At 36.4% G+C, this 72,089-nt stretch overlaps 4 protein-coding genes across 7 annotated transcripts in view; all 4 read left to right on the top strand.

Annotated features, from left to right (window-relative positions):
- The first annotated feature begins 5,874 nt into the window (after positions 1–5,874).
- On the top strand, positions 5,875–15,547 carry LOC136687637 (interferon-induced protein 44-like). The gene is made up of 9 exons (XM_066662145.1): positions 5,875–5,966; positions 7,313–7,397; positions 8,580–8,668; positions 9,162–9,195; positions 9,290–9,494; positions 11,871–12,023; positions 13,321–13,492; positions 13,580–13,680; positions 14,251–15,547. The coding sequence occupies exons 2-9, from the start codon at positions 7,327–7,329 to the stop codon at positions 14,431–14,433; spliced, it is 1,008 nt and encodes a 335-aa protein (XP_066518242.1). The 5' UTR covers positions 5,875–5,966; positions 7,313–7,326; the 3' UTR covers positions 14,434–15,547.
- Positions 15,548–31,586: 16,039 nt separating this feature from the next.
- On the top strand, positions 31,587–37,373 carry LOC136687775 (interferon-induced protein 44-like). Its single transcript, XM_066662331.1, has 8 exons — positions 31,587–31,627; positions 31,843–31,952; positions 32,829–32,862; positions 32,948–33,152; positions 34,119–34,262; positions 36,002–36,173; positions 36,594–36,694; positions 36,959–37,373. Exons 2-8 carry the CDS (start codon positions 31,898–31,900, stop codon positions 37,130–37,132), a joined length of 885 nt encoding a protein of 294 aa, XP_066518428.1. The 5' UTR covers positions 31,587–31,627; positions 31,843–31,897; the 3' UTR covers positions 37,133–37,373.
- Positions 37,374–44,705: 7,332 nt separating this feature from the next.
- Positions 44,706–63,358, top strand: LOC136687515 (interferon-induced protein 44-like). Of its 4 annotated transcripts, XM_066661981.1 has the most exons (11): positions 44,706–44,754; positions 44,823–44,940; positions 46,431–46,519; positions 47,559–47,677; positions 57,243–57,336; positions 57,671–57,704; positions 57,812–58,016; positions 58,365–58,517; positions 60,470–60,641; positions 60,721–60,821; positions 62,603–63,358. In XM_066661981.1, exons 4-11 carry the CDS (start codon positions 47,633–47,635, stop codon positions 62,777–62,779), a joined length of 981 nt encoding a protein of 326 aa, XP_066518078.1. In that variant the 5' UTR covers positions 44,706–44,754; positions 44,823–44,940; positions 46,431–46,519; positions 47,559–47,632; the 3' UTR covers positions 62,780–63,358. The 4 variants fall into 4 exon arrangements, with proteins under 4 accessions (XP_066518078.1, XP_066518080.1, XP_066518081.1 ...); XM_066661983.1 differs by lacking the exon at positions 47,559–47,677; XM_066661984.1 differs by lacking the exons at positions 44,823–44,940; positions 47,559–47,677 and having other exon boundaries at positions 44,733–44,754.
- Positions 63,359–69,126: 5,768 nt separating this feature from the next.
- Positions 69,127–72,089, top strand: part of LOC136687120 (interferon-induced protein 44-like) — a 7,229-nt gene continuing 4,266 nt past the window's right edge. Inside the window, exons 1-4 of the mRNA XM_066661381.1 lie at positions 69,127–69,216; positions 70,971–71,054; positions 71,655–71,719; positions 71,980–72,013. Coding sequence (XP_066517478.1) covers positions 70,984–71,054; positions 71,655–71,719; positions 71,980–72,013 — 170 coding nt within the window. The 5' untranslated portion in view covers positions 69,127–69,216; positions 70,971–70,983. The remainder of the gene's footprint in view (positions 69,217–70,970; positions 71,055–71,654; positions 71,720–71,979; positions 72,014–72,089) is intronic.

Raw genomic sequence — 72,089 nt, 5'->3', positions numbered from 1 at the left:
TTGGGTGTCCCTCATCTTCCTCTTAACAATACCCCATAGACTTTCTGTGAGTTTAGGTCAGGCGAGTTTGCTGGCCAATCATACTGTGGTTATTAAACCAGGTACTGCTGGTAATTTTGGCTGTGTGAACAGGTGCCAAGTCTTGCTGGAAAATGCAGCTTGCTTATATTTATGGTATGTTATATTTTGCCCTTTACTAAAATAAAAATTTGGTCGTTGAATTTACTTTTATGTTTTGTTTCCAGTTAAAAATCCATAGGCTGAAAACAGAGGAACCAGGACGTTTCTACCCGTTTGTATTTACTGACATCATGGGTCTAGAAGAAGGACATAGCAAAGGGGTACACACAGATGATGTACTCAGTGTATTATGTGAAGTGAAAAATGGTTACTTTGTAAGTCAATATATACCTTTATATATAATTCACTTTATTCCCAAGATTCTTGCAAAGAAACAAAGAAAACGAGAAACATTTTAATGAAGGAAATACTTGGGAATAGTTATTACGTATGACAAAAACACAGTCCAAAATTTCTTACAAAATATATCATGTTAATATCTAGGTTCTTCTAGAATGACTAGGTAAAACATATATATAATTTAACTCGATGGACCCTATATATATAGCTATTTTGCTATTCTGTTTTTTTGTCAGTGCCTCTTTCAGTTGCATTTAAACAGTAATTATGTGACATAGCCATATTCAACATGTTGTTTTATTTTCTAAAGAACCTTTGCTACTCAAATATGTAATCACTTGAGGTTTTCATGCTGACCGATAAATCAATTTTTCTATAAATTTGTCATGTTTTGACCAAAATTGTACCTAGCGCCTGCTTTTTATTTTTCATATTTCTCAATGTATAGCCTTGAAATCATATTCCCACATCGGATATCTTGACACAGATTGTTAGTGTGAGGTGTCTGTTAGTTGAAAACATAAGCATTTTATGCTAATTTATTACATGTCATATTACTGTAACAAAATAGATTTGTAGCATCAGACGAACATATTTTTCTTGATATTCTAAGCTCTGGGATGTATGACTGATAAAGTTCTGACAGTCACAGCAGGCCCAGACTTTCAGGAATTTAGTTCAGGGCAAATATGGACAATATCCCAACAAATAAAAAACATTTTGGTACTTTGGCAGTTTTCTCAGATGCTGACAATATTTACAATTATTATTACTATTATTATCTTTTTAAAAAATGATCAAATAATACTTGTTTATTTAGAAAACACACAATAAATAATTATTTAAGCTTTTTAGTTTATATTTGTTGATCTAATGCAGTGTTATTTGATGTGAAACCTACAAAAACCTTGAAAAACTATAAATCAATAATAGGAATATGTTTTTGCTGATGACTCATATTTTTCTGCCCAGCGTGGGTTGACGTTATGTGACTCAAAACGAAACTGAAAGTAAACAGCGTCTTTCTTGTCCCTTTGCAGCGTCTTTTTTTCTGATTTTAGCGACTATTATTAGAATTTTTCATGACAAGGACATAAGACAAAAAATTTGAAGAAGCGCCTTGATTTTTTGGCACCGCAATGAGAGTGCTATTTTTAGAAACGGTAGGATCTGTGCTTTCTAACGGTATACGGCGCTCACAGACGCATTCAGACATTCAAGACTTACAAAGCTGATTATATAAGGTGAGTTTTTCACCCCGTAAAATGCGGGATTCGGGTCCAAAGGCATTCTGCCATTAGCACCTAATTAAACAAACTGCATATCAATATTTTTGTGTTTGCTTGTTTTTCAGTTTAATCCTCAATGCCCAGTTGCTGAAGGTAACCCACACTTTAAGGATGACCCTAGTTTTAAAGACAAAGTTCACTGCCTAGTGAGTGTTTTACCAGCAAACAGACTCTCATTAATCAGTGAAGATGTTATAAAGAAGATGTGTCCATAAAATGGCAAATGATTTGGGTGCGTCCTTATTTTTCTGTTTCATGAGGTGTGTAATTTTATTCATATTATTGATGTAATAATAATTTTATATGAAGACCATACATTTTGAATAATGGAAAAAATATTTTTTTTGTGGAAATGAACAGGGATTCCTGAGGTCATCATCATGTCCATGGTTGACCTAGCATGTCCACTTGTGGCAAAGAATCCGAGAAAGATCTACACCAGCAAGAAAATTAAAGATAAAGTGAGTAAAGCAGTTAAACCTGAGGCTCTGGGCCCACTACAACCCTGAACCGGTTAAAGATGGTATTGTTGCACAAATAAATGAATATAAACAAAACTAAACAAGACACAAAGAGAGGCACACACCCAAATTTAAAAAGCATGTGTGAAAGTTATTAAAGACAAGACAAAGAAGGGACAGAAACCTGAATTAAGAGAGCTAGGCACTATAACAGAGAGAGACTGGAGGAAGGATGAAAATAACTATACAAACAACCAGACTAAAGGACACAAACTAGGACAGCTAAAACTAGAGAGGACCAGAAAAACAGTCACCCAAGATACCAAAGGCTAAGAACAATGAAAGACAGGCAAAGACTAGGGACTGGTCTTCTAATGGTCAACTAACAAGGAAATCTGGAAAAGTCACATGGGCAGAAAAGAGTGTGGCTGAGTGAGACAAGCACATGGATGAAGTAAACAAAACAAAGTAGTACAAAGAGACAGCATCAGACAAGGAAACCAAACTAAAACAAGTCAAAAAATGTGAAAAGGAGAACAAAATAAGGAAAATCAATATATAGATAAAACAGTTAGAAAGAAAGAAGGAAAAACATAGAAAACATGGTCAGAAACCTTACAAGAACAAATGTTCATCTGTATTATTCTGTTTTTTAGTTGGAAGAGTGCAGTAATAGATCTGGGGTCCCATTACACTGGATCTTCCCTGTGAAGAACTACAGTGAGGAGACTGAAACTGACTTGGATAAGGACATTTTGATTCTTAAAGCAATGACGCATATCATCAGGTCTGCCAGTTATGTAGAGCACCAGGATTATCTTCATTAATGAGCTTGTAACTGCTTAAAAATTAATGAAATGTGTTATATTTAGTATAATTTTTAATTCCCTGTTTTAGGTTCTGTTTCAGTAAGTTTCTCTTTTCTTTTCTTTTATTTGATTTCTTCCTACCTTTTCTGTACCATGTTTGTCTGTTTCCATTTAATAAAACTACATTTGCTTTCTCACCTCTGTCTGTTCATTCAAGATTTTGGTGCATACATTAGCTTTAGACTGGTTTTATGTATAAAACTCATCTGGTTTTAAAAAACAAAAAACAAAGGTGATATAAACACTGACATAAAGTGATATGTTTCAAACTTATACACAATGAACATACAGCTGATCTCTCATAAAAACAAGACACACATCATATCTCATGAAGCAAGATTATATTTAGATATTTAGCAGTAGAAATATAGAAAAAACATTTAATATGGAGAACACGAGAACTATCAGGATAGCGGGGGCGGACTGACGGAGGCACGCACCTTTGTCCTTGGAAGTGGAATACCTGAATTCAATTATTTGGATGGGTGAGTGAATACTTTTGGCAATATAATTTGACTAACTATGGGCTTGTTCTCCATCTTTGTAAAAGTATTAATTAGAACAGACAATTAAGACTGCTTTAGAAATTTCACACTAAATTTCACCCTATACCTACAAAAGTGTTCACTCACATTTAGCCCAAAAAATGTCATATTTGTCCCTCCTGTCTTACATGTTTGAAGATCTTGTCTTGTGCGTCAAGTTGAACTTAAAACATGCTTCTGTTGAACTAAGGTCACATGCAAATTTCATATGATAAGACATGTTTCGACTAAAGACGTGATAAGTGTTCACAAAGATGTTTGAACAGATGTCAATGCTGATAACATTTTTCTCTTCAATCCTTGAGCTGCAGTCACATGATTTCTTTGATCTGGGTCGCATATTGTCTGATTTTGGTCATTGCTACTTTTACATAATTGAAAATGTGGTAACAAGCCTTTGAGAACTTTTGTCTCTATAGCCATGATAGTTTCTTTACCATACCTACTACACAAGTAGAACCCATTATTTTCATTGACAGTGCAATGTTTCTTCAGTCTTTAAAATGATTGAGTGTGTCTACTGTCTCCATTATTCCCTGGAATAAATCATATAAAAGAGACTCAAAGATCTTAATTGCATCATTATTTCTAAAAGCGTCAGGGCCATCAGTATTTTGTGTTTATGATAACATTTATAGTAATCATTTTCAGACTAATTAATGCCTTTGTATTAAATGACTGCTGTAGCAAGACTGACACTAGTGACATTTAAAGGCAAATAATTTCCTATTTTTACTCAAGTGGAAATCTAAAAAGAGGATTTCTAATTTTACCTGAATAATTATTTACCTTGAGAATCTCTAGTTTAACACAAGTAACATGGTTTTTGTACTTTATCCACCACTGGTTAGTCAAAGATACACTCTAATACTTAAAGGTGCTACAAAGATTTTTGAGCAGTGACACAGAAAATCATGCTTGGTTCCATACTTACCCATGCTTTTTAAAAGATGTGTGAGTGTGAATAATATTTAAAATTTTTAAAGATCCTACCATGAACAGAAATAATTCTAGGTATATCTAAGATTTCTTGAATGGTTCAGTAAATACAGTGATTGTTTCGGGTCTTCAGGTATGTCATTATCATATGAACATCAGAGGAAACATTTACATTATATTGATTACTTATTATGGTCCTTAACTAATGACAGTGGAGGGAATATCAAGCAACAAGATGTGTTCCATTGTTGTAGGTGTACGCACCACAGTCATATATCCACGATGGTCATCTCAATCCCAGATCAGGGTGGTAGGTGGAATCTGGAACTCTTCCCTTCTCTTTTCATCATATAACCATTCTCTTGCAGATATAACTACATCTCGTGGTTCTCGTACCACTGTTATGCTGATAACACTCAAATAATGCTTTTGTTCATACCTTCTGACACTCAGGTCTCCAGTCACATCTCATCATGTCTGACTGACATTTCTTCTTGGATGACAGCTCACCATCTGAAGCTTAATCTCAATGGTCAAGAGTCGGACTGCACCATGAGCCCTTCAGACTTCAAGTACAGCTCGATTTGACCTGCCATGCCTTAAGTCACATGAAGGACTAGCGTCATAACTCCTTGCAGTCCTGATGCCCAGGTGGTGGAACAAACTTCCACTGGGTGTCCAAACAGCAGAAAATCTCTTCAAACGCAGACTGAAGACCCATCTCTTCGTGACTCCCTTAGGTAAGTGGGTCACAATTCTGATTCAGACTGATTTTGTACTTCTACTGCACTTAACTCTTTTCTTTCTAGGTATGAGCACTGACTAGTTTTGCCTTCTAATGAGAACTGACTAAATTGTATTGCATATTGTACTTATTATGTTTTGTTTCTTCTAGGTATCAGCACCGGCTCTTGTTCTGACAAACGTCTGAGATCAAAGGGAATGTGGACTCTAGCCAGGATACCAATTCTGATTGAATGCTAAGCACTTTTGTGAGTCGCTCTAAGAGCATCTGCTAAATGCTGTTAATGTAAATGTAAAAAAAAAAAAAAGACCTAACCCGGCTCTTGTCAAGTTCTGGGAGCCTACACTATTAACGTTTCACCCATAGCAGGGTTCTCCTTTTCTCCTGTCAACTGATTTACAGACAGCCACTGGTTGACAAAAGGAAGCATGACTCTCACTGCTGTGTAGAGGGTATTAAATCATGCATAGAAGTCATCTAGTGGTTTCTAAACCATAGGTCTTTACTCTTGTAGCCAGAGAGCAGTATTGTGCTGCTTTCATAATAAAAGTGAAAGAGAAAGTAAACCATCTCAGATTGGTTTCACAAGCATTAAAAGAATGCAAGCTCTTGATGGTTCATTTAATTACACAGAGCTAAGCCTCCAGCTGGCATCAGTTGTACAGACGGACAAGCTTGATTTCTAAGAAAACTAGGAGGTAAGTTGAAGTATGTCCAATGTTAGTTTTTTATTTATTTTCAGATTAAGAGATATTTATTTTGTTGTTTGAATTTGTAATTAGAGTTAGAATGCAAAGATTGAGGATGTTATTTTATCTCAGCAAATAAAGAGCATGTTGACTATTTATAAAATACTCAATATTAATTTTTGTTTAGTTGGAGGCACAGAATAGCAAATGTATGTTGTCAGTGCCATACAGCTCCAGGGCCATGGATATCCAAGTTCAATTCTAAGCTTAGGACAGTTGTCTTTGAAAAATGCTGTCTTTGAGATTTCCTTTAAACATTATTTAAAAAATGCACAGACAGTATGTTGTATTGCTTAAAAAAACATTCAACAGGATGTGTTGTTGACACTTTTTTTTTTGCTTTATGCTTATGCTGGGTGTGCAAAATTGGCACCAATGTTATACTGCTGTCCTTCCGCAACCATATTGTTATGAATAAGACGTGTAGGAGGACTTCCACTATGAAAATGATATCCTGGGGACATAAAGTAACCAACATATCAGCTTCTGTGTTTATTATTTAATGACACTATAAGAAAAGAAGTCCTTTGAATGGTTTTGGGGGCTTCAAAATAAAACACCCAAGCAACTTTAAAACAAAGCTTTAAAAAAAATTATATGAATGTTATTTTGATAACAAGTCCTAATATTTTGGCTTCTATATATGTACTAATAATATTTAAAATATATTTATAATATATTTTAGCACTAAGTACATCACTATTATTCTGCTAGTCAAATCATATGTATGTAGTTCATTGATGTGGGGATTTTGTATATATATACTAGTCTGTAAGCAATTTTAATCAATTATTATTGGTTTTAAATATTACATCATTGTCAGATTGGATTGTAATTGTTATGTAAGTAATAAGCATTGTACATTTGTTATTAATTCACCTCTTGCTTTGGTGAATTCCACAAAGAGCTAAAAAATTCATTATAATCAGGATTTGTCAACACTTCCAGAAATTGTAACTAACAGAACAAAAGAAGCTTAATTCATAAATACATAATGCAAGTGCTCAAATGCCCATTTCTAATTATATATATTTATTTTTGTACATGCTAAATGTAAAATACGTCAAAATGTTTTATTATTTTACCTTTAGATTTTGGTGCAGATAATATGTTGGTTTATTATTATTATTATTATTATATATATATATTTTTTATGGGTATTAATTTAGAAAAATGTCATTTGATCAGAGGTGACCAAATATTTACCTATAAATATCACTGCAGTAAAATCAAACTGGAAATTTAGTTTTGACTAACCAATACTACTGTCATCGTTATTTTTGCATGTTGTTCAGCATCAGGTGGGACCATGCCTCGTTGCAAGAAAAGTATTTTTCATGCTTTGGACAAGAATGGACGCTGCCTTAAGTGTGAAAAGAAGTGAGTTGAATGGTCATCAAATAGTAAAAAGTGAAAAAATCTTTTTAAAATATTTCACAAAAAAGTTTACAGAAAAGAAAGCAGGAACGTTAACATTTAATGAACTAGTTAATTAATTTAATGATCTAAGGTGCATGATCGATCTGCTGGACCTTCCAGAAATGAATCTATCTATCTATCTAGATAGATAGATAGATAGATAGATAGATAGACAGATAGACAGATAGATAGATAGATAGATAGATAGATAGATAAAATATCTAATGCCATGAAACCAATTCACAATGAAGGCAAATGCAAAAATATCATCACTTGAGTCTTAACTTAAAACTGCCCTTATTCATTTTTATATTAACTTTGATCAAAGCAGAATATTGATGTTATTAATCGTGAGCCTTTTTTGTTGTTAATTCATTACAACTCTATCATCAGGAAATCTCTTTTGCGGAATCTGACATGAAAAAAATGCATGACCTACCACAGAATTTGGCCAAGATTTTTTGTTTTCAGAAGCTTTCCTTACACTGTGATTTGATCTGAGAAGACAACTATAACTGCACAGTGTAGAACAGTCTTTAGTTGTTACAATAACACATAATGTAGCCAGCTTGTGAGGGTGGCATTGTGCCATTGTGTGAAGCCTCACGTGAAAACATCCAAAACTATTGCTTACACAATGCTATTGGACTTCCTGAGATAAAAGGTGAAAGTGAGCCATCCTCTCTACAAAACATAATGAAGCAAATTCTATTCTTTAGGACTTACACCTTCAGATGTTTGATTGTCTGGAATAGGAATGCTGTACACTTTGTGAGCCTTTAATTTCACAATGGGCAGAGCTCTAGTGTAACTGGCTTTGCAACCTGTAAAAGGTGATGCCATGATTTGATAGCAGTGATAAAATGAATAACAGACAAGAAAAGCACCAAGCAGAAAGAATGGATCTGCAAATCTTTTAAATCTGCAAAGATTTAAAAGTCAGCTTCAAGTCTGACCCCAGGGCACCAGAAAGGCAGCCTGCATTTAGGGATGTCATTGCAGGACCTCCTGTCTCTGTAGAAAGTTCACAAGTATGGTTACAGTGTGTGCGTCAGTTACCCGCAGCAATGTATGACCTGTGCCAGCTTATGTTACTCGGATTTATGAAATACGTATGAAACAATTTATCTGCCTTGCACTCAGGGCACAGATTGATCATTTACCACCCACACCAGCCCAGTCACGAGCCCCGGCACCAGGACCCACCACTCCTACTGGCCCTAAACCTCCAGGTAAGGTGGTAAAGACAGTTCAAACCTATTTATTCAAATGCATTTAATACACTATGTACATCTTCATTGTTTCACCTTCATTACGATATGAATTTGCCCATTGCTAAAGGAAGTTATAAATCCCCAGCACTGGGCTCAGGAACAGTGAATGTACATTCCCTGGAGTGATGGAGCACAATTCAATACCTTTGATGAGTTAAAGTGGAGCTAGTGAGCCACTAAGTATTCAAATCCATTACTGCATTTCACTAATCTCTCAAGGCTGAATGCCATCAAGTAATCACATAAGTAATAGTGTCATGAGTGAGATGCCTTCCCATTTATATTGCTAATATTTAATTGATCCAAAAACATAATTTTGTTGTGAATAAGTGTTTTGATTGCCTGTCCACATTATTCATGGGTCATCATGGGTGTCTACAAACTTTTACGTGCATACATCACAACTGAAAACCATTTTATTTTTATATTATTATCTATAATTATATTACAGGATTTGACAATCCATGGAGAGAAGTGATATGGAGGTATGATCCTTGATTTGACTACATTTAACTCATTTTAACATTGTGTAAACATAGTCAGTGCATGAGTTAATATTCTGGTGTGTTTCTTAATCAGTGAAAGCAGCAAAAAGCAGATTTTGAGCCAAATGAAACAATTCCAGCTCAGAACATCGGAAGTAGACTGTCTGAAGATTCTGCTTCATGGACCAGTTGGAGCAGGAAAGTCCAGCTTTATCAGCTCAATCAACACTGCCCTACAAGGCCATGTCTCAACTATTGCACTGGCAAATGCACCTACTGGTGTAAGCTTCACCAAAAAGGTAGAACCAAAGCTCAGTTGAATGTCCTCTTAAGCACTTTGTGGATATCAAACAGAGTCGATTCTCTAGTTCACACTGTTACCCGAAAACGTAAAACAAGCTATTATGTAACACAAATGGGGGAAAACCATTAGAGGATATAAAGTAATAAAAAACTGTAAACAACTACTTTTTAACATTAACAACTCTGAAATAAATCAGAGAAAGAGCCCTTGATACATCATGGAAGGCAAAATATCCACTCCTCTGCCACAGCTATATTTTGCTTTTACAAGTTCAAATGGCTCTATGTCAGTATTTATTGGTTTTTTGAATAATGAAACCTAGGGGTGTTAGAGATGCTCTCCGAAGATCACAGTTGGAGACTTGCAGAAAATTCTAATATTATGCAATCACTTGTTCAAATATATTTAACTGAAATGTGTCTTTTTTGTCAGAAATTATTTTATTTTTCATTTAAGCACTTAAAGTTTGAAAAAAAAAATAATGCTTGACCTTCCAGAATTTCACAGAATCAACAATTGTTCATGTGACTTCTGTTTTCTTAGACCCGATAGAAAATGACATTGCAAAAAAAAGCTTCTATTTACCTGAAAGGTCAGAGATCTGGGGACTGGTATTTTGCGTTGTGCTTTATTTCCTTAGGAGTTCAGTTCAATTTTATTAAGCAATAATACACAAGAATGAGTGCTATAATGTGGAATGTTGGGTCTGCAGGCAGGAGGACACAGGCCAAGTCCCAGATATCACAACACCAGTTTCAGTATCTTACATTATAGAACACACCTCAAGTATATTATTGCTATTCTACCACAGTTCTGTTATCACTGTTAGTTAGATATTAAGATAAGGAGGAATAAAAAAAAACACTTAGTTTATCCACAGAACATTTTATTCATTCATTTAACAGGCACTCCCCGTTGTCCTGCAAGTGCTGGCATTGTTGCTTGGTTATGTGTGTATGTTGCAATGTCCAATATGTGTCTGAGTGCCTATATCACTTCTTATCCAATGTTAACATATCTTATGTATGTTTGATCCAAGTCGTTTGGCTTGTAATGAATGTACTTATTGGATGAACTATACCAAAGGTGAGGGTTGAATGGGGCTTAAGTGCAGAACAGCAAAAATTCAGAAGCAGAGAAACCAGGCAAGCCTAGTTTAGCCGGACCATCAGCCATTGTCACAGAGTTTTTTCTAGCATTTTAAAAACAGGAAAGCCCAAAATACATACCCTTGTCATTTGAAGTTCTGTAGAAGCTTTCATATCTTCATATCAATGTCTTTGTTTAAAATAACAAATAATAACAAACTAAATTTTGTGTGTATGATGGAAAGCCTGTTATTTTCTGTTCATACAAAGTTACAAAACTGAAGCACTGTGTTGAGATTACATTAATGCAACTCATTTACCAGAAAGCAACAAGATAACATTTAAATTTCTAAAACCAAGTACCTTAACATTTTATCCACAAAATAATCTATGCTTGATAAAGGAACAGGGTATCGCTGGGAACTAGATATTTATAACTGCAAATCAGCTTTATATAATTCCGGGGCCAACATTTCATTGAGGTGACAGTGGCAGGAAAACTTTGTAGAAACCATAACCAAAATGAGGAATCCATCTTCATCAGATGGACACTGGAGCAAAACAATGAGCAGTGTGTAAAACAACAATAATTTATTAACAGTGACAAGCACAAATGAATAATTATAGACGTATAATAAGTTCACTGGTCTATTATACCATGTTCTGTGTGTATTGATGGCTGTGTTAATAAAAAAATTAAAAATCTAAAGAAGTGAATCTTGCAAAGGTTTTGCTCAAACCTAGTCTCAAAGGTCAGAAGGTGACATACAGGTGAGACATTCAGTCAAGTGCAGAAAGACTCATGAGTGATTAGCAGAAATTCACAAATATTGAAGCATGCTCTGAGGGACATATTTGTGCTGTCTCATGGTCAAAGCTGGCAGACGAGTACATCCCGTTTGGACACCTCAGCATCAGGTCAGACAACACAACCAGTGAAGCTCATGGGCACTTTATTAAAGTGCAAAACAGTGTGAAGGGGTCAGCATAAGCAAAAACCTGTGATGCACTGTGTAATTTCAACTCTTCTAAAATAGCCAGCATTTACTCTTGTTTGGGACTGGACCAGACTGACAAGCTTCTGCCCTTCTGCCTGTTTTTTTCTGTTTCAACATATCAACTTAAATTCCTTGTTCACTTGTTACCTAAATCTCTGTGACAGGTACCCCTTGTAATGAGGTAAACAGTGTTGTTCAATGCACCCATTAATTATTTTATTCTTGTAATTGATTGGGACAGATATAAATTAGTAGTTCTTTAAGAAGGTGTTTGTGTTTTTCTAGTTCAAAATCCACACGCTGAACAAAGATGGACCACGATTCATCTATCCATTTGCCTTCTCTGATGTCATGGGTCTGGAAGAAGGACAATCGGCAGGTGTGCACACAGAGGACATATTCAACATATTAGAGGGTCATATGAAAAATGGCTACCAAGTAAGTGTATAAACACTGTCAATAATTGATCATTCTGTCAGCACAGAAATAATAAAAACACACAATAAAAAGTGTAATAATTATATTCATTCATTCGTCTGTAACACTTATCCAGTTCAGGGTTGCGTTGGGTCAGGAGCCTACATGGAATCACTGGTCACAAGGCAGGAACACAACCTGGAGGGGGCGCCAATCCTTCAGAGGACGAAACACACTCCCACATTCACACTTATTGACACTTTTTAGTCACCAAACCACCTACCCTTGTGTGTTTTTGGAATGTGGGAGGAAACCGGAGCACCCTGAGGAAACCCACGTGAACCACCGTTCATATAGTGAATTGCACTATAATAAAACACTTTCATCTCCAGCTATAATAAAATGAGAAAAACAATTAAATGACAGTTTCTAGCTCTGACTTTAAGGTGTAAGAGCGAACAGGGGCTGCATTTAGTGACAGTAACAGCAGTCAAAAAGGAAATCCTGTAAGGTAGACCGTCCCATTTTGGTTTAGTCTTTGAAAGACACTCATCAACCTTCGAAGAACGTGGTATATGAAGGGATGCAGCCCCTGAATTAAGATGCAGCTAGTGTGACCTCAAAAATATGGAACAAAAGGAGTCCCGTGTCGGTTCAAAATAGAATGCACCTTTTAATGTCCAATTATGGGATGATTCCATATTTTACGGGGCAGTTGGCAACACTACATGTACGTTAACTGATTGACTGAGAAGTGGGGGGTTCAAGAGGTAATCGTGTTTGTGCAAACACTGCGGGTGCTGACCCAGTAAACAAGGAACGTCCCTGGACGTTCAAAATATGTCTAAAAGTAGTCTGTCCGTCAAGGACATATTTTAAACGTCAATGGACGTCCAAAATCCATCTTAATAAGTTAGTTAAGTGGTGACCAATCAATAACGTCAGTGGACGTCCAAAATGCATTTTATACAAGTAATTTATTTCGGGACCAATTAATAACGTCAATGGATGTCCAAAATACGTCTAATAGTCGTCTTTTCAATGTCAGTGTTTGGACGTCTTTTCAACTTTCATTTTCAACCTTAAGAGAACGTTGATTAGACGGCAGTCATTACGTTATTTAAAAGTTGAATCAACGGCTAAATGTTTACTGGGGAAACACCCACATCCCCTGGTTTGATTTGCTCCTCTTCTAACATACTGATAAAAATGGCTCATGTAAATGAGTCAATTTATAAAATGTTAATAATAAAGTAATTGACTGTTAAGTTGACTGGACATGGCATAGTGTATCAAATCACTTCAATTCTTCTTTCAGTTCAACCCTGTTCACCCAATTTCTAAAGGAAGTGAACACTACAGAAGCGACCCAGAACTGAACCACAAGGTCCACTGTCTGGTGAGCGTTCTACCAGCAGACAAAATCTCTTTAATCCCTGATGCGGTTATCCAAAAGATGAGAACTGTTCGGGAAAAAGCTCGTAACCTGGGTGAGTCTGTACTTTTCTAAGTGGCGAAGTGGTAAAGGTGAATTTTGGATTTTACGTAACATCCATAGTGTGTATGCCCTTTTACAGATATACCACAAGTGGTCATCATACCGAAGGTGGATTTAACATGCCCACTAGTAGATAAAGATATCAGAAACATCTACATCAGCAGGAAAATCAAAGAGAAGGTTTGTTTTTTAACACTCTGGAAATTAGCCATAAAAAACCATACATTTGGAATAAGAGCAAAAGTGACACTTAATGGTTAAAAAATGAATTTTTATCGTAGTCTATTATACTCAGCGAAGTTGTTTACAAGGATGTAGATTTGCTCTTGACATTGGTGGGGACCACCCCACCCTCTTTTTTTCTCTTGCTCCATGATAAAACAATAAAGGACTGATATACTACATGCGCTATTCTACATGCTTTAAAACTATTCTGAATAACAATTCAAAATGTGATTTTACCCTTTTTGCACCTCTAGGTTAATGAGATATAGAGAGGTTTTGTTTTTTTTGGGGGACAATTCAATTATCGCTGGATATTGGTGGGGATATTCCACTTCTCTCTCTCTCTCTCTCTCTCTCTCTCAAGCTAAGATCAAGACTAACAGCTCTTCAGCCACATTTTTCATAGAATATACAGTAAATGATTTAACCATCAGTTAATCGTAGACTTGTGCCAGCCTTAATAGTACTGCTTTCACACATAAAGAAACATGTACAAGATGAAATTCCCTTGTGTTTGTCCTACAGATGGAGGAGTGCAGTAACAGACTGGGCGTCCCAATGAACTGTATCTTCCCTTTGAAGAACTACAGTGAAGAGATCAACAATAACCTTTATCTAGATATCTTGATTCTGATGGCACTAAAAAGTATTGTTATGTTTGCCAATGATTACGTGGAGGACCAGGTTTATGCTGATGATGATGAATAAGTAGAAACGTTTGCATAAAATCAGAACAAACTTTGTGTATGAGGCTTGTTTCACACAGAATACACATAAATATTTAGAAGAAATACATTCACATACAAAATGTGTTTATTTTAATTTTTATTGTGCTTATTTACTTGATATTTGTCTTTATATAGTTTGTCATATTTCTGGATTGAAAGTTTAATATTATAAACATGGAGTATTAGGATATGCACGAACAGGTAAAACTGTAAAATTTCAGTCCAAAATCTTACACAAAAATGTAGACATGAAGGAGAAGTCATCTTCGTCATCTTCAGTGAATATAATCATACTCAGTCAAACTAAACTAAACATTATATTATTTAGTGTACTTTCAGTAACATATTAAGTCTAAAAGTTTATAGACACTTCTAAATCAATACTATAGCTAGAATACCTATTGTGGCATTCAGCTAAATGAGTGATGTAGTAAAATCTCTACAGAAGCCTGATTGGTGATGTATAATGCTCTGGGGCAGCTGTTCCGGAGCTAAAATGATATAAAGGTGTTTTACAGGCTGTGTGTGAGTGCACAATTGTACACCTGTATCAGAAATGGTTGTGGAATAACTGAATTCTATAACTAGTGGGTTGTCTAAAAACTCTTATACCTTTCATGTTTTACAATTTCAATTACAATATTTGGTAGACACTCTTACCCAGAACAATTTACTAATTTAAGAGGAAGGCTTGTAGAGCATTAGGAGTCAAATACATAGTTCCTGCCTGTCCTTGCAATTTAAAATATATATGCTACAATTATATGGATTTTTAAAAAAATATATTTTAGAGCTACAATTTTAATCGTATATTAATCAGTAGTGCATTATTTTGGGACCATTTAAGCTTACTTAATATAGTTCTGAATTAAAAGTTAGATTTGCTTCTGAATACTTTTTTAAACAAATTAAGCTGCATTCAGTTTTAATCAATTTGATAAGTTAAGGTGGTTCAGTGGTGACCTCTACTCAAATATATTTAAATACTTGTGCTTTACAGTTTTAAACTTATTTTGTCTTAAAAAATGTAAACCATGTAATTTAATACATAATGTATAACTTTGGGACAGTTTATGGCAACTTAAGGGTACTCAATGCAGTTTGATTACATATAAATATACAGTATATGCAATACATTTTGCTTCTGGGTGTTATTTTGAATATTTGAATTATATAATTTTAGGTAGTTCTTACACAACTAATACTACTATTGGGTGTATAAATACACATTTTGCATACACTCCCTTTGTAAGTTCAATTCATTTAATCCTCAGTTGTCACTGTATTAAAACCAGACACAATTCTGTAGTTAAAATCACAGCTGCAAGGGCTCAGATACATTTCTGCAAACTACTGTCTGTGAACAGTTAATTGTTGCAACCATGCGAGATTAATATCATATCATGCACAGTAAAAACATGATCCATAAACCCTACCACTTTCTCTGTGCACAAGCTCATTGGACCAAGACAAGTCCTATGGACTAAAGAGGTTGGAAGACCATCCAACTTATAAGTGTGCAGTTCAAAAGCCAGCATGTGTGATGGTATAGGAGTGTGATATGTGTGCATATGGTATGGGTGACTAGCACATCTGCGAAGACACAGTTAATGCTGAATTATAGTTTTCAGGGAAGACCTTGTTTATTTTAGCAAATTCACAATCTGAAATCACAACTGAATTCCTATAACCAGCAAGAATGAAACAATTACTACAGCAATTGGTCTCCTCAGTTCCCAAGTGTTTTCATAGTATTAAAAGTAGAGCTGATGGAACACAGTTGTAAATAAAAGTGAAGTTATGTAATAACATAATTTTGGGAGTAGGACCACGCCCAAACTCCTCCTCTCAGCCCTATATATACCTTGCAAATTCACGTCATTTCCGCGTCATTTAGTTCAGGAGATGGATCTCGACTCGACTGCTTCATGACGTCAGCTCGCTCCTCCGCGCTGGGTTATTCCTGCTGATCCCCATATTCGGAGCCGTGTTCGGCCTTTATCAAGCCCACTGAGCCTCCTGTTTTAAACTCGCTCCGGCCTCCACCCCGTCTCCACCCTTTTCTCATATTCATTTATCCAACCGGGGGGTCTGGCTTCAGACGCATTCGTAAGCCACCCTGAACTCTTCCCCAAAAGACTTCTGAGTTCACCTCCCCATTTCAGCCTCTACGGGCGTGGTCCATACTTGCAAAATATATGTTCAAATATTAACAATATGAACAAAACAAAACAAAAACAATGGTAGGGTAAAAAGTAGAAAAACCTAACACTTGACCTGGCAATGGTATATGTACTCTTTACATTAAATCAGCAAGAAACATATTTTGACTCGCCTGTGCCACAAATGAGAAAGTCACAAATGAGAATCACCTGTAATACATTATCAGTGCCCATGTGACATGAATTACCCAATGAATTATGAAAAAAACACATTATTCTTTTTTCCTTTGTCACAAAGGTGAAGACAAAATCGTTGTCCGAGGACATCAGAAGTGCTATTATTAACAAACTCAAGACCTCCAAAAGGGTATAAAGTATGGAGCTAAATCAATGACATAAGTATTTAAATCTGAATTTTCAATATTTTAATTATACTTGTCTGAATATATTATATCTAAGTATATTTGTATATTTGGCGTTCGATAAATTTGAGGTGCTGAAATATTCCGATTTGAAAAATTGACATTAAAAAATTCAGATTACAAAAATTCTGATCTAAAATATACAGACCCATAAATTCAAGTCGAAAAAATTCAGATTGCAAAATTACGAAGCTGGGCCAGAGGTCAACCCGCAGGCTTCTCAGGAACAAGTAAACTTCCACAGAGAGATCATTTATGGGTCTGCACTATTTTAGATCTTAATTTTTTTTTTACTCAGAATTTTGTAATCTGAATATTTTTAATGTGTATTTTTCAAATCGGAATATTTCACCACCTCAGAATTTCAAGTTTATCAAATGCCATACAAATAGTTCAGATATAATATATTCAGACAAATTTAATTCAAATATTACATATTCAAACAAATATAATTCAAATATTAAAATTACAGTTTCAAATACTTGTGTCATTGATTTAGCCATCTCCAAAGACCTTAGTATGCATGTTTCAACAGTACGCAATGTTATTAAGAAGTTTGCCAAGCAAACACAGGTAAGCCATATCAACTGTTATTAAGGATTATGTCTTTTAGTAATGCACAGTTCGTCATAGAGTCTTAGAGCCAGACTACTAACTTGTTAATCTAGGGTGTGCAGAATGGGTTGGCAGGGCTTAACTTCAGCAGCCCATGACTGTCTAGAACCGGTCAAAAGTCAAAAGCGAGAAACTTCTGGAGGCGACTGTGAGACTGAGAGAAGCACAACTGAGAAAAGGTGGAATGAAAACAAAAATGAATTCTTCAAGAATATTACACTCAAATAGATGATTATATACAAAAATATTGTTTACAAACCTGTTTTAATAACTCTCAATATTAATGACATTTTTCTCAATTAAAAATGTCATTTATTGGTTATGGATTCTGTTTTCTGGTTCTCAGAACTTTAGAACCTATTTTGATGCCAACATATATATATATATATATGGAATGACACTGATATATAGAATATATATATATATATATATATATATATATATATATATATATATATATATTGTTTACATTTTACATTTACATTTATGCATTTGGCAGACGCTTTTATCCAAAGCGACTTACAAAAGAGGAGCTAACATTCGAACTACAGCACAAATTATACAAAATACCTTACATTAAGTGCAATATGCCAGGAAGTAATAAGTGCATTAAAGAAAGACATTCAGTGCAAAAGATACTCTCGGAAGAGCTGGGTTTTCAATGATTTCTTGAATGCAGAGAGGGTTTCTGTTGCTCTGATAGTGCTTGGAAGCTCGTTCCACCAGCGTGGTACCAGAGATGAGAATAGCCTCAACTGACCTGTACGGAGGGTTGGTCGTGTTAGTAGGCGCTCCTTTGAGGAACGGAGAGGGCGGGCGCTAACGTATGGTTTTAAGAGTCTATTGAGGTAGATGGGAGCAGAACCAGTGAATACTCTGAAGGCCATCATTAGTGATTTGAATTAGATGCGAGCAGCTAAGGGTAGCCAATGCAGCTCAACTAATAGGGGCGTGACATGTGCTCTTTTTGGTTGGTTGAAGACCAGGCGTGCTGCCGCATTCTGGATCATCTGTAGCGGTCTCACAGCACAGGTCGGAAGACCTGTCAGGAGGGCGTTGCAATAGTCTAGACGGGAGATTACTAACGTCTGAACGAGGAGCTGTATGGCCTAATCTTCCTTATGTTGAATAGGGAGAAGCGGCACGATCGAGCTACAGCGGTAACATGATCTGCGAAGGTCAGCTGGTCGTCAACCATGACACCTAGGTTTCTTACAACCTTGGTGGGAGCCACTGATAGGGACCCTAGCTTGATGCTGATGTTGTGGAGAATAGCTTGCTTGGCTGGGAGGACCAGTAGTTCAGTTTTGGATAAATTCAATTGGAGGTGATGTTCCTTCATCCATGTAGATATGTCAGAGAGACAGTCAGAGATTCGAGTTGCCACTGAAGTGTCTCCTGGAGGAAAGGATAAATAGAGCTGTGTGTCATCTGCATAGCAGTGATAGGAGAAGCCGTGCGAATGTATGATTGGGCCTAGAGAGGTAGTGTACAAGGCAAAGAGGAGGGGTCCCAGCACCGAGCCTTGGGGCACACCTGTGGTGAGGTGGTGTCGCGCTGATGTTTGTCCAAGCCATGACACACTGAAGGATCGTCCAGTGAGATAAGACTCAAACCAGGAGAGTGCATTGTTCTTGAAGCCCATGTCAGTGAGTTTGTTTAGTAAGATGTGGTGGTTGACCGTATCAAACGCTGCTGATAGGTCGATCAGAATGAGAACTGAGGATTGACCTGTTGCTTTTGCATCTTTAAGAGCTTCCATTACTGACAGAAGTGCAGTTTCCGTCGAGTGGCCGCTCTTGAAGCCGGACTGGTTCGAATCAAGAAGGTTATGTTGGGAGAGGAATTTTGTTGCCTGCTTAAAGACAGCTCTTTCAATGATTTTAGACAGGAAGGGGAGGAGAGAGACTGGTCGGTAGTTCTCTACTATAGAAGGAGCAAGAGCAGGTTTTTTGAGTAGAGGTCTTACTTGAGCTTGCTTGAAGGTGTTTGGAAATGTTCCAGAGGTTAGTGAGGAATTGATTACATGAGTGGCTGCGGACACAATGGACGGGGCTATTGTTTGCAGTAGGGTGGTAGGAATGGGATCCAGTGGACAGGATGTGAGACGGCCACCTCTAAGAAGATTTGATACCTCGTCTTCTGTGAGAGGAGTGAAAGAAGGGAAGGAAGCAGTAGGTTTAGGAGGATTCAAAGGGGGAGCCGAAGGCTGTGTAGAGGGGTCAGAAAACCGGCTGCTGATTGCAGCAACTTTGCTGGTGAAGAAGTCAGCAAATGCGTCAGCGGTGAGGTTGGTTGCAGGGGGTGGAGGTGGAGGGTTCAGCAGAGACTTGAAGGTTGAAAACAGCTTCCGGGTGTCAGTAGCATTGTTGATTTTGTCTTGATAGAATTTCTTTTTTGCAATGGTGACATTTGTTGAGAAGGCTGAGAGCAGGGATTGTAGTTGTGTCAGGTGTGATGGGTCTTTTGTTTTTCGCCATCTCCTCTCAGCAGCTCTGAGGTTAGTGCGCATTGATCGAAGGGAGTCAGTAAGCCACGGGTGGGGCTGCATGGGTCTTGCGGGTCTGGTAGTCAGAGGGCACAGGCGATCTAAGCAGGAGCTCAGTGTTGTGCAGAGTGACTCTGTGGCGTCATTGACCTCAAGAGATGAGAAGGTGCTGGGGGGTGGGAGAGCAGAAGTCACAAGGGCAGAGAAGTGGGTGGGAGATAGGTTGCGGAGATTGCGCCGGACAGGGACAGGGGGAGCGGACACAGTGGGTTGCTGAGGGAGACAAGCATTGAGCTGAATAAAGTAATGGTCAGAGAGATGTAGAGGAGTAACATTTACAGAGTTAATTAGGCAGTGTTTGGTGAGAATGAGATCAAGTGCATTACCTGCTTTGTGAGTTGAGGGGGTGCATACCTGCTGTAGCTCAAAGGAGTTCCTGTTTATGGCAAGCCAAACAGGAAATATTTAATGAACTTTGATATATATAGAATGAAAGTTGATATATATAGAATGAACTTTGATATATATAGAATGAACTTTGATATATATAGAATGAACGCTGATATATATTAAATGAACTTTGATATATATAGAATGAACGCTGATATATATAGAATGAAAGTTGATATATATAGAATGAACGCTGATATATATAGAATGAACGCTGATATATATAGAATGAAAGTTGATATATATAGAATGAACGCTGATATATATATAGAATGAACACTGATATATATAGAATGAAAGTTGATATATATAGAATGAACTTTGATATATATAGAATGAACTTTGATATATATAGAATGAACGCTGATATATATATAGAATGAACTTTGATATATATAGAATGAAAGTTGATATATATAGAATGAACTTTGATATATATAGAATGAACTTTGATATATATAGAATGAACGCTGATATATATAGAAGTTAAGTTGATATATATAGAATGAACTTTGATATATATAGAATGAACTTTGATATATATAGATTGAACGCTGATATATATAGAATGAACTTTGATATATATAGAATGAACTTTGATATAAATATGAAGGAACTTTGATATATATAGAATGAAAGTTGATATATATAGAATGAACGCTGATATATATAGAATGAACGCTGATATATATAGAATGAACTTTGATATATATAGAATGAATGCTGATATATATAGAATGAACTTTGATATATATAGAATGAACGCTGATATATATAGAATGAACTTTGATATATATAGAATGAAAGTTGATATATATAGAATGAACGCTGATATATATAGAATGAACGCTGATATATATAGAATGAACGCTGATATATATAGAATGAACTTTGATATATATAGAATGAACGCTGATATATATAGAATGAAAGTTGATATATATAGAATGAACGCTGATATATATAGAATGAACGCTGATATATATAGAATGAAAGTTGATATATATAGAATGAACGCTGATATATATATAGAATGAACACTGATATATATAGAATGAAAGTTGATATATATAGAATGAACTTTGATATATATAGAATGAACGCTGATATATATATAGAATGAACTTTGATATATATAGAATGAAAGTTGATATATATAGAATGAACTTTGATATATATAGAATGAACTTTGATATATATAGAATGAACGCTGATATATATAGAATGAAAGTTGATATATATATAGAATGAACTTTGATATATATAGAATGAAAGTTGATATATATAGAATGAACTTTGATATATATAGAATGAAAGTTGATATATATAGAATGAACGCTGATATATATATATAGAATGAACACTGATATATATAGAATGAACTTTGATATATATAGAATGAACGCTGATATATATAGAAGGAAAGTTGATATATATAGAATGAACTTTGATATATATATAGAATGAACTTTGATATATATAGAATGAACTTTGATATATATAGAATGAAAGTTGATATATATAGAATGAACGCTGATATATATAGAATGAACTTTGATATATATAGAATGAACTTTGATATATATAGAATGAAAGTTGATATATATAGAATGAACTTTGATATATATAGAATGAACTTTGATATATATAGAATGAAAGTTGATATATATAGAATGAACGCTGATATATATAGAATGAACGCTGATATATATAGAATGAACGCTGATATATATAGAATGAACTTTGATATATATAGAATGAACGCTGATATATATAGAATGAACGCTGATATATATAGAATGAACTTTGATATATATAGAATGAACGCTGATATATATAGAATGAAAGTTGATATATATAGAATGAACGCTGATATATATAGAATGAACGCTGATATATATAGAATGAAAGTTGATATATATAGAATGAACGCTGATATATATATAGAATGAACACTGATATATATAGAATGAAAGTTGATATATATAGAATGAACTTTGATATATATAGAATGAACTTTGATATATATAGAATGAACGCTGATATATATATAGAATGAACTTTGATATATATAGAATGAAAGTTGATATATATAGAATGAACTTTGATATATATAGAATGAACTTTGATATATATAGAATGAACGCTGATATATATAGAATGAAAGTTGATATATATATAGAATGAACTTTGATATATATAGAATGAAAGTTGATATATATAGAATGAACTTTGATATATATAGAATGAAAGTTGATATATATAGAATGAACGCTGATATATATATATAGAATGAACACTGATATATATAGAATGAACTTTGATATATATAGAATGAACGCTGATATATATAGAAGGAAAGTTGATATATATAGAATGAACTTTGATATATATATAGAATGAACTTTGATATATATAGAATGAACTTTGATATATATAGAATGAAAGTTGATATATATAGAATGAACGCTGATATATATAGAATGAACTTTGATATATATAGAATGAACTTTGATATATATAGAATGAAAGTTGATATATATAGAATGAACTTTGATATATATAGAATGAACTTTGATATATATAGAATGAAAGTTGATATATATAGAATGAACGCTGATATATATAGAATGAACGCTGTTATATATAGAATGAACTTTGATATATATAGAATGAACGCTGATATATATAGAATGAACTTTGATATATATAGAATGAACGCTGATATATATAGAATGAACTTTGATATATATAGAATGAACGCTGATATATATAGAATGAACTTTGATATATATAGAATGAAAGTTGATATATATAGAATGAACGCTGATATATATAGAATGAATGCTGATATATATAGAATGAACTTTGATATATATAGAATGAACGCTGATATATATAGAATGAACTTTGATATATATAGAATGAACGCTGATATATATAGAATGAACTTTGATATATATAGAATGAAAGTTGATATATATAGAATGAACGCTGATATATATAGAATGAACTTTGATATATATAGAATGAACGCTGATATATATAGAATGAACTTTGATATATATAGAATGAACGCTGATATATATAGAATGAACGCTGATATATATAGAATGAACGCTGATATATATAGAATGAACTTTGATATATATAGAATGAACGCTGATATATATAGAAGGAAAGTTGATATATATAGAATGAACTTTGATATATATAGAATGAACTTTGATATATATAGAATGAACGCTGATATATATAGAATGAACTTTGATATATATAGAATGAACGCTGATATATATAGAATGAAAGTTGATATATATAGAATGAACTTTGATATATATAGAATGAACGCTGATATATATATAGAATGAACTTTAATATATATAGAATGAAAGTTGATATATATAGAATGAACTTTGATATATATAGAATGAACTTTGATATATATAGAATGAACGCTGATATATATAGAATGAAAGTTGATATATATATAGAATGAACTTTGATATATATAGAATGAAAGTTGATATATATAGAATGAACTTTGATATATATAGAATGAAAGTTGATATATATAGAATGAACGCTGATATATATATAGAATGAACACTGATATATATAGAATGAACTTTGATATATATAGAATGAACGCTGATATATATAGAAGGAAAGTTGATATATATAGAATGAACTTTGATATATATATAGAATGAACTTTGATATATATAGAATGAAAGTTGATATATATAGAATGAACTTTGATATATATAGAATGAACTTTGATATATATAGAATGAAAGTTGATATATATAGAATGAACGCTGATATATATAGAATGAACTTTGATATATATAGAATGAACTTTGATATATATAGAATGAACTTTGATATAAATATGAAGGAACTTTGATATATATAGAATGAAAGTTGATATATATAGAATGAACGCTGATATATATAGAATGAACGCTGATATATATAGAATGAACTTTGATATATATAGAATGAACGCTGATATATATAGAATGAACTTTGATATATATAGAATGAACGCTGATATATATAGAATGAACTTTGATATATATAGAATGAACGCTGATATATATAGAATGAACGCTGATATATATAGAATGAACTTTGATATATATAGAATGAACGCTGATATATATAGAATGAACGCTGATATATATAGAATGAACTTTGATATATATAGAATGAAAGTTGATATATATAGAATGAACGCTGATATATATAGAATGAACTTTGATATATATAGAATGAACGCTGATATATATAGAATGAACTTTGATATATATAGAATGAACGCTGATATATATAGAATGAACGCTGATATATATAGAAGTTAAGTTGATATATATAGAATGAACTTTGATATATATAGAATGAACTTTGATATATATAGATTGAACGCTGATATATATAGAATGAACTTTGATATATATAGAATGAACTTTGATATATATAGAATGAACGCTGATATATATAGAATGAACTTTGATATATATAGAATGAACGCTGATATATATAGAAGGAAAGTTGATATATATAGAATGAACTTTGATATATATAGAATGAACTTTGATGTATATAGAATGAAAGTTGATATATATAGAATGAACTTTGATATATATAGAATGAAAGTTGATATATAAAGAATGAACTTTGATATATATAGAATGAAAGTTGATATATATAGAATGAACTTTGATATATATAGAATGAAAGTTGATATATATAGAATGAACTTTGATATATATAGAATGAAAGTTGATATATATAGAATGAACTTTGATATATATAGAATGAAAGTTGATATATATAGAATGAACTTTGATATATATAGAATGAAAGTTGATATATATAGAATGAACTTTGATATATATAGAATGAAAGTTGATATATATAGAATGAACGCTGATATATATAGAATGAACTTTGATATATATAGAATGAAAGTTGATATATATAGAATGAACGCTGATATATATAGAATGAATTTTGACTGTCTCGTTTCCGAAGGCTTTACTGCTATCTGTTTATTGTTGCCATGGAGGCAATCACCAGCCTCGCGGTGCGTGATTTCAAAATAAGAGCGGACAGCGCGATTGAAAAAAAAAAATCATAATAAAAAAAAAAAACTTTTCAAAACAGCTCTCGTGCCAGAAATAGATGACCAATGGGCCTAAAAAGGCCAGGAGGCCGCTATTTGAGTATGGGGGATATATAATGAACGCTGATATATATAGAATGATCATGGCCAAGGACTTCCGAACCATTCTGGAGGACCATGTGCATTCAATGGTTCAAACATTGTATCCTGAAGGCGATTCCGTGTATCAGGATGACAATGCACGAATACACACAGCAAGACTGGTGAAAGATTGGTTTGATGAACACGAAAGTGAAGTTGAACATCTCCCATGGCCTGCACGGTCACCAGATCTAAATATTATTGAGCCACTTTGGGGTGTTTTGGAGGAGCGAGTCAGGAAACATTTTCCTCCACCAGCATCACGTAGTGACCTGGCCACTATCCTGCAAGAAGAATGGCTTAAAATCCATCTGACCACTGTACAGGACTTTCTCAAGACAAATTGCTGCTGTATTGGCCACAAAAGGAGGCCCTACACCACACTAATGCATTATTGTTGTCTAAAACCAGGTGTTTTAGTTTCATTGTCCAACCCCTGTATGTCAGCTTTCATTCTATATATAACAGTGTTCATTCTATATATATCAGCGTTCATTCTATATATATCAAAGTTCATTCTATATATCAAAGTTCATTCTATATATATCAAAGTTCATTCTATATATATCAGCGTTCATTCTATATATATCAAAGTTCATTCTATATATATCAACTTTCATTCTATATATATCAACTTTCATTCTATATATATCAGCGTTCATTCTATATATATCAAAGTTCATTGTATATATATCAAAGTTCATTCTATATATATCAACTTTCATTCTATATATATCAAAGTTCATTCTATATATATCAACTTTCATTCTATATATATATCAAAGTTCATTCTATATATATCAACTTTCATTCTATATATATCAAAGTTCATTCTATATATATCAAAGTTCATTCTATATATATCAACTTTCCTTCTATATATATCAGCGTTCATTCTATATATATCAGCGTTCATTCTATATATATCAACTTTCATTCTATATATATCAAAGTTCATTCTATATATATCAACTTTCATTCTATATATATCAAAGTTCATTTTATATATATCAAAGTTCATTCTATATATATCAGCGTTCATTCTATATATATCAAAGTTCATTCTATATATATCAACTTTCATTCTATATATATCAGCATTCATTCTATATATATCAAAGTTCATTCTATATATATCAACTTTCATTCTATATATATCAAAGTTCATTCTATATATATCAAAGTTCATTCTATATATATCAAATTTCATTCTATATATATCAGCGTTCATTCTATATATATCAAAGTTCATTCTATATATATCAGTGTTCATTCTATATATATATCAGCGTTCATTCTATATATATCAACTTTCATTCTATATATATCAAAGTTCATTCTATATATATCAGCTTTCATTCTATATATATCAGCGTTCATTCTATATATATCAAAGTTCATTCTATATATATCAACTCTCATTCTATATATATCAAAATTCATTAAATATTTCCTGTTTGGCTTGCCATAATTGTTCATTCTATATATATATATATATATATATATATATATATATATATATATATATATAGAATGAACAAAGGTCAATATAGATTGAATATTGATATGGTAAAATGTTATTTTGCAGTGATTCATTCAGTCATTCATTGTTTGTCTGTAAGCAGGAACACACACTGGAGGGTGCGCCAGTTCTTCACAGGGCGACACACACACACACACACACACACACACCTACAGACACATTTGAATTTCCAATTTGTCACCCGGAGTGGGACTAGAACCCACAACCTCTAAGCACTACCTAACTATCTATAGCACCATAAAGATTCAGTACAAAGTTAATAGTCACTGGAAATATATATATATATATATATATATATATATATATATATATATATATATATAATCTGCCATATATTGTGGCAGCCAATGGGAGGAGCCACTGGTGCAGAGACTCATGGGACTGTTTTTGTTTATTCTTAGATGTTCTAGTTATTAATGGTTTCAGTTAATCAGTGACGTTGTGCTGCTCTTACTGTTGCTTATGGGTTGTGGTGTCAGTTATGCATTGTTATTTTGGGTGGCCACCATGACCGAGATGGGTATGGCAATTAATGACATTGGGCTATTTTCCTGTGTTGTTAAGCTTTGGGTTGTGTCAATAAAGGTGCAGTGTCTGTGGTACACCACCTGGTGGGCACAGGAAACCAGCAGAAAAGCTAAAGAAGTCTCTTTCTTCTTCTGTTGCTCGCCACAATATATATATATATATATATATATATATATATATATATATTTCAATGTACAGCACCTGTCAACATTTTTTCATTCAATGTTTTTTCATTGTTTTTTTATTATTTTCTACATTGTAAATTAATATAGAAGAAATTAAAACTATGAATGAACACATATGGAATTATGTAGTAACCTACAAAGAGTTAAAGAAACCAGAATATATTTATATTTTTTGCATTGATGACAGATTTTGACACTCTTTGAGTTCTCTCAGTCAGCTTCATGAGGTCGTCATGTTTTCTCTTCCCTCAGTTTGCCCCGTCTTCCTATAGATGGTGCTATGCTAATGCAGCAAGCAGATCATTCATTCTTTTAAAAGAGACAGTAACCCACCTACAGATATAGGTTAAATTAATCACTGAGTTACATCTGGTTCTGAGAAAACTTAAGACATTGCACTGTGAAAGCAGAGACAGAACCCTTATTTGTATGGGTTTTTTAGTAATTATGATTACTGGCCTGGAGTAAAGTCTTTCTGGAGGTGGAATGATCACACCTGAGTGCAGGTGGTCTCTTAAAAGAAAATCTAAATGGAGTAGTTTAATTTAAATGGAGTAATATATATATATATATATATATATATATATATATATATATATATATATATAATATCTGTACTTTAATCCAACCATTTGTGTACTTCATCCACTGGACCAAACCCTTCTCTTGGTGTAATGGTCGAGTTCAGGTTCCCAGGAGGGAGAAACTCTGATAATTAACTGACCCAGGGTTTCTTCCCTATAATGGGCTGGCCTAGAACAGGCATTCCGCCATATTTCACATTCCAGTTTGTGAACAAAATTTAGAACATTTAGTGTGTTTCCACTGACTTAAGCTGGTCCGCAAAAATTTGTTCCCAGCTAGATCCAAAGAGCAGTAGGTTCTTCAGTGCAAACTGTGGCTGAATAATAGGAAATAAGACAGGAAAATGCTCTGTTTGTGTGTCTTTCTGGGGCTGTCTTTGGTGCGACACCATGCGTATTGGTCAGAGCCTTGCCTTGGCATTGGTTAGTTCACAAGCTCAGCAGGACGACTCGGAACTCTGCAACATTTATACACATATTATATGTCACAGAGAAAGGGAGGACTGCTGAATAGATTATGAACAAAACTGCTCCTTTTTTCATTTTTCTATTTATTAATTCTGCCCTCCATATTTTATGTACAACACAATCACAGAATAAAAAACACATTTAAACAAAGCAATTGATATGAAGCACCAAAGCTTCTTCCAATGACATGCGTATGTATTTTGGGCTTTCCTGTTTTTGAAATTCCAGAAACACCTCTGTGACAATGGCTATATGGCTAATGGTGGTCTGGCTAAACTAGGATTGCCTACTTTATTTTGCTCATGTATTTTACTATTTTCTTTTCTTTTTACATTAACATGCATAATGTCACTTGGCCTATCCAGATATGTATTCCAATTTTCTTACATTCTATATTTATTGTTTTTTTATGTATCATTTTCCCCTACATATATATTAAATGTATTCAGTACATTAAAATATGCACAAAACGTTTAACAAATACTATATTTAAATTTATTAAATATTTCAAAGAAGAAATAATACCAAATATTCTGTTATGTCAGAAGCTCAAAGATCTGGTGGTAGACATCAGAGGTGCAGGAGGCCATCAAGTAAAGACAGACTCTTTTCAATATTGGCTGGCTTGGGGAAAATCCTGATTCAGCATTTGTGTACTGTCAGGTGACAAAGGCAGCAGCTGAAGCAATGTCAGAAGCAAAATCCAGAGCATGGAGGCCATGGAGAATTAATTCTAAGCTCAGGAGGGGTAAGAGGGACATTGTCCAAGTTGTGCTCAGCAAGAATGGTGAATTTCTAAACTTGACTAATGATTTTCTGTGAGGAGTTGGTGTGTTCTCCCCGTGTCTGCGTGGGTTTCCTCCGGGTGCTCCGGTTTCCTCCCACAGTCCAAAAACACACGTTGCAGGTGGATTGGCGACTCGAAAGTGTCCGTAGGTGTGAGTGTGTGAGTGAATGTGTGTGTGTCTGTGTTGCCCTGTGAAGGACTGGCGTCCCCTCCAGGGTGTATTCCCGCCTTGCGCCCGATGATTCCAGGTAGGCTCTGCACCCCCCGCGACCCTAAATTGGATAAGCGGTTACAGATAATGGATGGATGGACTAATGATTTTGTCAGGCATAGAAAGGAGCACTTTTTGGAACTTACTGTATATTGCAATAAACCCTGGATATTTTTCAAACTGATGGTGGTTTACAGTGATGTCTAACAGAAAATTATATGTCTTACTATGGATTACTACTGGAACAATGTAAGCATACTTTTTGTGGCAGGGACAAGCATAGTATATCCCAATGGCTAGTCTCATTTTGCTACTTAATGTTGCCAAAATACACCTAACATTTCAGGAAAAGGAAATTCACAGAATAACCCTTCACAAGTGTTTTTTGCATGATGTACAGAAAAAAAAAACATCTCAGCCACAGACACTGTAAGGCAATATCAATGTACAAAAAAACAATGTACATAAATATTTACAGCCCATCAGAACGTACTGTGGCTGATGCTACTCAAGTCTAATCACTTTCTTCCCACAAATACTATGGATGTAAATATTTTTACAAGCAATTAGGCAGAACGTCCAGCAAAACAACATGTTATGTTTGTGGCTCACAACTGTAAAGGCTGTCCACCATTTACCCCATTTAGAGGGTTTGTGGGTAATCATTTATTCATTCATCTTTTAATGCTTCATCATGTTAAGGATTGCAGTGGGAACAGAGGCTACACAGAATTAATGGGTGCAAGAAACATGGACAACTCATCAGCCCGTCACAGGGCACCTTACACTTACACAGTCACTCACACCTATGGGCGATTTCACAAAACCATTCCACCTACCAAATAATTCATTTATTTATGTTAATTGTAGAAGGAAACCGAAGCACCAGAGGAAACCCATGCAGACACAGAGAATACACCAGACACTTCACAGTGACAGTCTTGAGACAGGCACTGGACCCATGACAATAGGACCCTATAGTTTTGTGATAGTGACTGTACTCTAGAATTTGTTTGAACTGCTCTTTGACAGGACAGAGGTGGAAATCAGTGACAGGCTGACATTTCTATAAAGGGGCTTTTCTAACAAACCTGAATGTTCTATGTTGGGATAAAATCAGATGACAATTCAATAGTCTTTTTATATGTAAATAAATTTGGTTTAGAAATTATATTCTTTCCTTAATATATATATATATGGATTTTATTTGAATAAAACTTGACTGTCTTGGCAGTAATTCTTAACTAGGTCTTTACATAAAATCCACTTCTGAGTTTCAGACTCCCACACAACTGATTATGTTTATTCTCACTGACGACTAGTGTCTAAAAGTGAAAGTAAATATCATGGTAACGCCTAGTTTTGATTATTCATGTTTCTACAAGGACACATTTATACAGCAGGGTGTCTCAATCCACCTAGAATTGAGCAAGCCTCTGGAGGTGAAAATTATTGAAAGGTAGGTGAAAATCTGTCTTATAACATAGCACTACTCACAATGATTGCCTGATTTTATACATAATTTTTAAGATAATATTAAAAAAAAAATGAATTCAATGAGACTATATAAGAAGGTATGAAGTTCATGCTGGTATGTGTATGCTTAAAAAAATAGATAAACACATTTTGGGCATTCAAGATCATTGATGCAATTCTGTGTCTTTATATTTATAGAACTGCAATAATTAATTAAAAAAATTACTTGTAGAAGGAAAATAACATATCGAGCATGGATATATTTCGCAAATTTTTTAAGACCAACGCCCAACCCAGTCCAAGTCCAGGTAAGTACTTAATGACATATTTTACAATTCTGAAAGTGAAATTATTAAAGTGATTTCCTGAAATATTCCTCAAAGTTTTTATTGGTACACATTGCCACCCTGAAATTGTGTTCTCTGGAGTGACAGAATACCATCTAATACCTGGATCTCATCTGAAATGAGATGGAGTTGTTTGTGATCCAAATCTAAAGAGACTATTATCTGTTTGTTGCTAAATGCAGCAAAATCCTCACTGATATGTCCCAACATCTTGTTTAAAACTTACACAGAGAAGTAGAAGTTGTTTCTGGGGAGCAAACTTCCTAGTAATATTCCTGAAGTCGGGACTGAGGACCTGATGGAGAACTGTCCTTAAATATAGGTTCTAATTTCAAACAAATCATACTTTAGAAATATATATATATGTGTGTCGCAGCTGGGCAGGAAGACGTGGAGGCTGACATAAATGCAAGGAACATTTTATTAAACAGGACAAAAGCAAAACCAGAACAAAACAAATATGGGCAGGACAGACGGAATGCAGACAGGACTAAACTAAACCAAACTAAACAAAGACAGACAAGGAAGAGCTGTTGATTCATTTAAGCAATTCCATTCAATTCCTATCAGAGCAACCTAGGCTCTCATAACACCTGAGCAGTGCCACAGACTGATCGATTCCATGCCACGCGGCATTGCTGCAGTAATTCAGACAAAAGGAGCCCCAACTAAGTACTGAGTGCTGTACATGCTCATACTTTCCATGTTCATACTCTTCAGTTGACCAGTGTTTTTAAATATCCTTTTTTATATTGGTCTTAAGTAATATTCTAATAGTAATATATATATATATATATATATATTTTTTTTTTTTTTTTTTTTTTTTTTTTCCTTCAGAATTTGACAAACCATGGAGGCCGGTTACTTGGAGGTATGACCAAAAATTATAATCTTTTTTTGTCATTAATATTTCTCAGTGTTACATAGATGAGCTAATTCTTCATTTGCTTCAACAGTGATTCTAACAAAGAACAGATGATTAAGAAACTGAGGAAAATGCAACTTGGTATAGCAGACTTGAGCCATCTCAGGATTCTGCTTCATGGCCCAGTTGGAGCAGGAAAGTCAAGCTTTATTAACTCGGTCAGAACAGTCTTCCAAAGCTGCACCTCAACTACTGCACTGACTGATACAACTACTGGTGATAGTTTCACTACCAAGGTAGTAACAAAGCTACTCTGAATTATTATTTGTGATATATATAAGTGATATACTATTCAAGGTGTGTCAACTAATTAACATCACAGGTGTCTACAATCTTGTAATCAGTCAGTGGGCCCATATATAAGGCTACAGATAGTCACTGCATTGTTGGTGGTTATGGTGAGTACCACATTCAACATGGATCAGTGTCAGATCACACCAGCCATCATTGTTTGAGCCAAAGTTTACTTCATGGGAGACAACCAAGGAGGTCACCATTGTTGAAAACAAATCATAAAAACTACATGTTGACAAGCCACAAAGCTTCTGGAAGAATGTTCTATGGACAGATGAGACAAAAATTGACCTTTTTGCCAAGGCACATCAGCTCAGCTCATCAGCTGTTCACAGGCTAGAAAATGAAGCATATCAAGAAAAGAACTGTCCCTACTGTGAAACATGGAGGAGGTTGTGTTATGTTCTGGGGCTGCTTTGCTGCATCTGCCACAGGGTGTCTTGAATCTGTGCAGGGTACAATGAAATCTCAAAACTATCAAGGGATTCTAGAGAGAAACGTGCTGCCCAGTGTCAGAAAGCTTTGTTTCAGTCACAGGTCATGGGTCTTGCAACAGGATAATGACCCAAAACACATAGCTAAAAACACCCAAGAATGGCTAAGAGGAAAACATTGGACTATTCTGAAGTGGCTTTCTATGAGCCCTGACCCAAATCCTATTGAGCATCTTTAGAAGATGATACATGCCGTCTGGAAAAGGCACCCTTCAAACCTTGATTGTACGACAGTACTGTAAACGTGAATTAAACAGCAGGAGACAAAAAAACATTTTTATACTGTATTCCTTTAATGGCCTACACATTTAATGCAATATGTTTAATGTTTATACTGACCAAAAATACAAGTGAATACAGGTTCCATAAAAAGTGTTAACAATATTTTTATACAGATTTTTTTTTTTTGGCAAGCTCAAAATTCACAGGGTGAAGAAGAGTCCAGGATCCTTTTATCCATTTGTATTTGCAGACATCATGGGTTTGGAGCAAGAGAAGGGTGTTTGCACAGAGGATATAATCAGCATTTTGCAAGGGCACATAAAAAATCACTACACAGTAAGTTGTTAAACATTTTGTTGAGTTGTTTATGATATTCACAATATGTATCCAAATGCAGACTTCTTTCTGTCTGATCTGTTTTTGTTGCCTAGTTATTTTCCACTGTGTTTTGGTTATATTTTCAGTCTGTTTGGAAGCCATGTGCTTTTGTCCCCATCTGCTAAGCCCTACTCCTGTCCAGCAGTAAAATGTGATCTTCCTTTAACTGTTTTTTTTATATTCATATATATAATGGCTATATATAATATACATATAGCCTTATTCTTTATATTATAATAGAAATTACAACACGTTAAATATGCAGTACATAATTTCCAAGCTGTGCCTTATACATTGCTCCCAGTAAAAACATATTTCATGATTAAGAACATTTTTCACTTACTTTAACTTAATCTAATATACCATCCAAATAAAAAAAAATATACACACAAAACCGTCATCTTAATAATATTACCTATAAAAATACTATTTTGATCTTAAAAATAATACCTAATATATTTATATCACATTAAATGATTATAAAAAAAAAAAAAAAGTATTTAAAAGGTAAACGGAACTTATGTATTTTATTCTCTCTTAAAAGTGCCTACATTATTTGTGCTCTTAAATCTTAGAAGGTCTATATAGTTTTGGGGCATATTCAAAAATCAAAAAACACATTACAGCCATGACCAACAACAGATCTGACACAGACAGTGGTGCTGCCAGGGGACAAAATGTTAGGACGATTCAAATGCCCGGGGGGCCCGGTTTTCTCAGTCGCTGCATGTGCTTGGTGTCCTGCTGTTGCTGCTGTGGGCAGAGGGAATGTTTGCTGACATCTGCGCTGGCTGCTGTTGATTCAGAGGAGAAGCGCGTCCCCATGCCTGTGCTCTGGGGTGGGACGATTTTCTGCGGCTACTCCTTGTGATGGCTGGGGGAGCATGTCCGCCGGCTGTGGCTGGCGACCTGCAGACTGCTACTGGTCCACTCAGCTAGCATCCACTAAAACTGCTACAGCTTACAATGACTGGTGATCTGGTGATCCAATTTAACCCTGTGGCTCGGTGCTGCTCACTGGCCCCTGTGAACCCTCTTTTTGTTTTAATTTTGTGTGTGAGGATTTTTTTGTTACCTTTGGGTGATTGAAAAGTTCTTTATTAATAAAATGTATTATTACTATTATTATTATTAAAAAAAAAAAAAAGCATTGACAACTTTTCATTCCTTTATTGGATCTGGCACTCACCAAATAGAACATTCATTCATTATCTGTAAGCGCTTATCCAGTTCAGGGTCGCTGTTGGTCCAGAGCCTACCTGGAATCATTGGGCGCAAGGCAGGAACACACCCTGGAGGGGGCGCCAGTCCTTCACAGGGTGACACACACACACATTCACTCACACACTCACACCTATGGACACTTGAGTCGCCAATCCACCTTCCAACATCTGTTTTTGAACCATGGGAGGAAACCCATGCAGACACGGGGAGAACACACCAAACTCCTCACAGACATTCACCCGGAGCGGAAGTCGAACGCACAATCTCCAGGAGCTGTGTGACTGCAACACTACCTGCTGCGCCACCATGCCGCCCCAAATAGGACTTGTCTTTGAAATTTAAAAGTAACAAGAGGATTTTTATGATTCTGATTCCATGGAAAGGACTGGCAATTCTAAATCATGTTAGAAAAAAATCTAATGAATTTTAAAATTGAAACAATCATAACATATTTTTTTTTTTTTTTTTTTCAGTTCAAACCTGTTAGTCCGATTGACAAAACTAACGACTACTATAACAGCGAGCCCAAACAGAAAGACAAGGTTCACTGTCTGGTGAGTGTTCTGCCAGCAGACAAAATCACTCTCATGTCTGAAGATGTTAGCCAGAAGATGAAGCAAGTTCGGGAAAAAGCAAGAAACCTAGGTATGTGAATAATGAATATTCAAACCAGATTTATATAGAGAGCAAAGGACAAACACAAATATATTCAATATTTCAGCTAATTATTGTTTTGCACAAATCTACAAATTCTAAATGCCTTACATATGTGTGAAAGTACCGTTGATGTGGTGGTGTAATGGTATTTCAGAGAAACATATACTGCCCTCAAGGTTGATCCCGGAAACATTTGTTTTTACTTTGGTCAGTAAATGGTTCAAAAGATTTTTTCTTTGCCTTTTCATAATATCCCAACTGTTTCGGAAATTGAGTTTTTACTGCCTTTTCTTATTAACCTTAAAGCCAGTTGTGTTGTGTGAAAATTAGTGTCATTTCTTGCCATGTTAAATGTAAGGACTATATTGTATGCATTAAAAAAAAACAAATATTAATGACTTTAAACAGAAATTCCTCAAGTGGTTATCATGTCCAAGGTGGACAACATATGTCCATTAGTCTCTGAGGACCTGAAAAGTATCTACACCAGCAGGAAAATCAAAGAAAAGGTAAGTAGCTAATTAGGTTGTGCCATAAATCTACATATAAAGGAAAAAAATACAAAATAAATCACTGCATACTCATGAAATACAGGGCATTTTAATTTGTGTATTTTATTCTTTAGTGTCACCTTACAAAAAAAGTACTTTATCCTGAGTGACTTGCTTCTCATTTTCTTGATATAATTTATTACAGACAAGTTGGTATAAAATTTCCCCTCTGATAATTAAACACATATACACTGTACAGATATCTGCTATTTTGTCCTACAGATGCAGGAGTGCAGTTACAGACTGGGTGTTCCAATGAACTGTATCTTCCCAGTGAAGAACTATTATGAGGAGATCACCAATGTCTTGGAAGTAGACATTTTGATTCTGATGGCAACTACAAATATCGTTCAGTTTGCTAAGGACTATGTGGAGGACCAGACTTACATTGAGTAGTTATTACTTACTTTGCATTTTATTAGTGAAGGAGATTAGAACATCCTTTATACTGTTTTAGACGTGCCTGTGGATAGCGTAAATTTTATGGTTGTATACTGTTTTTGTCTTTGTTTAGCCTAGTACATAAAGTCGTTCCAGAACATGGGGACATTTTAGCGCTTTAAGAGAGAGGAAATTAAGAGATATGAAACATGCAATATTCATTAAATGGAAAATGAACAATGTTAATGTATTTTGTTTAAATCAGCTACCAATTGTCAAATAAATAATTGGTCTAATAAATATGTACTTCTTTACGTGTTATTTTTATCAGATTTATTACTATTAATAATCTATTTTTATGATACATTTTAACGGTAAAAATAAGTCTACCACATTTAAATAATCACACTGAAATATTAAGTATTTTATATAGTGCATAACCACTGTAAAATGGTGTCAATGATGTTGTCTTTCTATTACAATGGCTTTATAATAGAATATTGGGCAGCCGTGGTTTTATGGTTTGAGAAGGGGGTTTGGGACTGAAAGATGGTTGGTTCAATTCCCACAACTAGCAGGAATATTGGTGGGAGTGAGGAAACAGCACTGTTTTCCCCCCTCAATCCATGGGTGACATGCTCTTGAGCAAGGCACCGAACCCACAACTGGCTGCCAATAACTCTGGGTGTGTATTCACAGCCCCTACTGACCTATTGGCTGTTTTGCATTTAACTGTCAGGTTAGCTACAGAAGACACATTTTATAGTATGTTGCACAATGACAAATAATTGCACATTAATATATATTTTAGTATTAAACATAATGCAATTATGAAATTATATTTTATGTGCTGGCTCACATGGTTAATTCTTAAAATCACTGAGATATCACCATTCCACCATGTATGCCAAGTCTATTATCTATGTTATGTCTGTTTGACTTCACCAGCTGCTGTTGGTATTGTGGGCGTGGGAGGTCAGACGCTTCAGGACATATGAACTTTGGAAGGAGAGTAGCTTGTTGGGGCTGATTCCTTTGTTTGAGCTGTTTTTATTTCTTCCATGAATTCCAATGGACAAAAGACGACAGAGATAGTATAAGAGAAATGTCAGATTTCACTACATTTCAAATACGTTTGGAAAACATGACTTTTCAGTGTTTTCAGTGTTCAAGCACACTGGGCAATATTTTGCCTCCAGTAACCTGAAATCTTCCTGTCATCTTCATAGAAATACAGGTTCATTTATTAATTTTAGGCAAGGCAAGGCTATTTATAGCCTATATACCTTTCATACAGAAGCAATTGAAAGTGCTTTACAGAAAAAAAACAGTTAAATTAAAAGACAGTATATCATAAAAGTCCAGTTAAACAAATACATAAAAAAGTGTAAAATGATTAAATGATTAAAAATGATTAAAACAATTTAAAATTATACAATAAAAGAAAATAAATAAAATGCCAATACAGAAATAAAAGTTCAGAGTATCTTAGACTGAGCTGTAGCTGCTCAAACAGGAATGTTTTAAGTCTTGATTTAAAAGTGTCTATAGTCTGGGCTCTTCTAATGTTCTCAGTCAGCTGGTTCCATTTATGAGCGGCATAGTAGGTAACCGCTGCCTCTCCATGTTTAGTCTTTATCTGAGGCAGGACTAACAGACTAGTTCCTAAAGATCTAAGAGCTATTCTGTAACAGACTTGTATCCAGTGTAATGATTTGAGGATGGGGCGTGATGTGATCTCTTCTTTTGCTCCTAGTGAGACTCTGGATGCTGCATTTTCAATCAGCTGAAGTTGTTTAATGATCTTTTTTGGAAGTCCAGCTAAGAGACCATTACAGTAATCAATCCTGCTAGAAATAAAGGCATGGAAATGTTTCTCCAGGTCTGGTTTAATCATAAAATCTTTAATCTTACTGATGTTCTTAAGATGGTAAAATGCTGATCTAGTAACCACTTTAATATGAGACTAAAACTGAGATCAGAGTCCATTAATACCCGAAGGTTGCGAGCCAGTTCTTTAGATTTGAGGGCCCTCGAGTCCAGATACGTAGCCAATCTTTGCCTCTCATTGCTGTTCCCAAATAGTATAATTTCAGTTTTATCTTTATTCAGCTGCAGTTGTGTCCCATCCAGTTAGTGATGTGTTCATGGCACTTGCTTAATGAGTCACTGGACCAGAGTTGTTTGGGGACAGGGCCATGTAAATCTATCATCTGCATAGCTGTGATCGGACAGCCCAATATTCCTGTACAATCTAGCCAAGAGGAAGCATATATAAATAAAAAAAGTGGACTAAGAATAGAGCCCTGGGGGACACCACAGGTCACTGGCATGTTCTCTGAAATATTATTTTCTATTTCTACAAAGTAGTTCCTGCCTTACAGGTAAGAAATAAACCACTTCAGGGCTGTTCCTGAGAGTCCAACCCAGTTTGCAAGTCTATCTATAAGAATGTCAGTGGTATCAAAGGCAGCACTAATGTCAAGAAGTAATAGAAGAGATACCTTTCCAGCCTCTGTACTTAAGCGAATGTCATTAATTACCTTGATTAGAGCAGTCTCAGTGCTGTGATTAGACCGGAACCTACTGTCTAGGCTACTGTTTATGGACAAGAAACTACTCATTTGCCTGAAAACTATTTTCTCAATGATTTTGCCAATGAACTGTAAATTAGAAATTGGCCTGTAGTTACTTATCTGATATTATCTATTTTTTTTTTCTTTTTTAGAAGAGGCTTTACAACTGCAGTTTTTAGTGAGCTCGGAAAGACCCTCAACATGAATTAGGTGTTTACAATGTGGAGTATGTCTGGTGCTATAGTGTGAAAGACACTCTTTAAAAATTTGGTTAGTAGTGTGTCAAGACTGCAAGTGGATTGTTTGAGATTATCTTTATAGATTTCTTTGTGAATATGAAGACTTGTTTTACGCCATCTGCGTTCTGCCTTGCAATACTCCCTCTTTTGGATTTGAACAACAGAAGCATTTCTCCATGATGCTTTCTGTTTGCAAGACAAATCCTTCACTTTAACTGGCGCAATCTCATTCATAACACTGACAGTTTTTGAATTAAAACCATTCAGCAGATCATCAACAGAGTTGGATTGTTCACATGGTGTAGTGTTCAAGTTCAAATTCAAGTTCAAGAAATTTATTGTCATTTCAGCAGTATACAGTGTTTACAGTACACAGTGAAATGAAATAGCGTTCCTCCAGGACCAAGGTGCTACATAAAACAATACACAACATTAAAGTGCAACTAGTGCAAAGCTAGTGCAAACATAAAACAGTGCACACACATTAAAGTGCAAAAGACATAGAACACAAAACAATACACAACATTAAAGTGCAACTAGTACAAAGCTAGTGCAACATAAAACAGTGCATACACATGAAAGTGCAAAAGATATAAGAAAATCCAAAACAATGTCCATACAGTACAATACAATACAATGCAATACAAGACAGTGCAAAACCATAAGTACGGAGGGGGTGAGGGAGACACTGCAATTTAAAGTGTATTTGTGCTGTAAACTGGATGTAACCATGACGTAAACAGGATATGTGTAAACAGTACACTCATTTTCAGTCCAACAGACCAGTGTTTGCATGAAGAAGTGTGTGTGTGTGTGTGTGTGTTTGCTTCTTCAGTCCAGTCTCAGTCTCTAAGTGTTCAGGAGTCTGATAGCATGTGGGAAGAAGCTGTTACGGAGTCTGGATGTGAGGGCTCGAATGCTTCGATACGGTGTGTGTGATCTCCCACAATGCTGAGTGCTTTGCGGGTGCAGTGAGTGGTATAGATGTCTGTAATGGAGGGAAGAGACACACCGATAATCTTCTCAGCTGTCCTCACGATCCGCTGAAGGGACTTGCGATCTGCCACAGTGCAGTTTCCAAACCAGACAGTGATGCAGCTGGTCATGATGCTCTTGATGACTCCTCTGTAGAAAATGGTGAGAATTGGAGGGGGGAGATGAGCCTTCTTCAGCCTTCGCAGGAAGTAGAGGCGTTGCTGGGCTTTCTTTTTGATGTTACTGGTGTTAGTGGACCAGGTGAGATCATCCACTAGGTGAACACCAAGGAATTTGGTATTCTTGACAATCTCCACAGCAGAGTTGTCGATGTTCAGCGGCGAGTGCTCACCCCTTGTTTTTCTGAAGTCTACAACCATCTCTTTGGTTTTGTCCACGTTCAGAGACAGGTTGTTGACTTCACACCAGTCAGTTAGCCGCTGCACCTCCTCTCTGTATGCTGACTTGTTGTTCTTACTGATGAGACCCACCACAGTCGTGTCATCAGCAAACTTGATGATATGATTTGAGCTGTGCATCACTGCACAGTCATGGGTCAGCAGTGTGAACAGCAGTGGACTGAGCACACAGCCCTAGGGGTCTCCAGTGTTCAGTGTGATGGTGCTGGAGGTGTTCCTACCGATCCGGACTGACTGAGGTCTCCCAGTTAGAAAGTCCAGGATCCAGTTGAAGACAGGAGTGTTAAGGCCCAGTATATTCAGCTTCCCGATCAGGTGCTGAGGAATGATGCTGTTGAATGCTGAGCTGAAGTCTATGAACAGCATTCAGGCATATGTGTCTTTCTTGTCCAGGTGGGTGAGTGCCAGGTGGAGTGTGGTGGATATGGCATCGTCCGTTGAACAGTTAGGATGATACGTGAACTGTAGAGGGTCCAGTGTGGGGGGAAGTAGGGTTTTGATGTGCCTCATGACGAACCTCTCGAAGCACTTTGTGATGACAGGTGTGAGTGCAACGGGACGATAGTCATTGAGGCAGGACACAGAAGAATTCTTGGGCACCGGGATGTTGGTGGTGTTCTTGAAGCATGTTGGAACAACGGCCCTGCAAAGAGAGATGTTGAAAATATCAGTGAAGACATCAGCAAGCTGGTCTGCACATTCTCTGAGCACTCTGCCAGGAATGTTGTCTGGTCCTGGTTGTTGTAAGTTGCAACTTCTCTAAACATGTCCCAGTCAGTGCACTCGAAACAGTTCTGAAGAGTAGAGATTGCTTCTGATGGCCAGATTTTCACCTCTTTCAGGACAGGTTTCGATCGCCTGATGATGGGTCTGTATTCAGGAATTAGCATAACAGACATGTGATCTGAGTGTCCGAGGTGGGGGCGGGGCTCTGCCCTGTACACGTCTGGAACGTTTGTGTAAACAAGATCCAGCGTGTTCGCTCCTCTCGTAGCAAAGTTCACATACTGGTGGAATTTAGGGAACACTTTCTTGAGATTTGCATGATTAAAATCGACAGCAACAATAAACAGTCCATCCGGATGTGTGTTTTGGAAGTCACTTATGGCTTCGTATAATTCCCACAGCGCTTGTTTTGTGTTTGCATCGGGAGGAATATAGATTGTGATTAAGTAAATAACAGAGAATTCTCAAAGTAAATAAAAAGGTCTACATCTCACAGCCACAAACTCCACTAACCGTGAACAATAAGCAGAGACCAGCACAGAGTTCTTACAACATTCAGTGTTGATATAGACACATAATCCACGAGCGCGAGTCTTACCGCATAGCACTGGGTCTCTGTCGGCTCGAAATGCGGCTAGCCCATCTAGCTGAATGGCAGCGTCGGGAATACTGTCGCTGAGCCAAACAAAAACACAGCTGTCTCTGTATTCACGCCATGTAGTTCGCTGAAGTTTGATATAGTCCAGTTTATTATCCAGCGAGCAGACATTGGAGAAAAAGAGAGAAGGGATAGCCTGCCGGCTCGGGTTAGCTCTTAGCCTAGCATGGACCCCCCCCTTCTGTTGCGCTTCTGTCTCCTCTCACACCGTACTCCCTGTAACATGCTGTGAAAGACCAAAAGAGTCCGTTATGGTGTGTGAAGGCAAAACAGTCCTTGAGATTGTCGATATGTTAAAGTCACCAGCAATAACAAAATGTTCAAAGTCAGTAGAAATAAAAGACAGCATTTCTGTAAATTCATCAATAAAATTAGCACTGCACTTCTGAGGCCTGTAGACAGTTACTAGTAATACCTGTGGTGTCCCTTTCAGAACTACACAGAGGTACTCAAATGTTTTGAAGTCACCAAATGATAACTGCTTGCACTGAAAAGAACCATGGAACAGAGCAGCTAGACCTCCACCTTTTCTAGTGGCATGAGATACATTTAAAAAAATTAAAATCTGGAGGTGCCAACTCCAATAAAACAGTTGCAGCACTACATTCATTTAGCCAAGTCTCAGTTAAAAGTATAAAATCAAGCCCATGTGCTGTAATAAAATCATTAATTAAGTGATTTGTTTGTGAGAGATCTGATATTTAGAAGAGCTAACTTAGTAACTCTAGCACTTTGCCACAGGATCGCTGCCTCACATTTTATATGCTGTGGATTGGCTTCATTCACAGAATCAGACCTGAACACCCTGTTCTTTCTTTCTCTGATAAGTACCAGTACTTGGGAGATGGGAGAGATTACAGGCACCAAAGGCCCAAGCTTGTTTTGAAAACATGTACTGCTGACATCATCACTGCAGCAGCCAGGACCCGAAAATCATCACTTTTTCTCGCCCTTATCAGCTGACGAATCTGTGTGGAGCTCCTGCTGGCGATGGGGGGCGTGAACGAAGCTGCATTTCAGCGGCGAGGAAATAGAGGACATAGAGGATTCCTCTTGGGGTTTTGGTATCTCTGGCAGCTGATAGAATTGGTCATTTCCACTCATGTCCAGTGTCTGCTGTGCCCTCAGGTCGTCCTCAGTGGGGGGAGGATGTTTTGGCTCTGACATGGTGTCATCAGCTTGTACAGCAGAGTTCCTGGATGTTGGTCCTGGTGTGCCACCACCCAGAGAAGTAGATAGATTACACACTGAGAAAATTAGATTATCTGTCAGAAGTTTAACACCCCTCTTGCTCGTGTTTAGTCCATCTCTCCTAAAAATTTCTCTCTTCCCAAAAAGCAAGTTAAAGTTGTCAATGAAGTTCAGTCCATTTGACCTGCAGCTGTTCTGTAGCTGTTCTGTTCTGTTCTTTAGGAGAAAAAAATAATTATCACAGAACTTATTATTCTAGAACTGTTTTATTCTCCATTCAGGCTGATAAATACAGAGCCTTGGAGGGAACGTGGGAAAAAAAATTAATTAGAGTGAACGATTCACATGTTTTAGCTAAATCAAGTGAACAAATTAGTTATTAGTGCTGGAATTGCCATTAATCAATACTTGTGCAAAAAGTTCTCAAGCTTTTTTCTCTCCAGCTAAAGTCTGTGTGTGACTCAGCACAGAGCAGCGTTTGCACCCCAACTCCCCCGGTATCGATATCAGCGCTACTGGCCCTGTATTTACTTGGTATCGGATCAATACCAAAATTCCTGGTATCGCTCACTTCAAATTATCGATATTTGGATCGATCCGCCCACCTCTATGTAACAGATAGGACCTGTAGTGTTGCATGAATTTTCCCTCGTGTGGGGGAAGCTCTGGGTGTGCTGTTTTTTTTTGTTTTTTTTTTTGTGCCTGGGCCTGCAAGGTGGAGGCAGATGTCGGATGACGTGTGTTAATTTGCGGGGGAGGTGCCTATATGTATTGCCCTGCGCAGTAGCGTTTGTTTGGCATGGTGGATGCTTGCAGCGAACTTTTACTGCTGGTTGGAGACGTGATATTGTAGGTATGTGTTGTGCGATTAATACATGTCAGTGCATTTTAGATGCTGAACGGTGTTTTATTGTACTACAGGCTGAGTAACCCTCGAGAGCCATAAAGGTGCGAGGTGTGTTGGAAATCACTACGTGTGCATGCTATTACGGGGTGCAACAAACATACTGCAGTTAGCTGATTACATTGGGAAGGGCGTGTGAGTATTAACATTTTGTTTTTGGAGTACTAGCTAGTGAATAGAGAGAGAGCTGGGAATACTAATGCTCACTTTATGTAAACGAGTGAAACTATACTCGTATAATAGAGGTATACAAATACAAAACTCTTCAGATGGCAGGACACCCAGGGGTCTGAGTCCTGCCCCCTATGTGATTTGTGTGTAGCCTATGCTGTTCTATGTTAGTATGAGGTAGTAAAGCTTCAGGACCTTATGAGAGTCACCTGAAATATTGAGCTGGTAGCGTACAGCCTATGTGACTTTAGTTCAAGTTTAACACCTACCTAAATCAAGCTCATTATATCCCCCTCTCCACAAGCAGCCAGAATCAGCACACATCCGTATTCTGAAGAGTCTTTGACAACACTAACTTTGTTTAAAGTTAAATCTCAAGAGGTTTTATTTGTACACAATTAATCTTTTTCCAAAATCAGTTTTTTTCTATAGGCAGCAATATTCAGCAACCAGTAAGTAAAGTTGTATTAAAGGCAGCGTTCTAAACACTCAAACATTTCACTACTCTTAACATTTCCCGTTGTTAGCTTCTTTTGGTGGTTTTACAATTTACACAGCTGGCCGAGCATTCCATACAAAAGAATCAATAACAATCTATTGTTTTACTTTCTTAGACCCCGTGTTCAACTTATTAAACATTACAAACACAATTATGAACAAAGAAAACTCGTTTATCCCCTTTTCCACAATAAAGTCTCTAGCAACTCTTTGAGCAGAACTTCAAAACTCTTCTTTTCAGGTTAAAGTCACCTTTCTTTGGCCCAGTGCTAGAGCAAAGAGAGGCTCTTGTCAGGGTGTACTCGCGAAGTGAATGAGGGATATCCTAACAGTGTCTCTTTAATGGCGGGTACCAAAGGAGTTAGGGAGTTTGAGGGCGTTGCTGCACCGTTTATGTTAAACTGTCCGTTTCCACGATTCCGAGGGTGTCTGAGGATATCCGAAACGTCCATTCACTCTGACTCATGAAGCCGAAAAATCGAGTCTGCGCTATCAGACTCATATTCAACTACGATATAGCACCCGTTGGCTGTACTTCAGAAACCACTCCGCTCACGGCCATTCCACACCAACCTCTCGTTTTTCCTTTTTCGTCCCGTTCCTTTCTTTTTCCGCCCCTGTCGCTCCTGATTGGATACCAGATATACTCTCCAACTTCTCATTGGCTCCTACACCTTACAAGTCCTTACGCTCTTCTCTCTTTTAGTCCATTGCTTAAAGGAGCATCTTTATTTATTTTTTTTTAAAATACAAAATAAAAAAACAATGAATGTTTTCTTTAGTACGATACAGTCACATCAATATGGGCTGTCACATTTAGTTAATTTGTAACTGCAGAACTGTTTTAGAAAACTAACAATTATTTCCGCTTACACTAGTGAACTGTGTAAGAATGTTTTAATTTGAGTAGCAGTACAAGTAAGACATTGACTTAAAGGATGACTCTATGCTGCTAGGATTGGAACTTGTACACGGGATGCGGTGCCAGATGGAAGCTCAATACCAGTGGAGGAGTGCCTAGTTGTGGTTACCGAAGCGTGTGCAGGTCTGTTACTAAGATACATACAGGTAACGGTGTGTTTGAGTGCCGAAATATGTATGGAAGTGTGTTTACCAATTTTTTTTCTTTTCCTAGATGGGATCATGAAGGGATGGATTGGGGTAAATTGTTATTGTTTGTTTTTTTTGTTGCAGGTCGCTGTGTGACTGTACCAGCCACTGTTTTCCTTCCTCTAATCTTTTTTTTTATTATTTTTTTTTGTGTAGTTTTTTTATTATTCTGGGTTATTTGATTTATTAAAAGCTTAATGTCCTCCTTGCTATTGGAATAGTTATTCCTTGTCTTTTAGACGTATCTATAGATCTATTGTGTTTTAACAGTATATTGCTAGAAAGTCGATTAGTGGGCGGTATGGGCCAAAATATTCACAAGGGGTTTTTATTCTTTCTTTTTGATTCTTGTATGTTCCCTTTGTTTTATCGCTTTAATCATTATGGCAGTTTTGAGCTGCACTGTGGTAATTGGTGTGGAGTGGGTTTTTTTTGTTTGCTTTATTGGGTTTTATATATATGTGTTTGTGTGGGGTGATGATCATTTATTTATTATCTTATTATTGTGGGATTGGATCCAGCCTGTATAATTGCCATTTGTGATTTGAGTTTATTTTTTTTTCTTGGGTTTGTTTTCTCTTGTGGATTATTTATCGATGCTTTCTGCTAACAAACTTTTTAGATCATTTTATTATTTAATAAAGTGTTTAAATCTTGCTCCTACTTCTGTGCTGTCTCCCCTCATTCAGTGAGGCTCTTTCGGGGATGGGAGAAAATTAGAATTGAGTCATTGTGGTGCTATTTAGGTTAAAGGGTTAGGATTGTTACGATAACCCTTGATAGAAGTTGAAGTTGGCACCCGAGGCAACATCTGGCGTAGTCGGCAGGATATTTTTACGGAGGCAGTACTGGAAAGAAGTTAGGAGCAGGGTTGGATGTTCATTTTTGTTGTTGGGAAAACAGTGGCTGGTTGAAAGTTTGATCCAGAAGAGTGGTTGTGATTCTGTTTAATTTTGTTTGTGTGCACACGCTAGGACCAGGGCTATGGAGGATTGGCAAGAGCAGCTCAGGGCTTTGACGGAGCAGCTACAGTAGCTTCAGGCCAATAATGCTAACCTCCGTCAAAGATTGCCAGGGGAGCCAGGGACTTCAGGTCAGTCAGCACAGAGTGGAGGGGCTGATTCTTTGACCACCACCACCAGGGTAATGGAGCGTTATGTGTTTGTTCCCCGTGAGCGAAAGTGCCTGCCGTTCTCTGGTAATGTTGCACAGGATACCTTACCTATAGAAGAGTGGGTGGAGGAGGCTCGTCGGTGTTTAAATAGCAGGCATATGACGGTAGCGGAGCAAGCTTTGTTTCTTTTTGACCTACTCGATGGGGAGGCTAAGGTAGAAATTAAATTTCGTCCTTTAGCAGACCGTAGTGAGCCAGAGCGTATTATTAAGATCTTATTGGAGATATTCGGGTGTTCGCAATCTTATATAGAGGCACAAAAACAGTTTTTTCAGCGCCGGCAACGGGAGGGAGAGACCTTGCGAGAGTTCTCGCATGCACTCCTTTCGCTGATGGAGGTGGTTAAACAGAAGAACCCTGAGGCTGTCCCTAATTCTGATGTTCTGGTAAGGGACCAGTTTATAGAGTATGTTAGAGAAGATGGGAGTTGAAGCGGATTGTTCGGGATGAGCCTACAGCCTCTTTCTTGGTAATTTGAGGAGAAGCATTGCATTGGACAGCTGAAGGGGAGCGAGTAAGCCAGGTTCGGGGGAGAGCCTTGTCTTGTAATTCCCAATGGGAGGTAGTAAATAATTTGCAAACTACTACCACTATTCCTCCTGGGGACTTAGCAGAAGTGAAGGAGTGCTTACGTAAGTAACAGGCACAACTAGATGTTATCTTAAAACAGCCAGCGGGTAGTCCATCATTAGGATGTGGGGCTGGGCCTGGAAGTTACCAGTATAAACAACTGCGGTTTGCGGCTGACGGTAAACCTATTTGTAGGCGTTGTGATAGGCCGGGACATATTGCTAGGCATTGCCCAGGTATAGTAGAGCGTCCATTTGTGCCGCAAGGGGAGAGGGTTACGCCCGAGCGATCGAGGACAGCTGTTAGTGTTTCGAGACAGCCACAGGGAAACTAACCCCCTCCCGTGTGGAGAGCCACACACTGGGAGTGGGATCAGAGGGCTCTAGTGTACATATTTGTTTAAGCGATGGTTCTAGACTGGTAGGCCAGTGTCCTGTCGTTAATGTATTGGTAGAAGGGGTGGTAGTACCCTCACTGTTGGACACTGGTTCAATGGTGACCACCGTTACTGAAGGGTTTTTCCAGGCACACCTTAAGTCTAGAGTGCAGGACCAACTTCAGTCGTGTAGTTGGCTGCGGCTTAAAGCAGCAAATGGGTTGGACATTCCATATTGTGGTTATGTAGAATTAGATATAGAAGTTTTGGGAAGGGTTTTGCCTCGAATGGGAATTTTGATAGTGAAGGATTCAGAGGATGCATTTTCCCAGCAGAAAAAGATGGAAGTACCTGGTATTTTGGGGATGAATGTTTTGGGGAGTTGTTATAAGGAATTGTTTAATTTGCATGGGAATCAATTATTTTGGTCTCCTGTAGTTCAGACTGCTCCAAAAGGCTGGAGAGCAGCCCTTTCCGAGTGCCAATTATTAGAACGGTTAGCTGGTTCTGGACACCTGGGACCAGTAGTGGTACCTCGAGGCCCAGCGGTGCGTATTGCAGCTGGTACGTTAACACTGGTCCCCGCTGTTTGTCGACAGGAAGTGGTTTCTTGTGTAGGGGCTGTTTTATTAGAACCTTCAGATTCAGGAGAGGGCCTTCCTTCAGGGTTGTTAGTGCCTACTGCATTTCTGCCTATTCGAAAGGGTAAGGTGATGGTCCCTGTGGTTAATGTTGGTCAGGAGGATCGGTGGCTGAAGCCCAAGGTCATACTTGGGGAGGCCTGTATGGCGAGCGTAAACCCAGTAAATCGGCCAGTTTGTTTTTTTGAACAAGGTGATCAACAGGGCCCTGTAGCATACATACAATCTATGGAGTTAAGTCAGTCATTAGAAGTGGGTTTAGAGACTGTGTCTTGGCCTAACTTGAGTGTAGAGGAGGACCAAGAAGCAAGGTCCCTGTTATGTAGGTATGCTGCCATATTCAGTCGAGATGAGGGAGACTTGGGATGTACTACCTTGGTGAAGCACGAGATCCCCTTATTAGATAGTGTCCCAGTTCGGCAGCGTTATCGCCGCCTTCCTCCTTCGCAATATAGTTTGGTGAAAGCTCATATACAGGAACTGGTGGAACAGGGTAGAGTGGTGCCAAGTTGCAGCCCCTACTCTTCCCCTATTGTTGTGGTTCAAAAGAAAGATGGGACCATATGCCTTTGTGTAGATTATCGTCAGCTGAACGCTAAAACCCGAAAAGATGCATTTCCTCTCCCAAGAATTGAGGAATCTTTGGACGCGCTGACTGGAGCAAAATTGTTTTCAACATTGGATCTTGCTAGTGGTTATAACCAGGTTCCTATGGCAGAGAAGGACCAGGCCAAGACTGCATTTTCTACCCCGTTTGGGTTATTTGAGTTTAAACGTATGCCGTTTGGCCTGTGTAACGCTCCTGGGACTTTTCAGAGACAATTGAGCGAGTTTCATTTTTTTTCAAACACAAGTTAAATATTTGGGTCATGTTGTCTCGGCTGGAGGAGTGTCCACTGACCCTGAGAAGATTGCCGTAGTTGCAGAGCGGAAGGTACCATCTACCCTTACGCAGCTACGTTCATTCTTGGGTTTTGCCTCGTATTATAGGTGTTTTGTGGAGGGTTTTGCCAAGAGTGCAGCGCCATTGCATCGCTTAGTTGCCAAGTTACAACCAAAGAAGAATAGACAACCATGCTCTGGCAGGTCCCTGCAGGATTATTGGGATGAAAACTGTGCGCAGGCTTTTCAAGACTTGAAGTCAAAACTCATTACCGCTCCAGTTTTGGGGTATGCAGATTCCTCTAAGCCATTTGTCCTGGAAGTAGATGCTAGTTCCTTGGGGTTAGGTGCTGTGCTGTCACAAGAACATGAGGAAGGGAGGAAGCCAATTGCTGATGCCAGTCGTGGGTTGAGACCTACCGAAAGGAACATGACCAACTACAGTGCTATGAAATTAGAGCTGTTAGCTCTAAAGTGGGCAATAACAGAGAAATTTAGGGAATATCTCTTAGGAAAGTTTTTTGTAGTTTATACAGATAACAATCCATTGTGCAGCGTTGGGTGGCTCAGCTTGCCTTGTTTGATTTTAAAGTACTTTATCGTTCTGGTACTGTAAATAGGAATGCTGACGCTTTGTCACGGTTGCCGCTTCCATCCAATTCTGTTAGCTTGGCAGAAGTGGCTCCTGGCATTACAGTTCCAACTGAAATTCAAGGTCGAGGTTTGGTAACGGTCTCTACAGAGGTGGTGGATGCCGTTCCAGCTCGTAGTAAAGCAGACTTGTCCATCCTCCAATCGGAGGATCCAACATTGAAGAGTTTCTTGTCGTATTGGAGGCATGGGCAAGCTCCCTCTAGGGCGTAGCGGGCCCAGTTGAGTGGAGAAGTTTTAGAGTTGTTACGCCAGTGGAAACGTATTAGAGAGCAGGAGGAAATCTTGTATCGTGTATCCTCTGTCCCAGTTGAGTTTACAGAACGATTACAGCTTTTATTGCCAGTAGTTTTGCAAGAGGAGGTGCTTAGAGCACCTTGTATGACCTCCTTAGGACTTTACCCCCTGAAAAGAAGAGGCGATGGCCTCAGCATTTGTCCACGGTTTTGTTTGCCTATAATACCACAATTCATCAGTCCACGAAATATTCACCATATGAGCTGATGTTTGGGCGAAAACCCCACCTCCCAATTGATGCACTCTTGGGGGTGGAGATGGAACCACTTGTTATGAGAGGGGAAAATGATTGGGTGCAAGAAAATCAGGAAAGTTTGGTTGGGATGTATGCTCATGCAGAGAAGAATATGAAAACGGCTGTAGCATATCGGGCACGACATGGCAAACCTCTGCCCATCCTTCCAGGAGGGACACGGGTATATCGCCGTAATCACCCCCAAGGGCGCCATAAGATTCAGGACGAGTGGGGCCCTGAGGTATATGAGGTGGTGCGGTGCTTGGATGAGGTGGGTACATTATACAAGATAAGACGGTGTAGTGGGGTTCCCTGGGGTGGAATTAAATATTTACCGGTCGGATTTGCGACCTCTCCCTGTTGGTGTGCGCATTGTAGGTCCATCTTTAGTTGACCAACCGGTGCGGTCAGTTCCACAAGAACTAGATGCAGACTTGTCCCAGGAGGAGTGGGGTGAAGAGGAGGAACTGGAAACTATGGTGGTTGTCCTCAGTTGTGGCAAACAAGTGCCCTAGTACCCTCGGCAACACATCAGCTGGGGGCCCCTTTGGTAGATCAAGATCTACCTCAGTGTTTTGTGGAGGAACCAGTAGACCCTCTGGGGAATAGGGGTGAAAATATGGGGTTGCAACAGACACCTGGAGAAGGGTGTTCTTCTGAACCTGTTAGACGATCTTCTCTGGGCACAGCAGGGCAACATTCAAATCCCTTCCACCTACCAAGATCGGTAGTTGGTTCCAGTAACGGAGGAGAGTAGGAGACTGCACCCCATGTGGCAGTAGTGTCCATACAGGATGTTTTTAGGCCTTGGCTATAGGGTCCGCCCACGGGACGTGCTCACTTGTGGAGGGGGGGGGGGGGTGGGGGGGGGGTGGATGTAACAGGTAGGACCTGTAGTGTTGCATGAATTTTCCCTCCTGTGGGGGGAGCTCTGGGTGTGCTGTTTTTTTTTGTTTTGTTTTTTTGTGCCTGGGCCTGCAAGGTGGAGGCAGATGTCGGATGACGTGTGTTAATTTGCGGGGGAGGTGCCTATATGTATTGCCCTGCGCAGTAGCGTTTGTTTGGCATGGTGGATGCTTGCAGCTTGGATGTTAGCACCCGAGGCAACATCTATTGAACAGAACGGCATCATTGCTCGTACGAAACAACTTCAAGTCTTGGGAAAACCATTGTCATGTCTCAGACCTTGTGTGATTAAACATTTCCAATGTCAATGTCATTAAAAAGGAGCTCATGACAAGATTTTCATTTTTATTCCTTCACCAGAGAACACAAGCTGAAGACTACACATTCATTTTATTTTCATTGTTCATTTAAAGAAAGTCTTAACAAAGCACTTTTTATGCTAAATTATACTCTTCAGAATGTTCTACAAATACTAAGTACCTTGATGAATTTTTTGATACAATTAGTCTCCCCCAATTAGACCCTTCAATAAAATAAACATTAGATGCCCCAGTAATATTTGAAGAATTATCTAAAATCATTAAATTAATGCAATAAGGTAAATCTCTTGGTCCGGATGGGTTTTCAACCAAATTTTTATCATTTATTTCTAAACTTGCTCCCTTGATGGTCCCAAAGAATTTATATCAATGGACGAAAAATAAAGCCTTTAAATGTGGCTACTTGGGGCTGCTTGTTTTATGTTTTGCAAAAATTTGGGTTTAGTGAAAACTTTGTAACTTGGATTAAGGTTTTTTATTCCACATCACAAGCATCAGTTAGAACAAAAACTTGAATTCTGATTTTTTTTCCCCTCCACCAATCAACTAGACAAGGATCCATCCATCCAATGATTGCCAAAATTAAACTAGACCTTAAAAGGTGGTCACTTCTATCAATTTCATAAGCATTATATTAAGATGGATATATTACTCATACTATTATATTTATTTCAGTCTATACCAGTATGTAATCCTCTCTAATTCCCTAAATTTAAAAAGTTAGACATGGAAATTATCCATAAAGGATATAACTATTCTTGGTAAGCACTCCTTGTCAGCCAAACGTATTAATTGCTATTCTACATTAACCTCTTTGTAATCCTTATTTAATATTTTGTGCATATATAATGTTACAATATAATAATTAAATCCTCCTTATTTCTCCAATTTGGAGAATTAGAATACATTTAAATTTTTCATCTCTCCCCATATCAGTTCCACTCCACGCTAAGTTTATTCTCTGAGACATCAACCATAGAAATTATTAATTAATGTATTTATTATTTGGTCCAACTGTGCAGTTATCATTAGAAGACTTATATGTGGATGGAACCTATTTATCGTTTCAACAGCTAGTGGAGAAATTCTAATTGCCCAAAAGCATTTCTTTAGATACTAGCAGGTTTGCCTGGAATATAAACCCGGAATTCCTGGCACTACCTCATCTTTCAATATTCTTTTGAAGCTACTTGCTCTCTTCATGAAGATTATATTGCAACTTTATGAATTAATCCAATCAGTTAAAGCTGAGACTTTAGAGAAAGTTAAAGCATTATGGGAGGCAGATCTGGAAATCAATTTTACAGATGAAGAGTGGGAGGAGGTCTTAAAAAGAGTACATACATCTTTGATTTGTGCTAGACGCAGATTGATACAATGTAAAAGTGTTCACAGAGTTTACTGGACCAAAGTAAGACTTAAGAAACTGCATCCTGATATATAGCCCATTTGTGAATGTTGTTGTTCAACCCCAGCCTCGTTAACTCATGTCATGTGGTCTTGTTCAGCAATACATAGATAATGGTCTGATATTTTTTTTAACAATATCAAAATGTTTTTAATGTACAATTCAAACCTAATTCAGTTACAGCATTGTTTGGCACTGTCCTATTTCTAGAACCAATTGGAAACCACAAGTCTAATTTTGTGGCTTTCCTGACCCTCTTTGCCAGGCACCTTACACTATTAAATTGGAAATTATTAAATTGCCCTTTCTGTAATTCCTAAAATGATGTTTAGAACTATAAATTAACTTTCTTTTGTTGATTCTTGATATATATATATATATATATTTTTATCATTAGGCCATCACTTCTCAACATAACTTGACTTTAATGCTTTGTCTAGACCCACATTAAATAACTCAGTTTTGCCCTGTATTGATAAACGTTGGAATATCAAATTTAATTAAAAGGCTTATGTGGGGTGGAATCAATAATTCTACTTTCAGACAGATGTTGTAATTATTGTCATTATCTGTAAGGTGAATATAACAGTTAACAAGGAAATTGTCAGTATTTCTAAACAAAAAAAATTCAAAATGTTTTAAAGCCTTACTCTGAGCTATGTTACCTTTAACACAAATTTTTCAACAAAGTGAAAGTGACAGTGAAAGCAAAATAGACTGGTGTTTCATCAATGTCGAGAGTATTTTTACTCAGGTGAAGCAGCAACACACATAACAGCTTTTCTCAAGACTGAACCCTCGGATCTCTGAAAGGTAATTAAAAGCAATACTTTTTTTTTTTAACTAACTAAAGAGTTAACTGATATTTTAAATATACAAGTTTATACATTGTATGGTACAATGTACACTGCACTTTTGAATATTATTTGGAGCTATTCCCCATAGGTGTAATAGGTTTAAATACAAGCACCTTTCAAATGTGAGATCCACATTCAAATTATGATCCACATTTGCCTTGACATTATTTGGATACTCATATGCAAATTCACAATTTGTTTTCAGATTTGAATACATGTCTGCCTGATATGAAACGATTGGAAAGTTCTGAACCTAATGAATGTAATTGCTGCATCATTTGAACCCAGCAGGTGTCCTTGACATTTTGTGAATATGTCATGATGCACGGACTAATAGAAATACGCCAAAATGACTGGAAATGAAAATATTTTTACACTGACCTGAATTGAAAGTTAAGCAGGTTTTTTTCTTCATCTGTACAATTACTAGTTTAGAGAGACATTTTTTTGGATTGTGACAATATGGCAATACAGGTAAATTGGGTTGAATAGGTTAATTTTGTCATAAAGGAAAACTGAAGGTACTTGGAACTTTCTGATAAAATTGTTTGATGCAGTAGAACAGAATGTTCCAAATACTTCAAGGTGCACTGCATAAACAATTAAAAGGATGCTCCAGTTACTTTGTTTTTCTTTGTCTCTTCATTTCAATTCAAGTAGAACTGTACACAAGTTTAACTGGACACTCCACATACATTCTTGTAACAACGACATAATGTATTTTAGAGTCTTCTGACTCCAGTTCCATTTTTAAAGGGTGTGTCACAACACAGTTAACTTGACAACTTTTGAACTACTAAAACCATTGAAGAGAGGTTCAGATAGTATCCTTGAGTAAATACTTTCCACAAGTAAGCATATAAAAGGTACAGCTATGTATAGCACCGTAGAGTAAAAAAAAAATCCATTTGTGGGTGACTGGGTAAACGTGTTCAATTGTCCACAGGTGTCAATGTGTGAATGATTCTGTGTAAGCCCTGGACACACCATGTCTCTGATCAGGATGAAGATCGAAGTTACAGAATGCTTGTATTCACCAGTATATTTAAAATACCTATTCCAATAGCCAAAATTATGTGGAAACCTGGCCATCACATTTCTTTCTATGCTGGACATGCCATTCAAAAACTATGGGCAAAATTATGAAGTGGGATCTCCAATATCTTGTCCTAAGAATCTTTACTTGAATTTGCCCTCATCAGCCAAAAGGGTCATTTGTAGGGTCAGACATGTTAGACAAGAACGTTTCAGAACATTTACAGGCTCAGAATTCTTGTTAAAATATTCAGATTTTGGGTAGTCTTATGCACATGCAATACGAAAGTGATATTTTCACAAAATATCCCCTTAAACATTCATTTATTTATTGTTTATAATCACTTTATACTAATGAAATGGTGGGTCTAGGGCCCACAAGGATCCGCAAGGCAGGTACACACCCTGGAAGGGGCAACAGTCCACCACAGGCCACCACAGGGCCAGCTGCAGCCTTAAGGACAGAGAAGCAGGTTTGAAACTGGAGATTTGCAAAATCCCGGAACTGGCAGGAAAATATTCATCCATGACTGAAGTTCCCCTGAGCAAAGCACCTAAACCCATGGACACCCCCTGCTAGTCAATCCACCTACAGGAGTGTGTTTTTGGACTGTAGGAGGAAACTGAAACATATGGAGGAAATTCACGCAGACACAGAGAGAACACACCAAACCCACAGTATGGTTTGAGCTCACAACCCTAAGACCCTGGATTTACATGTTGGGCCAACATCCTTTAAACATTAACAAAAGTCATTCTGATAAAATCCCAACTAATAAGCAACACCCACTTAATCTTCATTGTATTTTGGTCCACTGCTTACACAGATAGCAGACACATTTGATCTGTCTCACTTTTGGCAGTTACGGCTCAGTTATGGCACTGGCAAGTGTTGTTTGTTCAGTATATGTGCCAAATATCTTGACACAGGCTTGACTTTGATTATAGCAAGTGTTGTGTAGGACAGGCATGGCTCCAACATCAACATCTGGCTAGTATATACTTGTGGCTGAGTTGAGGCAGCCAGACAGTGCTATCATTCTAGGCCAAATGTGGGCCATTAAAGAATGCTTTTGGGGTAATGTTGTGTGCAAACGGATAAGAGGGCATGTTTTTCAGAAATGACATTCAAGTAATTACTGTACTGGTTATAACAAGACATCATAAGTCATCCACTGAATGGTCTAAGGAACCCAGAAAAATAATTTCCTGCAATTATAAAAAAGTTATGTTAAACAGAAATTTATGCCTGTGTGCCAAAGTTACGGTATTGACATCAGTCAATAACATTACATATTGTTCACAGCTGGTGAATGATAAAATACAAGAAATGGCTCGGCTTTTTCGACGTAAACCTATACGTGAAACTCGAACCCCAGCACCAGCCATTACAAGCGCAGGTAAAGTACTGGGAACTACTTTTTTTTTTACCTAAAAATAAAGCTAATTTGTGGATAAAATTCTCAACATGCTAAACTCTTAAAAAAAAAAAAAAATAACGATTGAATGTAGTTTTTGAATTTAACCACTTTCTAAATGTATCTGAGGACTTTATCTGATGAGCTTGTCATCTACTGACTTTATCGAATGACCTGCCTGCTTTCAGTGTCTGCAAATCACTGTTTGAAAATATGTGTATATGTTTATTCTCCTATAATGCGCCTAATAAACTTATAAAATTATTTTATCACAGAAAATCTAGTTTGTTCACATATATACTTTTATATCTCACAGAATATGAAATACCATGGAGGCCAGTGATATGGAGGTATGACCCTCAACCTAAATATTTTGTCTTTGATAATTATATTTCAGTTTAAATCTAATTGACTGATAAGTATATTAACGTCATGTCCGGATATACCTCCTAAACAGTAACTCTACCAGAGAATCTATGTTGAGGGGACTGAAGAGGTTCCATCTTAGAACTCCGGACGTCAGTTGCCTTAAGATTATGCTCCATGGCCCCATTGGAGCAGGAAAGTCTAGCTTCATCAATTCAGTCAACACCACGCTCCAAGGTCGTATCACAACTTTGGCACTGGCAGAAGCAAGTGCTGGTACAAGCTTCACTACCAAGGTAGTAACAAAGCTACTAAATATGCTCTCAAACCTTTAATGAAATGTACAAATGTCTACAAAATTAAAGAAATCATTCACTTGTGACTTCAAGACATCTGCGCCTAACTGTGTGGAAATATTAAATTATATTTTAATTAATTACATTTTAAAGTTTATAACCTTCCCTTCAAACAATAGTTCAAGCAATAGTTCAAGCAAGTGGACAAATATGAATTCAGTTATCTCTTCCACAATATTCCATATCATAAGGTATAAATGGGAATTTTATGGCAAGTCTGTATAAACAGCAGAAGAAAAATAAGGGCCATTTAATCATTAAATGTACTTTTGTGTTTTCTTTTTCCAGTTAAAAATCCATAAGTTGAAGACAGGGGAACCAGGATGTTTCTACCCATTTGTATTTACTGACATCATGGGTCTGGAACCAGGGCAAGGACATGGGGTACACACAGATGACATATTCAGAGTATTACGTGGTGAAGTAAAAAATGGTTACACGGTAAGTTGACAGAACACATGACATTCCCAAGTCTCTTGCAAGAAACAAAGCATATGTGTAACATGATATAATGCAGGGAATCCTTGTAATAATTAAAAAAATAAAAATAAAAATTACCATTCATATACAGTGCCTTGCGAAAGTATTCGGCTCCCTTGAACTTTTCAACCTTTTGCCACATTTCAGGCTTCAAACATAAAGATATAAAATTGTAATTTTTTGTGAAGAATCAACACAAGAAGTGGGACAAAATTGTGAAGTGGAATGAAATTTATTGGATGTGTCAAACGTTTTTAACAAATAAACAACTGAAAAGTGGGGTGTGCAATATTATTCGGCCCCCTTGTGTTAATACTTTGTAGCACCACCTTTAGCTGGAATTACAGCTGGAAGTCGCTTGGGGTATGTCTCTATCAGTTTTGCACATCGAGAGACTGATATTCTTGCCCATTCTTCCTTGCAGAACAACTCGAGCTCAGTGAGGTTGGATGGAGAGCATTTGTCAACAGCGGTCTTCAGCTCTTTCCACAGATTCTCGATTGGATTCAGGTCTGGACTTTGACTTGGCCATTCCAACACCTGGATACATTTATTTGTGAACCATTCCATTGTAGATTTGGCTTTATGTTTTTGATCATTGTCTTGTTGGAAGATAAATCTCCGTCCCAGTCTCAGGTCTCTTGCAGACTCCAACAGGTTTTCTTCCAGAATGGTCCTGTATTTGGCCCCATCCATCTTCCCATCAATTTTGACCATCTTCCCTGTCCCTGCTGATGAACAGCAGGCCCAAACCATGATGCTGCCACCACCATGTTTGACAGTGGGGATGGTGTGTTCAGGGTGATGAGCTGTGTTGCTTTTACGCCAAACATATCATTTTGCATTGTGGCCAAAGAGTTCCACATGTTTGGTGTGTCTCCCAGGCTTGTGGCAAACTTTAAACAAGACTTTTTATGGATATCTTTGAGAAATGGCTTTCTTCTTGCCACTCTTCCATAAAGGCCAGATTTGTGCAGTGTACAACTGATTGTTGTCCTATGGACAGACTCTCCCACCTCAGCTGTAGATCTCTGCAGTTCATCCACAGTGATCATGGGCCTCTTGGCTGAATCTCTGATCAGTCTTCTCCTTGGTAAAGATGAAAGTTTAGAGGGACGGCCGTGTCTTGGTAGATTTGCAGTGGTCTGATACTCCTTCCATTTCAATATGATTGTTTGCACAATGCTCCTTGGGATGTTTAAAGCTTGGGAAATTTTTGTATCCAAATCCGGCTTTAAACTTCTCCACAATAGTATCTCTGGCCTGCCTGGTGTGTTCCTTGGTCTTCATGATGCTCTCTGCGCTTTGAACAGAACCCTGAGACTGTCACAGAGTAGGTGCATTTATACAGAGACATAATTACACATATGTGGATTCTATTTATCATCATCAGTCATTTGGGACAACACTGGATCATTCAAAGATCCTCACTGAACTTCTGGAGTGAGTTTGCTGCACTGAAAGTAAAGGGGCTGAATAATACTGCACGCCCCACTTTTCAGTTTTTTATTTGTTAAAAAAGTTTAACATATCCAATAAATTTAATTCCACTTCACAATTGTTTCCCACTTGTTGTTGATTCTTCATAAAAAAATTAATTTTATATATTTATGTTTGAAGCCTGAAATGTGGCAAAAGGTTGAAAAGTTCAAGGGGGCCGAATACTTTCGCAAGGCACTGTATACACACAATCCAACATTTTTCTCAAATCTAGGGTGTTAATATCTAGTCTCTTCTAGAATGGTTCTACACTAGATTTTGAAACAGGAGTTAATGGCATTCAGCCATGAGAGTCTTATTAATGTCAGGTACTAACATGAAATCCTTTATTTTTATAATGTGAATTCACTCTGACTCATCCCTAACTGTAGTTATCATTACAGTAACACTGCATTATTGTTTGTTTGTTTAAGTTTAATCCTGTTTGTCCAATTGCGGAAGCTAACCAACACTTCAAACCTGACCCCAGTTTAAAAGACCAAGTTCACTGTCTCGTGAGTGTTTTACCAGCAGACAAGATATCTTTAATCTCCGAAGATGTCTTCCAGAAGATGAAGCATGTTCATAAAATGGCACATGATTTGGGTGAGTTTTGAGAAGTCTTGTATAATTTTACTGACAGATTTTAGAAATTACAGAAATGATTTTCAATGAAAATAAACAGGAATTCCTGAGGTCATCATCATGTCCATGGTGGACAAAGCATGTCCACTTGTGAATGACAACCTGAGAAAAATCTACATCAGCAGAAATATTAGGGAAAAAGTGAGTATAACAGCCATTTTGTTTTGCACCCATCCCTGCTATATGATATCTCCTTATATGCTGCTTCAAGATGTAATTCACAAAAACACTGTATCTAAATTTCTGATGATGTTTCCTCACCATATGCTGCTCTCCAATCTGTTTGCATGCTCAAAACTATTGTAATCTGTTTACAAGCCCCAGTGTCTGTAAATGGGTGAAAACCAAAGCATCTTAGTCTGGCATGCTAGGCTTTCTTTCTGCAAACTGCATGAAAATAAACACAGACCACCAAATGCTACAAAATGAAACTCAAGTTTCTAATGAGCTTCTGTGGCAATTCAAACGGAATAATAACGTACAGAAATTTTTAACTTAGGCCACATACAAATAACAGTAGTTTTTTTTTTTTTCTTCAAACAGTGTTCTACTTTAAACGACGTAGAGCTTCTGAATATAAACAAATGAGAGAACAGCATTTCCACACAATCATAGATGTTGGTCTGTTGCATTAAAGATATGAAGTACACTTCAGAAATTACATTAAGGGGATATGATTATTACTCAGTTCTCACCCATGTTTTGTCAAATCCAGCCTGATTGTCATCCCTTAAAAAAAATTTGACCAAAATTAACTTCCTCAAAATTTTTTGAATTTACCTTGTACTGGTTAAGTTGTTTCAAATCAACTTATATATATATATATATATATATATATCAGTGGCGGATGCTGGTCTTTCAAGGAGGGAAAGCTCAATTTCAGCCTACATCATAAAATGTGTAGAATTTATTTATACATAAATTCTACACTCCGTTCCTTTTCAAGAAAATGATCTGTGACCCTGTCGTACCAACAAGGCGTCTTTTCCAGGGACTTGACTAGTGTCCTCTCAATGGCCAGCAGAGCTAGGCTGCTTAAACGGCCTTGGCCCATGTGAAGTGTGTCCGTCTGTGAGTGCTTTGTGACGGTGGAGGGGCTCAGCAGCACCCGCTGGACAGAAACTTCGATAGAAGTCAGAAAGAGTGATAGAAGTCAGTCTCCAAACACAAGCAGCTACAAAAAACCCACCAGAAATAGAAGCTCGATTTGTCACTAGTTGTTTTTAACAAAGAAAATGCAGCTAAGAGGATTAAGAAATTCTGGTTCAATTCAGAACAGAATGAAAATGTAACACTCCCACGGATCTTTACACCAAAGGATCGCTGATTAGCTCGTTTCGCTGTCCATCAAAAAGGGATTCAGCCTCAGACAGATCATCCAATCATCATGCAGAAGCTGAGTGTCTGGGCCAGCCGAGGCCAGCCCACTGCCCCATAGACCCCCAGAGACGCTGAGCGTCTGATGGGCGGGACAAAGCCCAGCATTTATCCAATCACTCGTCTCGGTTCACTCGTTTAAATCACTGTGAATCTGCGGGAATGATTGAGAGGAAAGCCGTGTCTTTACCAGTGATAAGAAGCTGATTCTGAACAAAGGTTAAGCGCATTGTAGTGCATATTTATTCAATGACATGTACACACAACAGTATATATTTGATCACTTATTTTTTGACATTTTAGGGGAAGCTGAGCTATATATATATAGCCCATTTAAAAAGCTGCAGATGTCAAACAAAGCAGCAACCTTCTTCGTATATGTTATGGCAAGACAAACAGAAAATATTTAAACAATCCTAATATATGGTATATAAACTAATACATTTTGACTGATTGCTCATATATATAATTGAAATAACATTTATATACATTACATTGAATTGTATATATGAACTGAAAGTGTTTTTACTATGTTTGCCCTCTAGATTGAGGAGTGTAGTAAGAAATCTGGGGTCCCAGTAGACTATATCTACCCTGTGAAGAACTACAGCGAGGAGGTTAACACTAACATTGATAAGGACATTTTGATTCTGAAGGCAATTGACAATATTGTTAGGTTGGCCAGTTACTATGTAGAGCACCAGGATTATCTTCATCAATGAAGAAAAAAAACAACACCTTTCAAGACAAATGGATTGACTTGCTTTTGTAAGATAACTGAATTGTGGAGTTATTGAAAACATTTCAGTAGCACTTCCTATGCATCCTGTATACACAGTGCCTAACAAATGCATTTAATGTCATTCATGATACTTTATAATAACTGTATTTTTCATAGTGCATTATAAATGAATTTATAATACATTGTATTGCATACTTGATACCTTATAATGACTACATAAAATCTGTATAATTACTCATGAATAGATATAGTCTCATTTACTACTACTGCCACACAAGTCTCCCAGAGGGTACAATGTTCTTATGAACAGATATTTTAGTATATATAACACCTACCTTTATGAAACTGCACTCATATTTTATAAAGTGATATGAATGTAGCTATTTCTATGTATAAGTAGATATACAGGCTTATATCCTAATAGTGTATTATGTATTACAAATGATGCATTATAATGAAGCTGAAAAACTATCCCAGATAGGTTTTCATCTCCTGTAACATCTAATTTTTACTTGTTTTTAATATTTACTTTATATTATATATAATCCAAATATGTTAAATGCAGGCAATTTTATTTTACTCTCTTCTGCATATTACATATTTTAGACCTCTTTGTTTATTATTATTATTATTATATAATTATGTTAGTTTTAGTTCCATGTTTTAGGATCTGTCCTTGTCTGTTCATTTCTGTGTATTGCTTATTTGTCTTCTTTCATTTAATAAACCAACATTTGCACATGCATCCTGGATACTCTCTTCTGTCTTGTGACTTCATCAACTGACAGGAACGTTCTTACCAAACAGGTTTCTTTCATGATTATGGTGTATACATTAGCATGGTGTAGACTGATGATATCAAAAGAAGTAATCTCTCTTTGTGGAAATAACTGATACTGGCAGTTGATTCATATGTTTCAAACTTGAAGGCACAGTTTATATACTGGTATTATCAGTTAAAAATGAGACACTCTTACAATATACTCCATTGAGCTGGATTTTAGTTAACAGCATAAATACACATCCCTAGAAGAGAGTGTGAGAAAGAAGCTTTAAAATGCCAGTTCATATGAAAACATAACAATAACAGGTCATATTAGTTCAGTTAAAAAAAATAAATAAATAAATAATAGTAGATAAGTTATGTGTATGTATATATATATATATATATATATAATTAGATACAGAATACACAGGTAAACATACAATAAAACATCAGTACTGGAAAAGAACAAAAGAGCTCAAAGAGCTTGTTCTAGCCACTATTACAATTAATTCTAACTTAAATTAGATACAGTTTGGGTATCGTTTTAGAGAAATACAGAATAAAGCATTATAACAGAAGATGGGTGGGGTAATGCTAATTCAAAAGAACTGATGAAGAAAATAAATAGATGGGAGGTCATATTGTTACATGTTCTCAAGTTGGGTGGCAGACAGTTCCAGATACAAGGCCCCCAAGGTGAAATTGTGAATTGGCTTAATGTAGCTGTGTTGAAGGAAAGATCTAGGTTGTCTGAGACTCTCGTACTGTATTTCAATATTAAGTTGAAACATATTTTGGAAACAGGAAGAAGGCTATTCTTAATTAAGAAAATAATCTAATTTGAAATAGAACAAGAACAAACATAGCATGAAGAGCTCATCATTCTGACAACTCACTTCTGAAGAACACATAGGGATGTTAGGTTACTGTTTCCTGGAGCAAAGGGCATGTGATATTTTTTCTGGATGATTTAGTTTCAAACCAGGAAATGTTATTAGTTAATTCTGTATTACGAATTAAAATTTGCCTGTAGCAGTTTTTGTTGGATAGAAATAAATGTTGGAATTATCAGCAAATTGAAGTACAAATTTAAAGAACCAAATTTAGCAGGCAAATAAATGATGTACACATAAAAAGAGCATTTAAAAAGAGCAAATAAAAACAAAAAAAAATTAACCACAAAAGACAAAACTATGGAAATACAGCTCAAACTCATGCTTTAATAAAGTGGGGGTTTTTTTCTTGCATGTTTGTTCGGGATGCTTTTTGTGTATGAGTTAAAAATTGAAGGTTTTTGACAGCTTTTTTAAATTATTATATTTTCAGTTCCAATATGTAAAAGTGGAACATCTATATGTTCAAATACAGAAGTTAGATATATTAATTAACACAACAGTGAATTGCTAAGTCATTGAATGAAGAGAACTTTATACCAAATGTTGGTGAATAAGCTTTCTCACATGGATCAAATAAGAAATATCCAAGCTTGTGTTAAAGCAAATTTATTCTGAGAGGAATAAACCCTTTTTCAAGAAGTAATTTTAACAGTTACTACATATAACTATTTTGGCCTTGCATTTGTTTGTGCAAACTCCCTGCAAACATAGCAGCACTTCACCTACAAACCTGTATAATGTTGGAGAATACAGAGCAAGGAATTTGAGACCATTCATCTTTAAAGAAACTCTAGATTGTCTAGTGCCTGGGCCCTCTCCAGTGTAATCTTTGTGGATATTTAAATCAGAGGGCTGATATGGTTACAAGAGATCCTTTTGTGTTCAGTAAACAAATTGTGTTGATATAGACATATTTTAGATATTTTTTTCTCCTAAAAGATCCAGTGACATGTTTTCAGGTTCTTGGCAGAGGCATTATATATATATCACCATCTTCGTCTTTTCCGATTAATCTATTTCACAGTGTATGTATACATTATGTTCTAGTATTTCTGGAGTCAATGATGTCATATACCATAACAAGGTTCCCAGGACGACATTTGGAGGAACAACAGACCCACAAATTGATCAACCCTCAAACATGTTTAATTGTTATTATTTTTATGTTATCTGTTGCCAAAAAATGTCACTCAATTGATCTGATCATATAACATGGTTTGAGGCAAAGTTCCTTTATTATTTAGTAAATTCCAGGTATTTATTTATTTGTATGCATTATTTCTTGTGTGTGTGTGTGTGTGTCATTTTTTAACATGTATGTGGCCTTGGCTTTCTTGATGCCAGTGGTGAGACTGTTTCCTGGTCCTCTCTTTCTCAAACTGATTACAGAGTCTTGAGCTGATTAAAATATTGTAACTATTTTACATATCTGCTATTTTCTGGTGAGACTAGGCACAGGTTATTTTGCATTCTCCTAGTTACTAACTGACTGCTGGAACTTCATAAGCAATATATTTTTAAAGGATTGCCAAGCAGCTAATTTTGACAAGCCAACGAATGACGCAGAAGGAATTTATTACATAGGCAGTGGACCTCCAGACATCCTGCAGACAGTAAAAAAGAATGAATGAGAAGAGTTTTGTCCACAATAAAAACTTTCAAAACTATACCAGGAAAAACATATACAACCACAGATTGGATTCAAAATATTACAAGAATGCAAGTAGCTAAGGTTCATGTATTTACCCAGAACTGTGCCAACAGCTGATGGTGGGGGGCTGTGTTAGTGCCCATGGCATGGGTAATTTGCACATCTGTGAAGGCACTATTAATGCTGAAAGGTACATACAGGATTTGGAGCAACATATGCTACCATCCAAGCAACGACATTTTCAGGGACGTCCCTGCTTATTTCAGCAAGACAATGCCAAGCCATTTTCTGCATGTGTTACAACAGCATGGCTTCATAGTAAAAGTGTGTGGGTACTAGATTAACCTGCCTGCAGTCCAGACCTGTCTCCCATTGAAAATGTGTGGCGCATTTTGAACCGCAAAATACAGCAATGGAGACCCTGGACTGTTGAGCATCTGAAGTTGTACATCAAGCAAGAATGGGAAAGAATTCCATCTACAAAGCTTCAACAATTAGTTTCCTGAGTTCCCAAACGCTTATTGAGTGCTGTTAAAAGGAAAGGTAAAAGGAATGTGTTTCAGGCCTCAAATTAAAAATGAGTGAGTATTTGCAAAAAAAAAAAAAAAACAGGTTTATCCATTGGAACAATAAATACTTTGTCTTTGTAGTGTATTCAACTAAATATAGGTTGAAAAGGCAATGCTTTGCAATGTGTTCATATTCTTATCGTATTCTGTTTGTACTATAGTATATAGTATATATTTTTTTGGGTTGTATATAGAACAATTTTCTTTAAAAAACTCTTAAAAGAACTCTTTAAAGAACTCTTGAAGAACCATCATTTTTAACTAGGACCACAAACTGGACATCAGCTATTTCATACTAATTATTCTGAGGTGATCTAAATGTGCACTTATTAAAATTTTCTGTTCAAGGCAGTTGATTTGCTTTTTTCCTATTGAGCTACCAATAACGTGGCATGAAGAGAAGTCAGCTATGGAGCTTGATTTGAATTAAAATCAAGCTGTCTCAAATAGATATATTAGTTGAACTGAAATTGTGTGAATTTACAGAAACTTCACAAAACTATTTGGAAAAATTAAGAATACTGTGAACCAAGGAATTGTATTCATATTAAAATGGAATGAAGTTGGTTGAGCTAAGCGATGTAGTAGAACACAATGTACATTAAGTTACATCAACTACACAAATGCCTGAACAAGTGAATTCCAGTGTTATTAAAATGTAATGAAATTGGTTAAATTAATTGACTTAAGTTGAACATGATGGTCTCCTTAGAACTTTAAGTAAACTTAGAAAGGCAACATTACTAAAGTTAATTTGTTGTGTGAACAGATTTTCTTCCTATGAAATAAAATTCTTCATTGCTTCATTATGTAGTTAAATATATATTGAATAGGACACTAATAAATTTGGGCACAACTTAGGGGATCTGGTCGTTACAACTTCCATAAACTTCTCAATACACTTTATTCTGGAACTCCTGCACCTAAGATAAAATATCTGAAGACTGAAGAGTGAAAAATGTATAGCATTTTTTATGAGCAGTGATAAAGATGGTCTCTCTTCAAAATATCTGTGGGGTGGCTCAATGGCAATTTATTTGTTTATGACCACAGTTGATTATTGATTCTTTTTTTAAAGAAGACCAATGTATTGAACTCCTGGATAAAGCGCTCCACAAATACTGTACAGTATGTAGATAAAGAGACAGCTTTATGAATCCTATTGGCAGTAGGTGGCATTTTTTGTTTTCATTTTCGATTTGTCAGTGAAAACGCCTACAGAGCTGAAAAGGAAATCTAAAACCTTTTCATTTGTTGCTCCAGGGTGTGTTCCCACCTTGTGCCCAATGATTTTGGGTAGGCTCTGATGAAGATTAAGGCCAAATAATATATAGCATCCAACAGTTTTAAAATAGCTGAAGATGCATGTCTGTAAACCACATCACAATTATCCAGCACTGACAGCAGTGCTGCTTAAAAAATCATTTTTCTTGTGTGTGTGTGAACACATGATTTATTTTGATATAGGAAGCCACATTTTTTGTTTACGTGTTGTTTAAAGGTACATTCATCATCTAGCCATATGCCAAAGTACTTATATTCACTATTTCTTTCCATGCCAGATCCCTTCAGGGTTGTGATTTTAAAAGTGTTCAAATCTATCATAGGTGATCTGGAGAACAGCAATAATTTAGTTTCTCAGGATTTAAAACCAGTTTGTGTTTTAAAAAGGCAGAGTGTACAGCATTAGAAGAGTACTGCAGTTCATCAACAGAGGTATTAATGTGGTCAGCTGCACAATATAAGATAGTGTCATCAGCAAATAGATGTATTTTGCACTGAACAATGGAGGTGCCAATATTATTTATATAAAGGTTAAAAAGTGTTGGTATAAGAATAGACCCTTGAGGAACACCATTAGTAATTTGTAACAGTTCTAATTTCTTTGTCCCGGGACCACACATTGCTGTCTATTGAATAAGTGATTGCTGAACCAGTCAGTTAAAAAAGTAAAGAATGATCAACTCTTTCAAAAGCTTTAGAGAGATCATTAAGAATGGCTGCATAGTGTGTCTTTCTATCAAGAGCAGTTAGAAGATCATCTAGAATGAGTGTGGTAGCTGAAATTTTGTTGTGCTTCTTTCTAAATCCAGACCAATATTCTGACAAGACTGAGTTTACACAAAGAAAAGTTTTCAGTTGATCAGTCACCAAAGATTCTTGTCCAAAATGATTAAGATCTAGAACATCACCTCCTTTGTCGAGTGGAGTTACTTGTACTGTTAAGATGACTTGTGTTTAGATAATGTGTTAAGATGACTGGAGAGGCAAGCTTTAGGAAGAAGGGGTCAAGCATCGGTAGAAGACGTCACATAAAATGAAAAAAAATTGAGGGATAACAGCAATGTCAACAAACATCTCTCCACACTATGTCAGGAACTGTTGCGCGTTAGAAATGAAAGAGAAAGAAAACTAACACAGGTGTTATTAAAAGCATGCGTGAGACAGAAGTTTCATGTATTTACACAGAGCTAAGCCAACAGCTGTCACGGGTCCTCCAGGCAAACTAGCTTGATTTCTAAGAACTCTTAAAAGGTATGTAAAAGTTAGGAACTATATATATATATATATATATAGTCTTTAATTGTTAGTGACAGAGTCTGAATACAGAGATTGCAGTGCTTCAGTGGTTAGCAAATTAAAATAATGGTGACCATTTACAGTTAAACCTTCAAATTATGTTTAGTGCGTGGCATGGTAGGATCTTTTCATTGCCAAACAGCTCTCGGGCCATGGAGAACTGTATTCAAGTCTAAACTTGGGTTACTACCTGTCCAGCTAAAATAAAGCTCTCTTTAGGATTTCTTGTAAACCTTGTTGGTACCTGTTTATTGCATGTTAATTAATTGGGTTGTAAAATGTCATTAATAATAATTTGTGTCACAGAGATAGAAAAGGCAAGAGTGACCTCTTTTTTGGCTAATACTGCAAGTGTCATATAACTTACAGAAAATGTCAAGATAAAGTATAAGCTAATACCCGAGTATGTGAGTTTAGTCATTTGACATGTTAAAGTAAAAAGCTAGAACTGTGGTTTAACAGTATATATGGATGTAGTTTCACTATATGGCAAACAACAGGTCACTGTTGCCCTTTCTCTCTCTGTATTATTAATGAGTTTTAGTGAATTAACAACATATTTAATAACCATTAATAAACAAATTTTAAATTGTTTATTAACCTTTGTAAGCATAGTCTTATTCTAAAATGGTACCCATTATTTAAATTTTCATTGAGGTTATGTAATATGTCACAGATGTCATTAAAGGCTGTCTTTTATTAAAGTGTCATAATATTAACTACACAGGCACTGGTATATTTGTGGTTTTATGCTTTTGCTGGGTGTGTAGAGTTTGATATATTCTTGTGTCCTTCTGCAACAACTGGGGTTGCACCAGGGCACACTGGTGCCAGTCCCAACCCTGCTAATATTCAAAACAACCTTATTGTTCACTACCCTTCTTCTTTGGTATGATGTATCAAGTTCAGGGTAAGACATCAAGAAGACCTTTAGAGAAATAACATTTTGTGGACATAAAGCAACCAACATGGCAATTTCTGCATTTGCTATTTAATAACACTGTAGAAAAGACATGGTTAAAGGTTTTGGAGACTATACAATGGAATATCCAATGAATTCTAAATACCTTATTTTATAGCTATGTTCATTTTATATTCACAGCATCGATTCCAGAAAAATGTTATCAGTTGATTTTAAATATCTGTTAGGATGACAGTAATGACCTTACTATGAGATGATTTGTGTTCAATAACACTGCCCACTGAGCCAGTACATCATTGTTTGCAATGATGCAGGTGTTTGTCTTTGTATTCCTGACAAAACTGAGTAATTGTGGTCAATAAAAATTGGTTTTAAAAATTGTCATTTGGGACAATAATTATTACAAAAGAACAAGCATATAGAGTTGTTGTACACTCATATCATGCTTTAATGAATTGCAAAAGAGTCTGTCTTACTGAAATTTTAACCAGCTAAATTAAAACACCTTCATCCAAAGCACACATATTGTTTTAATATTAAATTAATTCCTCATAAATTGTACGATTTTATAAGTCATGCAATATATTTATTAGTTCAATGTATTTTATGTTTCACATATACATTTATTCACTGAAGATATTGTTATTTTTTAATCTAGAAAAAATAACATCTGACCAGAGATGACCAAATATTTGCCAATAAATGTATTGCCAATAAATTGCAGTGAAAACAAAATGTTCAGCCTGTGTCTAAACAGTAGTCTTCATTATTTTTGCATCTTGTTCAGCATCAGGTGGAAAATGCCTCGTTGCAAGAATTCCTTTTGGCATTTTTTGGACAAGAATGGACTCTGCCCTAAGTGTGAAAAAAAGTGAGTTAAATGGTCAAAAATTTAACAAAATTACCTCATCACAAGTTCAGAGGAGTTCAAAGACAGCTGATGAAAAATAAGTTTTAAGTGGAACAAATCCCACAGTGTGATTCCACAAATAGGACAATGGCAAACTGACAGACATTTTGCCTACAGCTTTTATTCTAACATTCTGATCAGCATTCCAAATAATCTTTTACCCAAACCCAAACACTGGTAACCCCTTTTTTAAAAGCCCTTCTTCACCTGTATATTCATAATTTTTCCAAACAAAACATAGCTCTTGTTTACAGAGGCCCTGGATATGATTAAAAATAAGTTTAAAGTGCATTCTTGAAATTAAGTTCCACACTACTGGAACTGTTTAACTTCCAGGTATGCTGTCAATGTTTAGGTTTTGTTTGGTCTGTGCATGCATCCCTTTGCACATGCTTCTGTCAACTTGTATATTTTGCCCTGCAAGCATGACAAAGTTGATGAGCAGATATGAGTTTTTAGAGGTATGAATGGGAAATGTATTGTAAAGATTTTATCATGTTACTCAGATATATGTAATATAGAGTCCCTTCTATTTTACCTTAAACAAATTATCTCCCTCAGGGCATATGATGCTAACTTAGCACCTGCACAAACAACCACCAGTTTTACCAGTCTGACACACCCAGGTAGGTGCCTAAAGACAGTTAAAATCAATTTGGAAAAATGCCTTTCATATACTATGTAGTGGTTTCCCACAAACAGATTAAGCCTAGTTTTTAAGCCTCATTTTTAATTGTGATATAATCCAGGACTAGTCCTAATCCATGTTTGGTAGAGATGCAATGTTTTGATTGGAATGTGCACCTAAAATTACTGCTCATCATGTGTGTCTGCAAAGATTTATATAAATACAATATGACTGATAACCATTTTTAATATATTACAGAATTTCAAAATCCTTGGAGGGAAGTGACTTGGAGGTATGACCATTGATGTTCCATATTCTAAGTTTAATTCATTTACAGCTGCTTTTTTCCAGTAGATGCATACTGTCTC

Source organism: Hoplias malabaricus, chromosome 2 (genome assembly GCF_029633855.1).
Source record: "Hoplias malabaricus isolate fHopMal1 chromosome 2, fHopMal1.hap1, whole genome shotgun sequence".
Lineage (NCBI taxonomy): Eukaryota > Metazoa > Chordata > Actinopteri > Characiformes > Erythrinidae > Hoplias > Hoplias malabaricus.
Note: the sequence above shows the minus strand (reverse complement) of the source record. Positions and strands in the feature narration are given on the sequence as shown.

Excerpts from the sequence above, each read along its gene's own strand:
- LOC136687637 (XM_066662145.1), top strand. The coding sequence starts at position 7,327 with ATGCCTCGTTGCAAGAAAAGTATTTTTCATGCTTTGGACAAGAATGGA. Across the intron at positions 9,495-11,870 it reads GTGTAAGCTTCACCAAAAAG|TTCAAAATCCACACGCTGAA; the intron begins GTAGAACCAAAG and ends GTGTTTTTCTAG. Across the intron at positions 12,024-13,320 it reads ATATGAAAAATGGCTACCAA|TTCAACCCTGTTCACCCAAT; the intron begins GTAAGTGTATAA and ends TTCTTCTTTCAG.
- LOC136687775 (XM_066662331.1), top strand. The coding sequence starts at position 31,898 with ATGGATATATTTCGCAAATTTTTTAAGACCAACGCCCAACCCAGTCCA. Across the intron at positions 33,153-34,118 it reads GTGATAGTTTCACTACCAAG|CTCAAAATTCACAGGGTGAA; the intron begins GTAGTAACAAAG and ends TTTTTTGGCAAG. Across the intron at positions 34,263-36,001 it reads ACATAAAAAATCACTACACA|TTCAAACCTGTTAGTCCGAT; the intron begins GTAAGTTGTTAA and ends TTTTTTTTTCAG.
- LOC136687515 (XM_066661981.1), top strand. The coding sequence starts at position 47,633 with ATGCTAACCTCCGTCAAAGATTGCCAGGGGAGCCAGGGACTTCAG. Across the intron at positions 57,337-57,670 it reads ACCAGCCATTACAAGCGCAG|AATATGAAATACCATGGAGG; the intron begins GTAAAGTACTGG and ends TATATCTCACAG. Across the intron at positions 57,705-57,811 it reads TGGAGGCCAGTGATATGGAG|TAACTCTACCAGAGAATCTA; the intron begins GTATGACCCTCA and ends CCTCCTAAACAG.